Source organism: Sorghum bicolor, chromosome 2 (assembly GCF_000003195.3).
Source record: "Sorghum bicolor cultivar BTx623 chromosome 2, Sorghum_bicolor_NCBIv3, whole genome shotgun sequence".
Taxonomy (NCBI): Eukaryota; Viridiplantae; Streptophyta; class Magnoliopsida; order Poales; family Poaceae; genus Sorghum; species Sorghum bicolor.
Window position 1 is genome coordinate 61412971 of NC_012871.2, and position 68043 is coordinate 61481013.

The window sequence follows — 68043 nt, forward strand, 5'->3', positions numbered from 1 at the left end:
GCTTCATCATCGTTTGATACTTTTACTGACACACTCGGTGCTCTTCACCTACTACTGTGTTCAGCATGCGCGTCGTCGTTCCCGGCGTTCACGTCGGACGCCGGCCTGGCCGTGGCCAACGGGACATACGCGATCACCGCCAACCGCTGCGTCCAGTGCAGCTGCGGCCCTGGAAACCTGGAGTACGTAGCGTCTCCCTGCACCTGCGCCCCTGCTGTCTCGTGTTTCTGACTAGCTCTGCCGCTGCCGTTGCTCGTGTTGCAGCTTGTTCTGCGTGCCGGCGCCGCTGGCGGACTCGACGTGCTCCAGCATGCAGTGCAGCAACAGCAGCATGATGCTCGGCAACTTCACACTCCAGATGACCAGCGCCGGCTGCAGCGTCACCTCCTGCAGCTACGGCGGATACGTCAACGGGACCATCCTCGCCACGTAAGCATGCATCATATTGTCCCGACCCAAATTCACCTCTCCCAAATTGATCTTGTTCCTCATTTGAGGGAAAAACAAAACTTTTTCACCGACAATCTTTGTTTGCATCTTTGATTCTTGCAGGTTAACCACGTCACTGAAACCCCAGTGCCCAGGTAATAATTCCCCTTGCCACCGTCGCTCACAATCGACCATGGTCGTCACGCAGAGCTGCTTATCATTTTTTTTTAATTTGTTGAAACATTATTGTGCCGTTCGTGTCGTGCAGGCCCACACCAGTTCCCTCCGCTGATGCCACCGCCGACGTCGTCGTTCTTCGAGACGTACCTCGGCCCGTCACCGACGCCGATGGCATCTGAAGGCGGCATTGGTCCGCAGATGGCTGCCATGGCGCCGACGAGCAGCCCGCCGGCGAGTTCAGGCGGTCCTCCGATGGCAGGATCACACGGCAGTGGCGGTCTTGCGCTGGTCGCTCTCTGCCTCGTCGCCAATCTGCTGTGGTAGATGGGCTGTGACTGTGAGAGAACAATCGAGCAGCACTTGTTCGGAAGGGGATTCTTTTGTACAGGAGCAGTCGGCCATTTTTTCTGCGCGGCGAAGCGTGCAAATTCTTTTTTGTTCTTCATTCGATTTGTCGTCCTTGTAATATCGCCAACTCATGCCAATAAGGGAGCATTTATCTAGGAGGGTCGGTGACAATGTTCGTGTCAAGTGAAAGGGGATCAACATGTTTCGTTCGTCCGTGTTCAGCTTAGAAACCCGCACATGGTTAGTTTTGGAGCAAGTTCCAGTCAGGCCTTGTTTAGTTCACCTTCACCCCAAAAACCAAAAAGTCACATCAAATTTTATGCCACATACATAGAGCATTAAATATAAACGAAAATAAAAACTAATTGCACACTTTATCTGTAAAATCGCGAGATAAATCTTTTAAGCCTACACTACTACAGAATTGATTTTGTGTGGCATTGCACTTTATTTAATGGAGGCGGTCTCAAAATCCAACCGCCTCGAAAAATCCTGGAAATGAAGGCAGACATCTTAAGACAACCGCCTAAAAAAATAGACTATTTTTGGAGATGGTCGTCTTAAGATCCCCGCCTCCGTAAATCCATTTATGTAGGCGGACACGGTATAAAACTTGCCTTCGGAAAAGGCCAAGGCGTAACAGGCCCAGTCGAGGCCCGATATCCGTCATCGATATAAATATAAGAAGTTAGGATTTGTTGCTTCACTTCTCCTCCCTCCGCAGCCACACTCCTCTTCCATCTCCCTCATCCCTCTCTCAGATCCACTGTCACTCTCTCTCTTTCTGGTCTGTGCTCCCTCTCCCTCTCCCTCTCGGCACTCTCGGTGCTAGGGCCACGCTCATGGTGGCGGTGGGCAGCGCCCTTAGAGTAGGGTCCGTGCTCGGTGCTCGGTGTGTGCGAGGATGGGGGTGGATCCAGCGGGAGGAGCTCGCTCCTTGGCAGCGGCAGCTCAGCTCGGTGGCCTTCCACACGCACCGGATCTCAGCGCCCCTCCTTCCCCTCATCGTGACGTTGGTGGTGCGTTGGATCCACCCAAAGCTTGGTGGATTTGGCAAGGATCGACGAGGAGAAGCCCACCTACCGCGAATCCGGCGAGGACGACCTCTCATAGTCGTGGATCCGACATGGACAACCTCCTTGACGGCAGTTTTCAGCGAGCTCTGGTTGCGGACCGACGAGGAGCAAGCTGCTGAAGATGGATCCGGCATGCTGCGGTGGCGGATCAATGAGGAGGAGCCTACCGGTGGCAGATTTGGACTCATCGGTGGGCTCGGAAATGGGCTCATTGGCCGACTCATGTTTTTTTTGTTTTTTCTATCGATTTACTGAGGCGGGCGTTTCTAACGTGCCTGCCTCCATAAACACATTAACCGAGGCGGTCAAGGGCAACTGTCTCCGTCATTCCGTCATTAACCATGGCCTTTCATTCGAGGCGGTTGGCCTTGCCCGCCTCAAAAACCAAAAATGCCCGTCTTGTAAAAGTTTTATGTAGTAGTGCTAGTTAGTATATGATTGAATAATAATTACTAAATAAAAACAAAAATATTACAACACCCAAAACTAAAAAAAAAAATAGAACTCAACAAGGCCTCAGTGCCGAGCCCTGAGAAACTACTATAGAAACAGTGTTTCTCGACACTCGTAATTTTGCATTTTCATCGGCCGGAGAAAACTATGGGCAGCATGTGAAGATGATTGGGGCCAGCTTATCAGGATATTGGCCGCCTATCTAAATAGGTACTCTCTCCATTGTACAATAACTGCAATACTCACCTATCGACTAGTCAGATGACTTTAACATTGCTCGAGTGTATAGAAAAGAATATTAGTATTTATGATACGTAATAAGTATAATTAGATTAATCATTAAATATATTTTCGTTACATATATAAATGTCGCTAATATTTTTTTAACGAATCTATCAAAACTTAAGCAAATTAAAGAGGAAGGAGGATTGGGTATCATCAACTTGGAATCTCAGAATCAAGCTCTGCTCATGAAATTCTTAGATAAATTTTTCAACAAAAAGGACATCCCCTCGGTTAATTTAGTTTGGGAAAAGCATTACAGAGGAGGAAGGCTTCCTGGAACTGTCAAGAAGGGATCCTTCTGGTGGAGGGATGTCATCAAACTTTTGCAGAAATACAAAGATATGGTATCAATCAAAGTAAACAATGGCTCCTCCTGTTTGTTCTGGCTTGACTCATGGGACTCTACCATCCTGAAGGATTCATATCCCCAAGCCTTCTCTTTTGCAAAGAACAAAAACATCTCTGTTTATAATGTCATGAATGCAGAAAATATTACTGAGTTGTTTCAACTTCCTCTGTCACAAATTACTTTTGACCAATGCTATGAGATTGAAACTAGGCTGAACTCTTTGCCTTGGGATCAAAATATTCAGGATCAGTGGAAGTTAGGTATGAGCTCCACATCAACTTTCAAATCTGCAACAGCCTATAAAGCTCTAATGGGGCACCAGACCATTGAACCAACTTTCAAGTGGACTTGGAAAAGCTTTTGCCAGCCCAAACACAAAGTTTTTTTCTGGTTGCTTCTTCACGACAGGCTGAACACAAGAAATATTCTGAGAAGGAAACAAATGCAGTTGCAATCCTTTAATTGTGAGATTTGTCTGAGTCATAGGGAAGAGACTTTGCTACATCTCTTTTGGGAGTGCCCCTTTGCCAAAGATTGCTGGGGGCTGTTCAATTTAGAAACTGTTGAGCAAGGATCCACAACTGCTAACATCCTGGCCTTAAAGAATCAGCTGAACTCCCAATTTTTCATGGTAATGATCATCCTCTTGTGCTGGACAATCTGGAAATCAAGAAATAATCTAATCTTCAACAACATTGATGTCAATCTTCAAAATTGCAAGGCCATCCTCGTCAAGGAAATTAGGCTCACTGCCTTACGAGTGAAGCAAAGCCAGGGAGCTAATTTTGAACAATGGTTGCAGCTTATCTTGTAAACCTTATGTGGACCTGCTCTATTTTTTTCTTTTTCTCTTTTGATGTTCCCTAGTTCTTTTTTTTTCTCCTGGCTTGTAACCTTACTGTCTTTTTTATTTAATTAATAAAATTTTCTGCAGGGGCTTCGGCCCCTTCAGTTTCATAAAAAAAAAACTTAAGCAAATTTGATCTATACGGATTCTATAGTGACACTTATCTTGGGACGGAGGGAGTATGTTTACGCATGCAGTTTCATCTCTTTGAAACTACAGTTAACTTATATCAATTCTCATTGTGTCCTTGTGACCTAGAATCTATATTCTGACTTTCAACTTTTAATCTTATTAGTTGTTATAAATTTTTTATCCACGTGTGTTAAGTTTAAACTCAAGTGTTTACTAAATCTTTAAAAATAACTTTTCATTTACACTTAATTACAAATGGATTATAGGTCCTAGAATACACTCTTAGGTACTACATTGACATAAACAGTTGTTTCAATCTAGACCACAATGCTATCAACGCTTTTAGAAAAAGAATGAGATACAAGATTAAGAATTGCCATGATATCACATTGAGTTTATTAGCGATGCATCAAGTTAAATAAGTTTGCAAGTGAACCATGATTTTTAAAATGTGATAGTCCTTAATTTACTTCCAAGCATAGATGTGCTTACAAGCTATGACCAACCGTGCTTATTTGAAAAAATAAAGAAGACCAATAGATTAAAAAATGTTATGTGACAATTACATTGACCCATGTGTCACCCAATGGATCAATATATTCTGCCCTATCGGCCTAGTTTAGATTTTGAGATCAGACCTCATGACCCGTTGACCATTCTTTTGTGTGCGGGAGACTTTCAGGTGAAAGCCATGCTCGGCTTCACACCGAGCTAGCAATAGGGACATCTTTGGTGCCACAGCTTTCATAGGAGGCATTACCATGAGGTCTTCTACCAGTGGCGGAGGTAGAAATATTTTTTACTGTGGCGGATTTATAAAGATCAAACATGTATAAGGTCGCACTCGATCATTTATCTAATATGCACATATGTATTGACGTATGAAACTATCAAGTATGTATTTTATCAAAATATTTAATGCTTGTATTCAATATTTTATACATGTTTTAGGTATGGCGGAGGCCAAGCCTTGCCAATTACTTGCCTCCACGACTATCTTCTACCTCCCAAGGTTTAGGTTGAAAAACCTTTGATCAATCGGTTGGCATTTGACGGTATTTGTGGATGTCGTTTTTCTCCTTGGAGGATTGTCATAGGGACCATCTCCATACCCAAGCGCTTTGTTCCTTGCGCCGTGCAAGGTGGCTTTGTAGGCAACTTATTTATGGTGGTTGTCGTGTTGTTACTTCCTCTGTGTGGGTGGTTTTCCTCTTTATATATATATATATACTTTTCTCTATTAATACATGTCTGGCAATTTTCTTGCATGAGGCTTTAAATTTAAAAAAATGTCCAAAAAAGGTTTGTAAGCAGTTTTATGCTCCGTATTGCCAATATGCATATGGGGGTAGCTTGGGTGCGCTGGGCCAGTGTCACTTGCTCTGCACGCCTGCGTCTCACTGAAACCGGCCCACGCACCCCGGATGTTTCCGTGCCCCACGCACGGTATCAGTGCCGTCCAGCGTCCACCCATGTATGCCAATCAAGTTGCGAGGTGCCTTGCGCTTCACTCCCGGGCTCCGATGTCCGAGAGCGAGCGGAGTAAACAAAAATCTGCGCGGAGATCGGGGAACAAACTCGATTCGCAGCTCCAGTGCACAGTGCTCAGTGCACATCTCGCGTGCGCCCCCCTGCTGGTTGCTGACTCCCATGGACGACGGAGCCGATCCCGGTGGCTCCCCGTTTCGTTTGCCGCAGCACATGGCAGCAGTGTGGCTCGACTGCTCCAGCCTTTGTCGAGCCGCTGCCATTGGTCCCGTGCCGTGCTTTATAGATTCATGGCCTGCCTTCCGCCCGCCTCTTCACTCTCTCTGTCTCTACTACTCTAGCTCGTGCATCTCAGCATGTCGTGCTAGAAATGCGATCAGAGAATGGAAATTCTCTAGCATACCATCAGTCCACTCTTATTGCAGTCGCAGACACTCGTTCTTTCGTGTCAGGAACGAATAGCTTCTTACCATGCAGAACTACTGTGTGCTATATGTAGTTCTTCAAGTGGTTCGAACTTCAAATAGTAAAGTTGTATGACTCTGACTCCCACTCCTGGGTTACTGGGCATAAACAAAGATCACGATTTCTAACTGGTGAAATGGGTACACAAACGCAGATCTCTAAGCCACCTACGGTAGTTAGCGTTCATGTTAAGGAACGCAGACAGAGCTGCTAGTAACAACAACTATGTATATTTTACAGCAACGCATCATTGCGACCTCGATTCGTGCCCATATATTCCTTAATTATTGCTACCTCCTCCATTCCATGGTCAAATGACCTAAACCAACTTCCACAAAGCAGAAGCAGGGACTCATGTTCTCAGGATCAGTGTCGATCGAGTAATGGAGTGACGATGCACACATCACACATGCATGGAGACGGTATTTATACAAGGACAAGGAGCCAAGAAGCCTTCGTGCTCACAGCATACCTTTCATGGTATATAGCTAGTGGCGTACTGCGCTCGCTACCACTCAACACTCCAAAATGCCGACACTTTCGGCGTTCTTGGTCCTCTTTCTCCCGCTGCTGCTTTCCGCGGCTGGTGCCACAGAGCTTACCGGTGGCGGCGGCGGCTTCGGCTTCAAGGCCACGCTGACGCACGTCGACGCGGACGCCGGGTACACGGAGGAGCAGCTGCTGGCCCGCGCGGTGCGCCGCAGCAGAGCCCGCGTGGCCACGCTGCAGTCGCTCGCGACGTTGGCGCCTGGGGACGCGATCACCGCGGCGCGCATCCTGGTGCTCGCCAGCGACGGTGAGTACCTGATGGAGATGGGGATCGGCACGCCGGCGCGGTTCTACTCGGCCATCCTCGACACCGGCAGCGACCTCATCTGGACGCAGTGCGCGCCGTGCCTGCTCTGCGTCGACCAGCCCACGCCCTACTTCGACCCGGCGAATTCGTCCACGTACAGGTCGCTCGGCTGCTCGGCCCCGGCCTGCAACGCCCTCTACTACCCGCTCTGCTACCAGAAAACATGCGTCTACCAGTACTTCTACGGCGACAGCGCCAGCACCGCCGGCGTCCTCGCCAACGAGACGTTCACGTTCGGTACCAACGACACCCGGGTCACCTTGCCCAGAATCTCTTTCGGGTGCGGCAACCTAAACGCCGGCTCGCTCGCCAACGGCTCCGGCATGGTCGGCTTCGGCCGGGGGTCTCTGTCGCTGGTCAGCCAGCTGGGCTCCCCCAGGTTCTCCTACTGCCTCACCTCGTTCCTGTCGCCGGTGCGCAGCCGGCTCTACTTCGGCGCGTACGCCACGCTGAACAGCACCAACGCGAGCACGGTGCAGTCCACGCCGTTCATCATCAACCCGGCGCTGCCGACCATGTACTTTCTGAACATGACGGGCATCAGCGTCGGCGGCAACCGGCTGCCCATCGACCCAGCAGTGTTGGCCATCAACGACACGGACGGCACGGGCGGGACCATCATCGACTCCGGCACGACGATCACATACCTCGCGGAGCCGGCGTACTACGCTGTCCGCGAGGCCTTCGTGCTGTATCTGAATAGTACGCTGCCCTTGCTGGACGTTACGGAGACGTCGGTTCTGGACACGTGCTTCCAGTGGCCGCCGCCGCCGCGCCAGTCGGTGACGCTGCCGCAGCTCGTGCTCCACTTCGACGGGGCGGACTGGGAGCTCCCTCTGCAGAACTACATGCTGGTGGATCCCAGCACGGGGGGCTTGTGCCTGGCCATGGCGACGTCCTCCGACGGCTCCATCATCGGCAGCTACCAGCACCAGAACTTCAACGTGCTCTACGACCTTGAGAACAGCCTCCTGTCCTTCGTCCCAGCACCGTGCAATCTAATGTAGCTGTAACTTGAGTTTTCATGTACGGTTATTATTTCGTTTCCGATCCGTCGCTATTTATGCACAGATGTGTTCTTAGGATTGGTGCATGGTAGGGCTTTTAACTATAGGTCGGTGATCTGTATCAGTAAAGCAGATTTGGTTCATGTATTGCTGTCTTCTCAACACATCTGATGATTAATAAGAAAATCATGTGTTTTTTTTTAAATTTTAGACGTGTTGTGGTGGATTCTACGGACCAGGGTTGGATCTTAGCACGTGTGCTTAGTGTTTTCAACAGATTCTTCTTCTTTAAGTGGTGAAGCAACATGCTCCCCTAGTCTCTCCAGGTGTACACATAAATTGCTACTAAAATATTTTTTTTTGAAAATAAATGCAATTAGAGTCTATTTTTATTCGTCTCGTCGCGTAGAACACGACGGTATCGTTCCTTTATGTTTAATAACTCTTTATAAATAAGTTGTGTTTTGATAACTCTTGAGTTTAAGCTTTTCACATAAGTTATATATTAAAAGTTAGTACGCATAAATTATTACTAGAAAAAAATCTTCGAAATATATACAAGTGGGATCTAGTTTTATTCATCTTATCGCGTAGAACACACTGGTGCAGATGGAATTAAAAATAAATGTACCATTCAAAAGTTATATTAAGTTAAAATAAATATTTTCTTTTTCTCTACATGCGTCAGCGCTGACATCAGCCTACGAGGGATGAGGGTGTGTGGAGCGGAGAACCCAAAAGATAACGAAGCACACCCGTACCGTTCAAAATAGGTAAAGATGAAATTAGTTTTTTTTTCTAAAAACAAAAATAAAAGTATGTCAGAAATTTAATTGTGAGGATCTATTTTAATGAACGTTCGCTATTTAGTCCGGTTCTCTCCCCTCCTCTTCGAGAGTGCTAGTGTTGACTGCTGGAGGCCTGTAGTGCTGCTCGGCGGCAAACCCGATAGCGTCGGTCAACATTAGACGGGCCGATGGCCCAATTGCGGAGTTCGTTTATGGACCGGCCCGAGTACAAGTGCTATGTCTTGTCTACTCGACTCAGCTCTGATCACTCGCGCTCTCGATCCATCCGGGTTCCGAACTTCCGATCATGACAAAGGGTCGCGCCGTCAAGCATCGGTAGCGACTCTTTTCGATCTTGTGTTCATGGTGAAGCAGGAACAACACGACTCTCGTGCACATACATACTTCTCGCATCATCAGCCAAAAAAGCAGGATGGGAAAGGGTCAGCTGGGACCGAAAGTGCAGGGCGGTCCACAGCTCTGCCGGCCCCTGGTCGACACACCTCCAAACTACGTGTGAAGCGGCACGTTTGCAGTCACGTTACCATCACACCAACCTTCATCCCCTTGTACTGGAGGCATATTTCTTTGGCAACCCGAAGCGCAGCTAGCTAGTGTGTGGTGCAGATGAAATTGGCTGGCATATATGGATCAGAATGCACTTTGCTTAGTGCTCATCCACTCACTCATACCCAATTAACCTGAAGATGCCATGTCCACTCATTTTACTCGAGCGAATGATCATCCCATGATTTGCCCCGCGCCAACGCCAGGGATCGGAATCGCCTCTCAGGTCAGGTGACAGTCACACCATCTTCTAATAGATCGCTTACACATACTCTTTTGGTTTTTTTCATTTACTTGCCGTGTTAATGAAATTAAGCATGCTTGGATTAGGTCTGAATTAGATCCGCACATATGTTGTATCGATGGCTAGAATATTTTGTCTCCCCACAGGAGCCCGGCAGCATATCTCGGGTCGGCCCTCTTTTCACCTGCAGCCACATACGTGCATTCTCCTCAAAATTCGGCGGTCACGTCAAGAGTTGTAGCCATGGTATAGTCCCTACTACTGTACTACTGTCCAGTGCCCTCGTGCAGCTGGTGAATTACAGGTCGCCAACTTTTCTCTTGATCTTGATCTTCGCAGCTCTGGGTGCCCCAAGAGCACTCGATCCCCGACTTATTCGGTGCCTAGACCACCGTCGGCAAACGAATTTTGTGAAGCTTTATGGTCAATCCTGCCCGTTGCTTTGGTTCCCAACTTGCCTCGATGCGTTTGCATCAAGACGGTGCAAGAATATATATTGTGTGCGATCCGTGTGTGCGGAATATAATCACCTCGCGCATATATAGTCACACCGATCTAGAGGAGCCATGGTGTGCAAGTGCAAGCAAGCTAATAGGGCATCATTAGAGAGAGCACAACAAAAACATGGAGCAAAGATTGGTAGTGCTGGTGCTTGCGATAGCGTCGTTGTACTACGCTTGCCCGGTGGCATCAGCAGCGTTCGTGGGGGACGACGACGTCCGTGTCGCGCTAAAGCATGTCGACGCAGGGAAGCAGCTGTCCAGGTCCGAGCTGATCCGGCGCGCCATGCAGCGGAGCAAGGCGAGGGCGGCCGCGCTCTCCGCGGTGAGGAACCGCGCCGCCAGCGCCCGCTTCTCTGGCAAGAACGACGATCAGCGAACGACGCCGCCGACCGGCGTGTCCGTGCGCCCGTCGGGGGACCTCGAGTACGTCGTCGACCTCGCCATCGGCACGCCCCCGCAGCCCGTCTCGGCGCTGCTCGACACCGGCAGCGACCTCATCTGGACGCAGTGCGCGCCGTGCGCCAGCTGCCTTGCGCAGCCGGACCCGCTGTTCGCGCCGGGGGAGTCGGCGTCGTACGAGCCCATGCGGTGCGCCGGGCAGCTCTGCTCCGACATTCTGCACCACGGCTGCGAGATGCCGGACACGTGCACCTACCGCTACAACTACGGCGACGGCACGATGACCATGGGCGTCTACGCCACGGAGCGCTTCACCTTCACGTCGTCGGGCGGCGATAGGCTCATGACCGTCCCGCTCGGTTTCGGCTGCGGCTCCATGAACGTCGGCAGCCTGAACAACGGCTCCGGCATCGTGGGCTTCGGCCGGAACCCGCTCTCGCTGGTGTCGCAGCTCTCCATCCGCCGCTTCTCCTACTGCCTCACGTCCTACGGCAGCGGCAGGAAGAGCACCCTCCTGTTCGGGTCCCTGTCCGGTGGAGTCTACGGCGACGCCACCGGCCCCGTGCAGACCACGCCGCTCCTCCAGAGCCTCCAGAACCCGACCTTCTACTACGTCCACCTCGCGGGCCTGACAGTCGGCGCCAGACGGCTGCGGATACCGGAGTCGGCGTTCGCGCTCCGGCCCGATGGATCGGGCGGCGTGATCGTCGACTCCGGCACCGCGCTCACGCTGCTACCGGGCGCGGTGCTCGCGGAGGTGGTGCGGGCGTTCCGCCAGCAGCTGAGGCTCCCGTTCGCGAACGGCGGCAACCCCGAAGACGGCGTGTGCTTCCTGGTGCCAGCGGCCTGGCGGCGCTCGTCGTCGACGTCACAGGTGCCGGTCCCAAGGATGGTGTTCCATTTCCAGGACGCGGACCTCGACCTGCCGCGGCGAAACTACGTCCTGGACGACCACAGGAAGGGCCGCCTGTGCCTCCTCCTGGCGGACTCCGGCGATGATGGCTCGACGATTGGCAACCTGGTGCAGCAGGACATGCGCGTGCTCTACGATTTGGAGGCAGAGACCTTGTCGTTCGCTCCGGCACAATGCTGACACGCGTATTATTAACCATGCAAATGCACGTCAAGCATACTGCGTCGCGCTTGTTCGCAACAAATAACAAGGGTTGTAATAAAGATCATGTTGTTTTAGATGAATAATGAATATGATCTGGTTCCAAGAAAAACGCAAGGGAAGGAGAAATGTGCTTTTTCTGCAATGAAAATGAAACAATAGCATATCTGTCCTTCAATAGGCTAGCTAGGACCCAGGAGCCTAGGACCGAAGTTTTGAAGTGGATTGGTGCCTTTCCCTTACGGCTCAGGCATGGATGACAGTCATGACTTTTCCTTTTTATTTCCACTCGTTCGTTTGTTTTATAAGTCATACTATTTCAGTCAACAATACTTTCGGCTATAGTTTTTCAACGAAGCGAATGGAGGTGTCTAATTTTTCAGTGCTGTTCAAACAACATGTAATTGTTGTTATTTGACTATAAAAAAATGCGGTATAAGCTATCATTTATAAGTTGTTCTTTTAATTATACTAATTGATTATCTAAGGTTGTTATCAGAAAATTCAGGCACCTAATATATAACAACTCCCTTTTATTCCTTGACACAACCTCCAACTATTATTGTTGCATCCGATTCATCAATTACTCAGAGCGCATAGAACACTCGAGTTGTACTATTGTTAGAGGGGTTGTACTGTTTGATTTAGAACCAATCACCAAGATGTGCTTGACAAGAATCTCTTGTGAGCTGAGCCAAATTCATGTTCTGAAGGATTCTAGCACACTAGTCCCACCGCCAGCCGCCAACGGTCACCAATTGGCTATGCCAATAGCTACATGCCGTCCAGGTCCCACTCATCAACCACGGTGAATGGTGGTCTAACCGTGCCTCTGGTCGGTCCAAACGTCGCCTACATAGAGAGCTTCGCAAAAACTAGCCCAACCACTTTTTGAATCTGGTGCGAGGTCTGGTGAACCACTGAACATGTTCAGTGGTATTTAGCCAAAACTAGCCCAAAAACATGCTCTTTAGAATCCTTGTTTGGTGGGCCAAGATTCGGTGCACACCGGACTCGCACGTGTCTGCTTCCATGCTCGGAGCCCATTGGTGATCCAGCTGGCCCTTGCCTGTAGCCACCAACCCATGGGCCATGGCCACCAGCACTGGCCGCCACATATAGGACATGTCCGGTGCGCCTAGCGGTCCCATCGCCAAGGCATGGGCACGAGACAAACAACCCAACAAGCCCTTCTCTTCATATTTTCAAATGTGTCAACTCCACCAAGTGTTTCACAACTTTGTGCATGTGAGTTAGCATTTTCACAAATATTTTGAAAGGTATTTTTTCACTTGCACCTCATCACATTACTAGGCGTAATGCATATGCAAATGAAATCGCACCTAATGGCTCTAGATAACCATACAACTTGAGAGCTCCCCTTTTACTCGTACAGTTATCTATCATAAACCCATCACTTTATTATGTCTTGACCAGCAAAACAAACACCCTATCTTGGCCTTCAAGCCTTAGGAAAGTTTGAGCCACGGTAGCATTCAAATTGATCAAGTACAGAGCCTACTGATCTAACCTCTAGAGGTGAAGCTCTAGTTGCATGAGTACTAAAATTATTTCAAAGTTTTAAAGGGTGAACTTAGTTCAAATTTGAATCATATATATATTTAGATTCTAACTAGGGAATGATAATTTAGGGCTTATCGAAACACATGCGCCTGTTTTCTATATGAAGTTTGAATCCAAAATAGGTTATGTATACTTCATATTCCACTTTAGGCTTATTTTAATAAAGCTTCAAAAAGTTTGAGTTGTTATTGGTAACTATATGTTTTGAGAAATTAGATATGTTACAAGACTTGTCAAACCATTCATGTTGCATCTCTGTTGAACCTCTCCTCAATGGGTAAAATCTGGGAGATATGTCACACCTTGATCTTTGTGAGATGTCCATTTAAAACCCCTTAAACTAGTTTCTTCTAATGTTTTTTCTTGTGTGCACTAGGGCTAGATGATCCTGGCCATTCGTGCTCCTACTATGGGTTGTGGGATCATGAGTAACATGACAAAGATAAGGCAATACTACAATAAAAGAAGATTAAAGACGAGGCACATCAATTTTGTCACTAGAGGTGGTTTGAAATGTAACAATTTCATCTATGCATGAAATGAGTTGTATGAAGGCACCTTTGTCTATTCTTATTATAGTTGTATTCTCTCTGATCTATAAACCAATAAGGCATTCTTGAGTTAATTTGCATACATTGATACACGTCCATTTTCCCGCCTTAAAATTTTAGGATTTTTTACTTGTGTCTGCTAGGGATATGTGGTTTTGGCTGCAACCCATTCCTACCACAAGTTAGAGGGATATTAAAAATGCGACAAAAAAGATAGGACACACCAGAGGATTATGAAACTAGAAGAAAGATGACAAAAGATAATTGCAATGATTTCGACCGCTAGAGTATAATCGTCAGACAAAAATAAGATATGGTTTGGTAACTAGAGACATTTTTTCTTTTGACTACAAGAGATAGTGAGACTATCATGAGGAAGACAAAATATAAGAAGTATCGGTTTCGACCGCTATAGGATTACGCGACTATGAAAAACGACAAAAGATAAAGATATCGTTCAGTGACTAGAGACATTATAAAGTTGCTATGTTCTCGGTTCCAACTGCTGTAGGTTTATGCAACTACCAGAAAAACGACAAAAGATAAGATGTTGTTCCGTGACTAGAGACATAAATAAATTGCTAAATCTCATATTTATGTAGAGAAAACGTGCAACACACAAAAATCCAACTCTAGTGTGTGCTTCTGTATATCAACGTCTACGCTCGTACTAGGTCTGCAGAAACAAAAAAGTTAAGTGCCGAGGTGGGCTGTTGCAACCAAGTACCTAAACCCAACAAACCTTGCATAACCCGAAAGCAATGGCAACGCTGTGGGCAGATTCGGGCAGCGGTAGGTGGGGGCCAACCTGGTTTCGGGCTGCTATGGTTCAAAATCACGTCAGGTCTTCTTTAGATGTTGCCGGATTCACCTAAATCTATATGTGTTGGAGTGGATTGGGGTAGAATTTAGTTTAAATTACACTCCAATCCACCCCAACACATATGGATTGATACGAATCCGACTACATCCAAACAAGGCCTCAGCGTTCACGTTTCCCTCACTTCGCCAGTTCACTGGCCGCCGCGTGCCGCCTATATCACTCCCCCCGTTCCCGTAGCCCTCGGGGCACTAGCGGAGCGAGATGGAGGGCGCCAAGTGCAGCGAGGCCGATGATCCCAGTTCCCAGCGTCCGCGAGCCGATGTCCGCCGCGTCCAGGCTCACTGATGACCTCGTCCTCCAGATCCTTTCGCGGCAGCCCGCCAGGTCGCTCCACCGCTCCAGGTGTGTCTCCCGCCACTGGGGCGACCTCATCTGCGACCCCGTGCACCGCACGAGGATGACCCAGACCCTGGCCGGTCGGCTTCGTGTACCTCGGCTGGAGCCACTACTACGACGACAAACAACGGCTGCTCTCTTCGCTTCACCAATGCGCGCGAGCCCGGGCGACGCGCGCGGCTTTATCGGCGGCGAGGCGGCAGCGACACCGCCACTGATCGACCCATCAGCGGAATTCTTCTGGTCCGAACGTTCGGACGAAAGCGCTCGTCCGATGATTCCCGCGCAGTGTTTTCCCGCCTGATTCCCACATGCAGACGTGAGCAGGACATGTGTGGTCCACGTACACACGTGACGATTCTTTAGGTAAGTACGTATATTTCCTTTTTTTTCTTTTTCTTCCCTTTTTCTTTCCTTTTTCTTTTTCTTTTTCTTTTCTTTTTTCTTACTTTATTTCCTTTACTTTTCACTCCTGCCTGTTTATTTTCTTTTGTTTTTGTTTCTTTTCTATTTTCTTGGTACTTTTTTTTTCTTTATTTTGTTTTTCTTTTCGTTTCTTTTCTTTTTCTTTTTTTTTCTTATTTCCTTTTTATAGCTTCAACTTATTTTTCTTTTCTTTTCCATTATTTTCTGATTATTTTTTACTTTCTTTTTTCAATTTATTTTTTACTTATTTTTTGTTTGGTGTGACCTTTCATTATTTTTTATTTTTTATTTTCTCTTTTGTCTTTAGGTTTTCTGCATATCTTTTTTTTTGTTGATTTTATCTTACTTAATTATGTTTTATATTTGATTTTTCTATTTTCTATGCTTATATAGTATAGATGTGATATTCTACTATGTTTTTTTATATCCACATGATTATAATATCATGTTCTGTGATATTTTTGTGATGTTTATGTAGTATACATGTGATGTTCTACGATATTTTATGTGATACTCATGTGTTACATGTTCTATTATATTTTGTTTATATTCATGTGGTATAGATGTGATGTTTTGTAATGTTTTTTGTGATGTTCGCATAGTACACATGTGATGTTCACATAATATATAATAATGTTCTATGATGTATTCTGTGATGTTCATGTAGTATAGATGCGTTGTTCTATTATGTTTCTTGTGATGTTCTATATTATATTGAGTGATGTTCACTTAGTTCGCATGTAATGTTCTATAATATATTTTAGAATGTTTGAAAAGTATCCATATAGTATTCTTTTAAATTTTCTCTACTACGTATTTTTATTTTTTTCCTTATGCTTTGCTCTGGATTTCATTGATCTCTATTTGTATTATGTATTTATTTTTTATTTATTTTTACGTATATTACAATACTAATTTTATGAACCTAAACTGAGAACATTTTTCTTACAAAGACGGAACATTATTTTTTGAACCTAGAACATTGTCTACTATTTGAAAAATATTGTTTTTATAAACCGAGAATATTTTCCATACGAAGACGGAATGTTCCTTAAATCTAGAACATTGTCTCTACTCAATAAAAAATGTTCTATCTTCATAAGAGAAATGCTCGTTAATAAATTTTTGTCTAAATATATTCATGTGGGAACTTGTTTCGAAGGATTTATTTTAAGAAATCTGATGGTGAAATCGAAATTTAATTTGGATATTTAGTTTTGGAGTTATGACTTTTTTTAGTTTGTTGGAAGTATATGTGCATGCGTGAGCTAAGCTGTTGAGTGAGGTGGATTATGCGTCAGGTGTCAGCAGTGAGTTAGACTGTTGATTGAGGTGGATTGTGCGTCAGGTGTCAGCATCAATTCTTCACACGCACAAAAAGTTGAAGAACAGTTGAGGCAGGCCCAGCTCAATAATTCAGAGTGGACGGTAGCATGCGACTCGGCGGGAAACAGTCTCCAAACTCGACGAGAAAATTACCGGTCGGTACGAACGGCCAGACCGCAAGAGCCCCCACCCATCAGTAGTATTTTCGATCAGCCCTCTGGTTCCCTCCCGGATTCGACCAACGCATGTTCCACATCCAATGCTCCCTCGTCGTGTGGCGCGGTCAACTTCAACAGTTGAAGTTCAACTACACCGTGGTCTTGTTTAGTTCCGAAAAGTGAAAAGTTTTCGGTACTATAGCAATTTCGTTTGTTTGTGATAAATATTATCCAATTATGGACTAACTATGATCAGTAGATTCGTCTCGTGATTTACAGCTAAACTGTGTAATTAGTTTTTGTTTTCGTCTATATTTAATGTTTCATGCATGTGATATAAGATTCGATATAACGATGAATCTTAAAAACTTTTTGGTTTTCAGAGTGAACTAAACGAGGCCCGTACCGTGCCGGACTCCCCGACGCGCTCGGACCTGGCGGCGGCGTTGTGCACGACCGCGCGCCTCGCGTTCGACCCTTCGTCCCCGAGCTCCCTCCGCCTACCGCATCTTCCATGGTGTGGATCTATATATACTCGTCGGAGACGGGGGCCTGGACCTGCAGGAAGTGCGGGTGGGCGGATGACGTGTCATGTGCTCCTTTGTTCACGTCCAGTCGTGCTTAGTTCACGTCTGCCGTGCGCGTTCTTAGGGCAGATCGAGTCGTGCTAAGTTCACGTCGTGTTGTCATGTGCTCCTTTGTTCACCGCGCGTACGTCCTGGATCAAGGCGAGCATGGGATGGCATGCTTCGTTTGGGGATCGTGGCGTGAAGGCCTACAAATAAAGGAGAGAAAAAACCACCCGAAAAGCTTCGGACTTTGTTTTTGTGCAACACAAATTCGTCTTGCAGTTTTCCGCTCCTCTAGGCTCGGGCCGTCGTGCGCGCAAAAAAAAAAAAAAAAAAAAAAAAAAAACGTGTCCTCATGATGTTCCCGTGACCGTGAGTTGCAGGCAGTGTTCCCGCCAAAATTTTGCATCAGAGCGGGAGCCGTCCGTCTAGAACTCCAAGAGCCCGAGACCTACGGGCGAGCAATTGCGCCAAGTTGGGCCAGTGGGCTATGGACTGTCACAGACCAAAGTGGCCCAATGAGGCCCACATAACGTAAGCTGAAGAGGACGAGCCCACGTTCCCGCTGATGCCGAGAGCATACCGATTGCCGTCGGATCTTGGTCGATCGGGAATTCGGGATGGTGTTCATGTCTGTTGCACTGTTACGGCCTTGTAGCAACTTGTCGTTCATTTCAGGTTTGTTGTTACTCTACTTGTCTAGGCTGCACTCAGATCCATAGCTGCGTGTGTGTGTCTCTATCTGTTCACGTCGAATCATACAAGCTGGTTTCACAGTATCCAAGTACTAAATTCCATACACTTTGTTACTAGTACTCTTGTTTTGTCCACTGATATATAATCATGTCTATTTTGTCCCGACTTGTGCAATTTTTTTTTTTCAGGAAGCGTTAGGCATTAATGTTGTGCATGCTGTTTCCACTAACACCCTGAAACTGATCGTGACTTAGTGAGTATCGAAGAAATAATGATGCTCAAACTTCTCTGATCCTGATCAAATCAAAGTCATCGAGTATATTCTAAGAGGAGACGAATGGACTAATAACTGAATGTATTCGTGTTTCTGCACAGATGACTGAAAAAACATGTATACTCACCCCACATGAGCCCTGTATGGCTGTATCACCTATTTCTCAAAAAAGAAAAAAGAAAAAAATGACGTGCTCCAGTAGCTTCTTCCTGTATCAGACATGCATGCCTCCCTTCTCTGAACTTCCTTTGTGCATACCAACGCGAGTCTCTTCTAGGAACACAAGGCAGCTATGGCCTGCACACACAAACGTGTGTGTGTGTGTTTTCTTTGTATATATACACCCAAACAATGGAGCCTCGTGATCATTCCCTCTTCATCCTGAAAGCCCTTAACATCATCTTTGTCAGAACGAGGCACTCCAAATTGCATCCTCCCCTTCGCTGCATCTCGAGTGCACGTATTTTAGCCTCTCAACTGGATTGCAGACCCCACTACACTGCCAGTCAAACGACGCAACACAAACGTTCCCGGCTTGTGCTTTCCACTCACAATCTGAAAGGAAATTTCAGAGAGCAAAGATTGGTCAGAACTTAGAAGTGCCACAGTGACTTCCATATTCAGGAAATGGTGCTGTTATACAGAGGGTGCTGAAGATACAGACCTGGAGGTGTGCCACAGCACATGTCCCTGTCGTCGATGTGCTCCACATCTAGGCCGATAAACCATGCGCCGAGAGACACATCTTCATTCGCGTATTTATGCAATATGGGCCTGGGCGATACGATGAACATACATAGCTGCATCAGCTGCCACTCAAGAAAAAGAAGACAATTTTGTCTGAGTGAGCACAAACCGTGCTCCGATCTTACTGGTTGATCGAGATGTAGGTGGCAAGATCCTTGGAGATGGCATAGAGCTGCCCTGTGGCATGTCTAAAGTACTTGTTCCCGTCTTCTCCGAACTTCCAGAACTCAGGCTCATGGTATTTTGCATTCCTGATGAGAAAACCATCAGTGAAGTGGAATGTTAGTGTTTAGAGAATTCAATGTATTGGAACTTCAATTTTCTAGGCTGTTTTTCAGAAGAATTACTTGTCAGAAAGGACCGGTCCCGACTTCATACAACCAATATACACCCGTGGTTTCAATTTATGCCGACCAAGGGTTGCGATGAGCATCCCTGCACATTTTACACCAGTTAATAAATAATAAATAGACCTCTCCACTATCGTCGGTGATTTTAGAGGTGTATATACTAATAGTCTAAAGAGTAATACCTAGGTTTAGGTGAACATCGTCGTCCACCTTGACATAGAAATCTGCATCCCATAAGGCCACAGCAGTGGAGAAGAATATCTTGGTCTTTGCAGATAGCTTGTGGTACCCTTCAACATGATCCTGTAATCATGTACAGTTGTATCAGAACAATGTTTAACACAGATGACAGTCCATCAATCAGCGGCAGAACAAAGATTTGGAAGTTTGTGCTTCAACGGAATGGACAAAACACTGGTAAAGTTATATAGTTAGTGAAGATCATCATTCATACCAGCCTAAGAAAGTCGTGATGCATTTCATCCTCTGCGTCTATAGCTTTATCAAGGACGTTGTTTGATGTAGCACTGCAACGCATAAAAACCAGTTTTTTTTTACCTCAGTAAATGCATAAACTATTGAATATGTACAGCTTCTTAAATACACGTTGTAACGTATTCGCAAACGTTAAACTGAAAGACAATACAGCTAAGCATACCTATGTCCTATCGTAAATCGGATGATGATTCCCTTGTCCTCCAGTTTCTTGAGTTTCTCACCTAATATAAACAGCAGGTCAGTATGCAAGAGACAGCAAGCAGAATAAACTAGAAATAGCAACCAGCCCTAATGAAAATTTCCTGCGGCATTGGATCTTTAAAAAAAATACAGAGAGAATCCTTCATCATTTCCTCTAGCTAAGAGCCTAGGAACAATTAACACAATAAACAATCTCTAACCAGCATCATCAGTAGGAAAAAAATTCAAGTCGCAGTGCACAACGCGAACCTTGAGGCATCCAAGTCTCCCTCACAGAATCCCGACGCTTCCTGCTACTGAAGGCGGTGTTGACCCCAATCACTACAAACGCCTTTCTCCTCTGCTTACTTATGCCGCCTGTACTTTCCCCAAGAAGCTCATTGCTGCTGCGCTTTGCTGCCAGCTCCATCTGTAGTGTGTCAATTGACTTTTCTAAGGATCTGAAAACAAAATGATATTATGATACTCAAATTAGCCCCGAATTGACAGTCCGAGAGACACTGATAGACGAGAAACAGTTTCTATGAACATTCTTCAAGATAGACGCTGACTTACTGTATAGCCTCATGAGTCTTCGACACCTCCCCCATAATGTCACTATCTTCAGCTGGTTTCTGAAACCAAGAAAGGGAGATTATACAATCAGTTAACAGAATTGTTACTCCTTGGAAGGATTACCGAAGAATTTGAGGGCACACGGTTTGGAAATCCATGTAAAAGAACATACTTGACCTTGAACATACTATTGCGAAAACGTAAAGCAAGCTTTTCAAGCGGTGCCAAAAACTACAGTGGGTACTTTATTAGTGCATAAATGGTACATATTCATTTCCTCGTGTTCCCTAAACCGCCATAGTCTTTAATCTAAGTTTTCCTACCTGATAAATACTGCCATAGTTCATAAACAAGATATAAATACAATTTTTTCGAGAGAACAAGATGTAAGTATAATGCCTGTAGCAATGTCAAATTCAACAATGTGAAGTAGCAAGCTGATTAAGGTTCAGGGATTTGTAGTGCAGAACAAAAAAGGATAATAAACAAAAGAAGTTTCCAAAAAAAAAAAAAAAACAGAAAAAGTTTTAGGGGTTAGGCAGGCCTACCGGCTTTGCAACAAAATCTTCAGAAAGGCTCTGCAGCTCCCTGTCGCGCTCGTGCCACCGGCTCTGCACCACGACCGGGCTCGGCACCGATCCACCAAACCTGCCACGGAAACCATCGCCGCCGCAGAAGGCAGCAGAACCCGTAAGCCTTGCAGCACGCGGTGACACGCACAGAAGAGAAGACACAACTCCCCGGGCATGGCTCTCCAACAAAGAAGCAAGAAGAACCGAAACCAATCTATTGACTCACAGGTCCGTGACGAGCATGCCGAGGAAGAAGCTGAGGAAGCAGAGGATCAGTATCCGGCGCGAGAGCATCCTCCTTTCCGAGGCGGGGCCGCCGTTCTTGGGCTTCATCTCCGATGGCTCCGCCTCTGCTCCGTCGCCGCCGTGGTCCGTGTCTATCCTGGGACTCGTGCTATGCCTATGCGTTTTCGTGAGCCACACCGTGGGCGGAGCAAGGGGAGGGCGACCCCCGGCTTTATGCAGGTCCGACGTAACCGAAGCAGAGGAGGGGAGGGAAACACCAAGAGGGAGAGGGAGAGGGAGACGACGACTAGTTTAATGGTGGACTCGGAGCAAATGCTACGTTCACGGCGAAAGGGTGGGAACGCTGTTTTTCTAGACGGAGACATATGGTGGGGAACGGGGATGTGCCTGCCTCTGGTTTAGAGGAAGGCTGTTACGGGGCTCCATTTTCTTTTTTTTTTCTCTTAAATCTTAAAATACTTAACTGCATCATCAGTTACTTCAAAATCAGTTTGCCTTTTAAGGCACATGGAGGAACTATTGATCAAGTCACACGTGGTACTAAATTTGTTTTTCAATCCTAATGTAGAAGGGATTCTTTTAACTGTAGGGAGGAAAGTTAATAGGATTTTATAATATAGATGTCATTTGACAACTTTATGTTTTCTGAATGAGATTCATAAAACCTTAAAAAGCAAGTTAGTAATACTATCCGAAGGGTTCAGAATTTGAAGAAAAGCCACCGTGCGCCAATAACCGAGGCCTAAAAAAGTGGCATCATTTTTGGGCGCCGGCCTGCCGCGTTGGCACCGGCACGGCGAGTTCCGTATCACTTCCGGTTCCGGGTCCGCGAGGGACGCGGCACGGGACACGTGAGAATTGGCTGCCTGTCCCTCTCAGACGGGAACGGGACGCGCCATCGAGGGCGCCGCCGGCGACGGCAAGGTGCGCCAGAGTTTTGCTGGAACTGGAAGGGGCAAGAGGGGCACGTTACGTTCTCGTAGATTCACACCGTACTACGCGACTCTCGCCGGGGAATCCACGTACGTACCGTGACCCACCGTGCCACCGTGTCAGTTAGCAGCCTGAGTCGGACCATTTGCCTGAGATCCCTAGGTTGCGTTGCAGTAGTTGTGTGACCCAAACGCGATTACTTGAATCGAGCCGTGGACCGACGTCTCTCTCACCGCCATCAGTGCCCCCTAGAGAAATGGCTGCAGATACGACCGGTAATTCCAAAGCATGTGTTGGTGTTGCCCCGGTCTAACGCTGCACGCTTCCGGGGAAAGCGACGAAGCTGAACCAGGCAACCAGCGCCGCGAACAACGCGCCACACGCCAACGGAATATTGTTACTTTCGACGGAACGGCAATACGGCATCGGCGGCTCTGCATGCCTTTTAACTAAAACTCCTACGTTCCCATCGACCGGAACATATTATTACATATGGATTAAGAAGCTCTCAGGGGCAACACTGGTCATCGGAGCATGGCCTTTGTTTTTGTGATCGTGCGCAGCCGGCAATGGGGGCCCTACACCGTCTTCAACAAACACATAAAGAAAAAAAAAAAACTGGAACGCCGGCAGTTCAGAAGTGGCGTTCTCCAACTTTTGAAGCAAAAAAATGGTGTTTTCAATACGTGCTTCCATCGCTGGACACTGGCTTCGATGCCTCCAAAAAACTAGTGTTTTCTGCTTCGATGCCTCCAAGACCGTATACCAATCATCAGCGGCAACGATGAATCGGGACTGTTTGGATCACCGGACTAAAATTTAGTCCGTCTCTTTTAGTTTTTGTTAGACTATGATTAGTGGCAACGATGAATCGGGCTTTCTTCTAATGAATTCTACTCATCAATTCGTCTCTTTTAGTTTTTGTTAGACTATGACTAGTGTAGTTTAGACCTTCTATTTAGGCCTTTCTCAGTTCTTAATTTTTTTTTATTTTGACTTTTGAGTACTGTAACACTTTCGTTTTTATTTGATAATTATTGTCCAATCATGGACTAACTAGGCTCAAAAAATTTATCTCACGATTTACAAGTAAACTGTACAATTAGTTTTTATTTTCGTCTATATTTAATGTCTCATGCATATGCCTGTGACGGAGTTTCGTTTTTATATGATAATTATTGTCCAATCATGGACTAACTAGGCTCAAAAGATTTATCTCACGATTTACAAGCAAACTGTACAATTAGTTTTTATTTTCATCTATATTTAATGTCTCATGCATATGCCTGTGACGGAGTTTCGTTTTTATTTGATAATTATTGTCCAATCATGGACTAACTAGGCTCAAAAGATTTATCTCACGATTTACAAGCAAACTGTACAATTAGTTTTTATTTTCGTCTATATTTAATGTCTCATGCATATGCCTGTGACGGAGAATCTTCAAAAGTTTTTGGTTTTTAGAGTGAACTAAACAAGACCTTGGTATCCAAAACATGGACTAGACTAAACTTAGGGGCTGTTTTCCCAAAAAAATTTGTAATTTTTTTCAAGATTTTCCGTCATATCAAATCTTGCAGCACATACATAGAGCAATAAATATATATATAAAAAATTACTAATTACACAGTTTGTTTATAATTTGTGAGATGAATCTTTTAAATCTAGTTAGTCCATAATTAGATAATAATTATCAAATACGTACAAATGAAGGTACAAACGAAGGTGCTACAGTATCTATTTTGCAAAATTTTCTGCAACTAAGCAAGGCTTTAGTTTAGTCCATCCAAATAAGTCTAGTTAGAGCATATTTGGACAATATTTACCACAAACAAAAAGCCGAAAACTTTTTATTTTGGTAACTAAGGCCTTGTTTAGTTCCAAATTTTTTTGCAAAATAAGAATAGTAGCACTTTTGTTTGTATTTGACAAATATTGTCCAATTATGAACTAACTAGTCTCAAAAGATTCGTCTCGTCAATTCCGACCAAATTGTGCAATTAATTTTTATTTTCATCCATATTTAATACTCCATGCAAGTGTCTAAAGATTTGATGTGACGGGAAATCTAAAAAATTTTGCAAAATTTTTTGGGAACTAAACAAGACCTAAACAAGGCCTCAATTTGCTGCAGACGAGGCGTGATGTAAATAGTAGCACTGGAACAGACGAAATGAAACAGGTCAAAGTCAACTGGAACAGACGAGGCGTGATGTAAGGCCTTGTTTAGTCCCAAAAATTTACAAAATTCTCCATCACATCGAATCTTGCGGCACATACATGATGCATTAAATATACATGAAAACAAAAACTATGCTGCAGGTTCATCAATTGCGATATCGAGCTGTATTCATTGCCAGTTTCAGTTTTAACCACAAGATTTGCATGATCATGATTGCATCACAGATTCACAACTCGCAAGAAGCTGGGGTAAAAACGTGCAACGGTGTTAAGAAGCATCATTTAATCATTTTTCAAAAGTCAGATATACACAGATGGAACGTCTAGTCATCCCATTCAGCAGTGAACAGTGCACGCCATTTCCATCACACAAAATCATATGCTACCAGAAATAATTTTCTTCACGCGATTGTGACCAACTTTGCAAGCCTGCGCATGACATTAAGCCCTTTAATCTTCTGAATGGCATGTCCAATACACCAGTCCGCTGCAAGGGTGATGGGAAGTCAATACACAAATTGGACAAGTGTATGAGGGAGTGAAATATTTATTATATTATATTATAGTAGTAGATGGAAAATTGCAGGCATACCTTATCAACACGAGAACACATTGCAGAACGCCAGCAACACCAGTCCAGACAGAAGGGCCCTTGTTGGTCAGTGCGTCTTGCACCAGTAAACCCACAGATCCAGCTAGGCAGACAAAAGAAACGACATATGCCACGAAAAGCCAGAGCTTCACTCTGCAAGATAAAAGAAACCAATGTTAGAAAACTTCTATGCAAGTATCACAGGAAAAAAGTTCTTACACCTTAAATTCAATTTGAGCACATTCCAGCACCCTGAAATCGGTCTATCAAACTCTTGACATAGAATCAATGAGGGAGTTTTCAGGTGTGCAAAAGATAAGTCCTTTTGATTAAGGATTAGAGGGACCACCATGACTTACTGAACCTGATGATGCATCGCACAACACAATGCTAGAAACTTGAGGTTCTTCTGTTAGAAAGCACAGAGTTAGCAAAGGAAACTTCAGAGCATCTCCTGCAGTCCCCCAATACAACTCCCCCAATAAGTTAGTATTGGGGTGGCCCAATATTATTTTTTGAACTATTGGGTGAGATGCTATAGCAGATCACCAATTCTCCCGCAAAGTGTGGTACCCACCTATCAGTAACAATTTATTTATTTATTTATTTTTATTTTCTCTCCCTTCTCTCGTATCAGACCGCATCAACGCCAAGGCTCTCGGGTCTTCATGCTCGTCTCCGCCAAGGCCCCAAGATCTGCCACTTGGTCTTCATGCCCGCCTCTGCCAGCATCCTCGCGTTGTGCGTGTAGTTGGGTGACAACCAGTCAAGCACGCTGCCGAGGTGCTCCGCAGCGGTGGTAGCCTTCTTCTTGCCAGGGACGGTGGCGGCCTCCTTGCTGGGCAAGATCTACCCATGTGTTTTTTTTTTGTGCTCTGCGTGTTTCTTGCCAGTCGAGCACGCTGGCGAGGTGCTCCACGGCAGCCTCCTCCTCGACCGCGGCCCCGGCTCCTCCGTCGCGCTCAGCCATGGCGCCTATCCACCTAGCCAGTGGTGAGGGGAGGAAGAAGAAGACAGTTATGATGGGGTGCACTATATTGGCGGAGATGGAACTCCCCCTTCATTTGAGGGGAGAAGGGGTGTTTTTTGGTGGCCACCAAAAAAAAGGGAGGGCTATTGGGAAACTTGAAACTGCTGGAGATGAAAAAATGAGCCATCTCCCCCCGACATGACAGTTTTATGGGGATGGGGGGTGGGATTGGGGGACTGCTGGAGATGCTCTCAGCTAGCTGGCACATGTTTGCCACTGGATGTAAGGACGATTGGAAGACAAGTCTATAGTCTTTACTACTCATGTTGATGATCCGCTTTGAAAAATTTCCAATTCCATCTATCAAATTCTTGAAGCAGATTGACCCTGAGAGGCATGGCCTGTATGATGCACACAATATTATCTCATTTTGTAGGATATATGCTAAGGCAATCCAGGCACTGTTTTGTTTACCAACATATGGTTTTCTACTAACAACTTTCCTTGGTTTTGACATTTTGAAATCATTTTAAAAGTGCAAACGATTTATGTTACACGCTTTATGTTGCTGCAGACGTCTTTAAAATCTAGAGCCATAAAACTTACCTGACCAGGATATCAATCACTATAGTTGTTCAAACAAGAAAAAAGACTTCCTGTAAATAGTTCCATAAGGAATCAACTGTGGGAAAAAGTCAACCAACTCTATTTGACCTATTGTATATTGGTTCTGCAGCATCAAGATCAATGATATGACAGTATTTGAAAAACAAATGTATGCAACCCCATTGTGCAGGCTCAACAGCACAACAAATGGGGTGAGAAACCATGAAAACAGTGCCCTGGGCAGGAGAGGACAACCCTACTAACATGGAGTAACACTTAAAGTCATTGTTATACCTAAATACAAAAGTTATATTAGACAGACAGAGATGCTATACCTGGATTGCATTACCTTAATAAACATATAGGAGGATAAAAGCATTATGATCCATGATCCTGGAAACTACCACACTCCCGAAAGATACGAAAATTCATAAATTTGAAAGATTACCAAAAGAGAAGTGTAACCACTTGTCTTAGTTGTCTAAGTAGTTCCATAACTCACCTAGAAAAAAAAATCTTATGACTTTCCATATGGTAATCCAACTAGATCCCACATACAACAGCCTCCTCCTTGCTAAGTCCATAGCAGAGTTAGCAGAGTGGGATGGCTCATGGCAGTTGTTCAAAATATGTGAGTTAGTACAATGGAGGCGATAGCATGCAGAGATGCCTTGGTTTTAGCGCAACAACACGGTGTGCAAAGAGTGATTTTGGAGACAGACTGCTTGGACCTAGTGAACCTGTGGGGGAAGGAGTCACAGCGGTCTGTCATCGATCCAATATTAAAGCAGATAGAGGATCTCAGTCTTGCCTTTCATGAGTTTTCTTTTTCCTATGTTAATCGTGTATGTAATAAGGTTGCTCATGTGTTAGCTAAACAGGTCTCGAGCACACAATGCTTGGAGGTGTGGCATGTAACTCCAGCGTGTGTCTCTGACCTGGTGCTGTACGAGGCCTCGGCCGGTTGATTCTATTGAAAGCCAAGCTATTCACAAAAAAAAAATGTGAGTTAGTAAGTAATCACTCATAAAGTTGGGAGACTCCCTACAAGGCCACAACTTTACAAAAATGTTTTCACCTCATAACCACAATGCTACCATAGCAGCTGTTTGGGAGTGCTCCCAGAGATTCTGTGAGATCACTCCTAGACAGCCAAATGAATAAAACACTAGATTTTGGTAGGATGACAAAAATCGCTTCCCTCCATTTACGCTGCGAGTTGGGAGCTGAAAGAACGCGCTCTCCACCACTCCCCTTCAATCCCCACAAGAACCACTCCAAAATCCCTTTCCACCTCAGAATCACTCCATCATAGAATTAGGGAGCTAGAACAAAGAATTAAGAGTGGAGTTCTACCAAACAGTCCCTTAGTTTCCTAATTACAATTATAAGTCCAGACTCCAGAGTCCAGTGCCTACTTAGGAAGACAGAGACTGACCAAATCCAAAGTCTGACATCATTGTAAAATTAGTTATTTACATTGCATGCAAATTCACGTGATTTCCTGAACCTGTGCTTATCTTCAATCGTACAGATAAATATCAAAACCCGGGCTCGACTGAATCATCTGGATTTCAAAACCCTAAATTCATCCGCCAATCCCATCAGCCTTTAATAAAATAAGCAGTAGCCTCACCTCCACTCGGAATCGTCACCGTAGGGCGAGTAATAGTCGTATCCGATCTCATCCTTGTTCACGCAATTGAACATGAGCGCCGCCAGCGAAGCGAAGATCCCTGCAAAACCGGCACGCCCAACGAAATCACAACGATCAGTCGGACCCCAAAACTCGCACGAGAGAAAAAAAAAGATGGGGGCTACTCCCCGAATCTTAGGGCTCCTGCTCTCACCTGGAAGGTAGTGGAGGAAGGAGACCTGGACGGCGCTGCAAACGACCGCGTCCACCCAGAACCACCATCCCGCCCCGAAGATGGCGCCGGACACGCCCGGGCCGATGATCCCCCAAAGCAGAGCAAGGTTCTCCATGGCCGCGACCTCTCCTCACCAACTCCTCCCACCAAGCAATCTCCTCGTCGGGTCGTTCCGCCCTTCTCCCTTCGCCGAGCTTCTTTTTCCCAACTGGAGGAGGTGGGTGGAGTAACGCTGGGCCAAACAATTTCCGTCCAATAAAAGAAAGCCCAACTCGGGATTTCTTTGGGCCCTATTGCGCCACGCATGTTTATGGGCCTGGCGAATCGCGTTGAGATGGACGGGGTGGCGGCGCTTGCAACTTGCTGTAAGTGCTGAGGCAGAGGCAGGTGGTGGTGCGGCAGGAGAATAGAGTCGAAGAGACGATGGCGAGGGGTGGCGCGTGGGCCGCGGCGGCGGCGGTGTGGTGGATGGTGACAGGGGCCGGGGCGGTGTGGCTGGAGATTGCGCCGTCAGGGACTAAGTGTGTGTCGGAGGAGATCCAATCCAACGTTGTCGTCATCGGCGACTACTCCGTCCTCTACGAGCACCACCACGCCCACCCTACCATCGCCGTCAAGGTAACCAATCGTTTGGACCTACAGATGCAATGCAATATCTAAAATAGACTAAAACTTCATTGCCACGTAATGATGAACTAAAGTAGTTGATACCGTAATGATTAATAATTAATTAATTAATTAGCCCACCTAGAAAACACTGCACCCACCAGATCGGGATTCAGCGTCGGATCGGAGGAGTTAGGCCAAAAAAAAAGTTATATACAGTACATTGTAGACCCGAGACGTTTGTTTCAAAAAAAAAATGTGGATTGGTTGGTACTCCTATATTTTCTATGCTTTTGTGTACACTGGAAATGGAAAGGAAGTGCATAGGCCAAAAAAATGTTATATACTGTAAATTTTGTGGATTGGTTGGTACTCCTATATTTTCTATGCTTTTGTGTACACTGGAAATGGAATGGAAGTGCATTATGTGTAGTAGTAGCTGTTATTTTGGAAGGGAAGTGCATTACGTGCAGTAGCTTTTATTTCTTTGATGTTATGGATTTATGGTATATATTAGTTACTCTTATCTAGCAATCGATGGCAATTGTCAACTTGAGCGCATTGGGCATGTGATTAGCCGTTGGGATGTATCATACTATTCTGCTAGCGCAAATGCATGATAAAAATAAAAAAACAATTTTGTTCTTCATAGAAGATACATAACTCTCATTATTGTTTGAGAAAGAAAATCATTGTGTGATTTGATTCCTGTTGCGGCGCCCCGTTATCCTTAGCTTCAGTAAAATTGATCCTGAATAAGGCAAGTTGTTGATTCCTTTTGTCCTAGACCTTCTCCATTTTTTCTACAGTATTGTTTGTGGTACATCAAATGGATCACGGTTACACTGTTAGTTCTTCAATGATGAAACTGGAAGGCGCTGTCCAAAACCTTGCTTATCTTGTATGGGCCATAAACTCACCCTTCAATTAGAGAGAACTACAAATAGGCAACATTGTGTTGGATAGAGTTGTGATTATGAATCAGGAGACATGGATTCCACGCCCATACTGTCATATGTATCTGCAAATAAGTTTGCAATTTGCATTTACGATATTACATTTTGTGAATAGGGTGTGGGTGTATGGGTTGCAACAATTTTATCTACAAAAGCTTTTGACTTATTTGCACATGGTAGTAGTAGTGGATAAATCTATTGCCATTTTCACTTCATTGAAAACATACTAATAACTTTGCTGGGAGAGGAACAGGACATTGACTGGGAGTTGTCTGATTGAAGATTGTTAAATCTTCAACCTTTTTATGTTCCGCTAACATGCTTACATTTCTTTCGGGAATCATTATTTCAGGTTACATCCCCTTTTGGAGACATTGTTCATAAGAAAGAAAAGGTTTCAATGGAGCAATTTGCATTTACCACAGCAGAAGCAGGGAACTACCTTGCCTGCTTCTCGATTGATGGTGAGGACAGAGGGTTAGCGGTGAAACTAAATCTTGATTGGAAAGTTGGGATAGCTACTAGAGACTGGAATTCTGTTGCTAAAAAGGAAAAGATCGAGGTAAAGTATATGAAAATGAGGTGTTACCCTGCCAGTTGTTGTTTTGTTTTATTCCCCTTCCATATGACATCAAGTTTCATAATCAGGGAGTCGAACTGGAGTTACTCAAGCTTGAAGTTGCTGTCCAATCAATCCAAGACAACCTGCTTCTTCTAAAATCCAAGTCTGTGCATCCACTTATTTTCCCAGCTTCATGTTTTAGTTGTTCATGTACCTGGCTGATACCCAGGGTATAATAACAATCTATTTAACAAAATTGTTCTCGGTGCAGAGAAGCTAACATGAGGGATGTCAGTGAAAAGACGAATTCTAGAGTCACGTGGTTGAGCATGCTTTCTCTTAGTGTTTGCATTGCAGTCTCTGTTTCACAGTTGTGGCATCTACAACAGTACTTCCGGAAGAAGAAGCTCATCTAACTAATGCCCGTAATACAGTCCTCTACTCTGTAATAAGCCTATCTTTATGCTTTGTGTTTTTGCATACTGAGGTCTGATAGTTTCGCCGTTGAGTCTGGCAATTTGTAAATAAACTGGTAACAACCTGAAATCCCAAGTCAGATGACATGAGACTGCTGTTTCTCTTGTTCAACTTACTATTGCAGCATGCAAAACAGTATTTTTTTTCTTCCATTAATCCATTCCATGAACAGCTCAAGGATACCTCTACTACAAACATCCAACAACCTCATGGTGCCACTGACCCTCTTGCCACAGCCACAAGAAAGTCTTTGTAATCACTCTCAGGCAAGTTTTCTTGGATGTAGTCTGCAAGGTTCCTTCCATAACTACTCTTGAACGCTGATCTGATCTCATCTATACCGACATCATCGCTGCCCAAGATAGCTCTTGTTACCATCCTTTTATCAGTTGCTGCAGATAGCATACTTCTCTGCAGTAACTGGAAATATCAAGAGCAGAAGAATGAATTAGAACAGGTACAAAACAATCTGTCTTTTGATACTGATCCAATGGTTTCCTGGAGTTTATTACCTTAGAGTAATACTTGGAAGGGTTGTAGATGCACTTGACAACAACTCTCAGAGATTCTTCAAATTTACCAGACCCATTAATCTTCAGTGCCTGCATACATACACATTGTTACAAGGTAGCCAGAACAGAGTCATTGAGCAGGGCTGCCTGCATGACGTGGATGGCACGAAGTAAGTAGCTGATGAGTCCGCTCGCCTTGGTATAGTCATGCCCGTATATGTGCTTGTAGCTGCAGAAGGCCAGCCTGAGCTGTGGGATGCTCCTCTTGCTGAACATCTCGAGGATCACAGCCTCGTCGACGACGGAGCCAGCACCACTGTTCTTGGTGTCGTGCAGCCTCCTCGCGTCGCATTTGGCTACGTGCTGGCTGAGGTCGTCGTGGTGCGACCTGCGGGAGGCCGCCAGAGCCAGCAGCAGCTGTTGAAACAAACAAACAACAATGACGGTAGTCAGAGGTCATGTTCAGGTGGTTTAACACCATCACAATTCACATCAGAGAAGAGAAGTGAAGAAGGATGGGGCACATGCCCTCTGGTAAGGGTGAGACGGCTCGGTGACCATGATGTCCTGGTCCAGGTTCCTCCTGAACCTGGCCATGTATGCCTGCTTGGTGAAGAAGAGCTGGTCCTGCTTCCGGCGCGTGAACACCTCGACGAGGGCGCGGTAGCCGGCGACGGTGACGCCGCCCTCGACCGCCTCCCGCGCCACGACGGCGTCCCGCTCCGCCGGTTCCAGCGCCCCCCACAGGTAGAGCAGCTTGCAGAGCTGCAGGGAGGGAGGGAGGAAACCGCTCGCACCTGGTGAGCTGAGACTGAGAACTCGGTCGGTCGCCGTCACTGCGGCTGAGACGACACCTGTGCCTCTGCGATGATATTACCTCGTCGTCCTGGTTGCCGTGCAGCGTCGCGGCGAGGTCCTCGCCGAACGTCGCGCGGTACGCCGCCCTGATCTGCTGCCTCTCGGCGGGGCTCCGCGGAGCCAGGAGGAGGCCCAGGCGACGCGGCGTGCCGGACGCGCCCCGGATCTCCCTGCACGCCTCCTCCTCCTCCTCCTCCTCGGATGACCCCGCAGAGGCCATGGTCGCCATGGTCGTGGTCGCCGCCGCCTGAATGAAGTGCTGGATGTAGAGAACTCTCGTTTGGACTGGCCCTGGCCCGTCCAGTCCAGAACGCGCTGGCGCGGCCGTATAAATACCAGGCATTGCTCGCGGTCGCGGCGGTTTCCTTTCCCTTGGAGGTGGAAAGGTATCTTCTTCTCGAATGGAAACGGGCGGACGCAAATCCCGGGTCGCACTCGGTGCGGGCACTGTGAGGGCAAAGCAGCAGGATTTTCAGAGATGCAGATGCTGATCTCGGGATCAGCCTTTTTTTTCAGCTTCTCGTAATCTGCTTCCTTCTTTGAACACACATGGATCACGTACGAGATCGTACGATGTTTAATTACCATCCTAATCGTAGGTACGATCAGGATAAAACATGGCGTGATTCCTTTTGTTGTGCAATGAAATGTACTATACTAGTAGCATTTTGCAGGTGTGGTGATTCCTTTGCGTTTCACAGCCAGAGGCTCGTACGTCAGTGGTTGCCACGCGAAACGACGGTACTCTATAGGATAGGAGTATATACTACAACGTACAGTACGAGCCAAATAATAGGACTAGTACGAGTAACAAACGTGCGCAGCCCACTGATGAACTGCAATGTAAAAGGGGATCCATAAAGCTGGCCCTTTTCGTGGCGAATTCACTCTACATTCACCTACTTTTGCGGCTGGTGGTGGTAATGTGATGTGAGTGGCGCCCGCTTCGTGGATTCCCCGTAGACGCCGAGTCAAGTCCGCCTCCGCGCTCTCTGGTCGGTGCCTTTGCCTTCCCGTTGCGTCGCTGGCCAGGCGTTGTTCCCTTTCACTGATGAACCCGAGAAAGAACTCGGTGGCCTTTCTTTCCTCGCCGAGCGCCGAGCCTTTTCAGTTGTGCCGTTCTGGACTTGGTATGTGCGCGCTGGTGGATTATATTTGGTATGTGAGTGCAATGCAGCTGGGACATGTGTGCGCATGGCACGGATGCTTTGCTTGTGCGCTGCCCAATCCGCAACGGTTTCTCCCTCCTACGCAGCACGCATGGCCGTGTGGAAAGTGTGTGGTCTCGCAAACGCAAACACTTCGGCGCAGTGGGGCATTCCGTGCTTTGCATAGTTGCATGTTTCCGATGAGGGCGTGCTGCTACTGCCAGTGCCTGGTGTCTGGTGAGTGGCCTTCTTTTTCGTTTTTTTTTTTTGTCTTTTTTACGAAAGATTCTCACCGTTACATCTTTGGTAGATTGATTATTGAACCCAAGGCTTGACGTCATTATTATTGGCGTCAAGCTAATACTACTTGGTGCCGGTAGTAATATTGCTTGGCGTTTAGCTAACACTGCTTGACGCCATCCACCATGGCGCCAATCTTGGCGCCACCACCGATATCTTTTGTCTTTTTTATGAAAGCTTCTCACATAATGGCGCCAAAAAGTGCTACAGTATCATAATCTAAAAATTTTTTGGATTTAAACCAGGTCGTTTAATGGACACTTTTGTTAGTCAAGATTATGTACATGGAAGTGTTCACCGGCTAGAGAGAAGATGAAGCAAAAGCAAGCCACAAGGCAAAAGTATATGATAGGGCTTTGCTTTTGTCAAACAAGATACAACAGAAGTTAGGTTTACAATAGATAGTCATACTATAAAGAGTGAAAATCTTTAGTTGTAACTATTGTCTAGTGCCACTAAGTTTGATGCAAGAGAAACCCCTTTGAAAAATATTTGTGAAAGGTTAGCTTAGATGCACAAGTTGTTATAACACTTGACGAATTGACACATTTAAAAAAAGATCAAAAACAAGTTGTTCACAACCTTTTTGTAGAGGACATCAGACCAAGTGCTACACAGAGTGGACTTAACTGAGGTTAGGCTTAAACCGGATTAATCCATGCTCAACCTTAGGAGGTCACCTGACCATGAGCTAGCCTATTCCTAACACAGGGTTTCTCAATAGAGGTCATCGGACTGGCAGTGCTAGGCACCAGAGCAACCTGGTGGCCCAAAAACCTCTCTACTTGATTTCTAGAAGGAACCTGATTAGTCCGGTGGTTAGGTTAACCTAACACCAGACTATGCCTAACACTAGCCGAGGGGCAAACAACTAGTTCTCTAAAGATGCAAGCGCTGAAGGCACTAGATTGGTCATCGGACCAATCCGGAGAGTGCGCCAAAGCTATTGCTAGTTTTCAGTGTCTAGTTTGTTGGTGGGCTCTATATATATACATGTTTGGCTGGCTCTTTTGAGTCTATTGGAACCCTTGGCTCATATTGTAGCATACATAGAGCTCAAGAAACCACTCCAACTCAGTTGCTAACTTCGTGGTCGCATTTATGTGTGATTGTGAGTGATCTAGTGCATTGCAAGTTGAGATATTGTAATTGGTGGCACTAGGTGATCTTTGTGACTCAAGATTTCTTGTTCCTCTTGGTGATTACTGTCATATCTAGCTGGCTTGGTGCTTGGTGATTGTTGTTGCCTCCGATCATTGGCTGTTTTGAGGGGTTTTGTGCTCATCCACATGGGAGACTCGCAAAGAGTAGCTATAGTGAAATCAATCGAGGTTTGGAGAGGTCCTTGATGATCTACCATCTTCTAAGTGAAGTGGTGATCTAAGAATCCACCTCAACGAGGACGTAGATTGTTGGCAAGCAACCGAACCTCAGGGGAAAAAATCTTTGTGTCACTTGCCCTTGTTGGTTCACTCCCTCAACACTTGCATTTACATTTCATATCTTGTGTTTGTGTTGTTGCTTGGTGTCCTAGCTTAGCTCTAGTAAGTAGTGTAGTTTAGTTTCTCTTTTTGTTAGCTCACTAGTTGCTAGGTGGTAGTTCTACATGTTTGTGTGATTGAGTGCTTAATTACTTGTTCTTGCAACTATAATTTTGTAGGGTGCTTTCTTTGTATTGACTAGGCTAGGCAAGTAGTAGATATTAGGATTATCTCTCTTACTAACACATTTTGCCTAGTATTTTGAGTTTATAGATTTTTTTATTAGGCTATTCACCCCCTCTAGCCATCCATAGATCATTTCAATTGGTATAAAAGTCAACTCACAATATTTGTAAAGGTTTAACCACCCATGGTGCAAATGATCGCCGCTCAACACACCGCTAGTAGTTGTGCTCCACACTTTGATGGCACCGGCTATGACAATTGGAAGAGAAAAATGTCTCAACATGTCAAATCAAGGGGTAGAAAGACAGGGTGTTGTGGAAATGAGTTTGTTGTGCTCAATCCCATGAATCCCACACCAAGAGAATAAGAGCTTTTCCAACTCACCGATCAAACACTTGACATGCTATATGAGATGCTAGATGACAATTGATAAGATGTTTGAAAGCATAAAAAATCTTGAGTATACTTTCCATGTTTGGTCAAGTCTAGAAGAGGCATATGAGCGCACTTCAACGGTAAATGTGTCAAGCTATTCATCTACAAAGAGAAGTATGCCAATTTCACCATGAAGGATGATAAGAGTGCACCCAAAATGTTTCATAGGCTCAACATGATTGTCTATGAGTTGAGAGCTTTAGGGCACAAGGTTGATAATGAGGATTTCTCACACAAGTTCCTAAGGTGCTTGCCATCTCGGTTTGACACCTCAGTGACCATTATAGTAAGAGGTCGATTTGAGAACCTCGCTCCCACACAAGTCCTTAGAGAGGTTGTCACACAAGACACATTTCACCAAGAAAAGGTGGAAAACAAGAAGGAAGAAGAAAGATATTTTTTTTACTTCACTAATAGACGTAATACCTATGATAATCGAACTAACTTTCTGCAAGTTTGATTTTAAGTTCAGAATTAATTTTAAGAGAAGAAATCATTTTAAAACATAAGGAACATAGTAAATAATAGAATTATCTCAAACTTTATCTTTGAGTCAATAGTCTGATGTTTTTTAGTAATTTTTCTTCGATTTTTTTTGTTTGTCTTGCCTTTTGTATCTTTCTTGAAGACGTGTTTGTTGAAATAGGAGAAGAGCTTCAATCAATTTTATAGTGGCTATGGCACTATTATTTGATTACAATGCGAACACATGTATTGGTCCTTTTTGCATTAGACGTAACACTGTTTAATTTACATCATCGTAGGCATAGAAAAATATTTAAAGTGCACTAGCGATGCAGGCCGGATGAGGGGTGTCGAGTGATCAACTGAGCAGAGACTGTTCAAAAATCAACATAAGTGACAACGGGCTAAACCTCACAGGCTCTAAAGATTTCTAGAGATCAGGCCCAACAAGGCAAATAGCATCATTAAAAACTAAACCCAATGCCACAATTTAACAATGCGTCAATCATAAATCTGCATACAACAGCTGCAAAAGAAAAGCAACAACAACGCAGTGCAGACAAATCGATATAAGAGTTTCAATTAAAAAAACAAATCGATATAAGACGAAATTTGAGCTTCACAAATTCACAACATGACCCCGAGTTTACGATCGTTCCATGCAACCCATAAGGAAGACCATAAGACTATCTCTAACAATATTGGGTAGTTTGGGTCACGCACAGGAAAATGGTTAGGGACATAAAACGTTACCTATTCCAATAGCGAACCCAAAAAAAGACCCTAAAAAGCATGCGGTCTAGTTTAGACGACCTTCTCTTCTTCCACCTAGTGCCGCCTGCTCCTCCGTCTTCGTCTTCCCCGTGGCTAGCCACCGAGCTGCAAGATCCAGAGAGGTGTGTCCCCAGCGACCCCCCCTCCCCTCCGCCCCTTGTCCGCCGCCACGGGCAAGCACCACCACGGGTGAGAGCCGCCGCGCACGAACCGCTTCCGTCCCCACCACCTACGACCACCTTCCTCAGCGTGAGATCCGGTTGCCTCTCCTCCCTTCGCCGGTGGAGCGGCACCGACGGCGTGGCCCTGCGGTCCGCTGGAGTGGCACTTGCGCCCTTTTCCTCAGCTTCGGTCCACGTTGAGCCAGCTCCGGTGCGCCAACCCTGAGGTGCTGCTCTCACTGGACCAGGCTTCGGTGCAGATCCCAGGCTCTGGTCGTCCTCTTCCTTCGTAGTGGTGGGCCTAGCGCCTGCGTGGAGACGCAAAATGACAAAGAGAGGACACTTATTTGGGTTCCGCGTCGCGTCCCACGCAAAATGGGTCACTTGTTTGCCTACTCTATTAGAGCTTGTTTTGTCACCGCTAAAATACTATGAACAACACATTTTGGGTTTAGGTCCCGTTATACCTACACGGTTAGTCAGTCTAAGAACCGTGATTTTTTTTAGATGATTTTTGTTTACATGTAAATGGAAGCTCTTTACAGCATCGGAAGACAGAAGCTCACGACGATATCAAGATCTGCAGTGCAAGAACGCTGAATTCGAAATTTCAAATGTTCATTCAGCAACTGCTCTATATAGAGTTATAGACTTTACAAAGGAACCGGTTTAATTAGCTTGCAAAATGCAAGGTGCTGCACTATTCCGTGCTTTGAACAAGCATCTGCCAACCGGCAGGGAAAACAAATCGGTCAGCCAAAAGGAATTTACAGGCAAAACTCAGGAAATAAATATTCTGAGAGAATTGAAACCGGAGCTCAGCTCATCAAAGAAGCTCCACGAAATATAAGGTTATTGTACACGCTTGCTATCCACCATCACTTGAGCGCGACTACTATCAGGACGGCACCGCGAATCGGGTTGCATCAGGATCATAAATTGTATCACTAATCTTCGATGGCGGCCAATACCGGAGAATAGATCTACCAACAATATTCCTCACTGGAAGTGGGCCCCTGAAATGGCAAGACATTCGATACAGTTCAGGCATATGTGCATCAAGTGCAATTCTAGTGTAACAGATCGAATTATAGTAGTTTGCAACGTACCAGTTATGGGAATCAAAGCTGTTGTTGCGGTTGTCTCCCAGCACAAACACAAAACCTTCCGGTACAAGCTGCAGCAACAATCAACAAATATGAAATGCGTCAGGAGTCAGGACCCAGCCACCCAGGTACCACACGACGAACCATCATGCTTACAGAAATGCAAGAATGCTAAGCAGTATGGCTAAGGGAATAGGAACTGTGGCTATATAATGCATTCGATAGTTCAGCTATCAGTCAAATAGTGGAAATGCAACAACTGATACTTCTTTATCGCACAATTTAGAGATTGGAGTTTACCATGTCAATTACTTAGACCAGCAAAAGCAAGCATTTCAACGAAAATATGTCTAATGTCTCTAACCTAAGTAAAAAGGCACAGTTCCTAGTGGTATGGAGCATATATCATACCACTGGTTCCAGCTCGTAGTTGTGTGGCTCCAGCACATAATCCTCATCCTGAACTACTCCATTAACGAACAGCTTGCCATCATGCACCTGTTAAAGAGCCAAGATTATCAGAGTTACAACTCAAGTAAAAAAATAATCGAGCTGTTCGCGGCATAATGACACCTCGAAACAAAAGCAAGGCTGCACTAGCATTGGAGTAAAAGCTTACTTCGACATAGTCTCCTCCCTTGGCCACAACTCTCTTGATGAACACATCACCTGAGCTGTAACCATAAGCCTGCAATGAAAACGTTCAATTCAGACATCATGAGAAGAACAATCCAGGGGGGCAGGAAATAGCACCTGAAGTCCTGGGGGAGCCCGGAAGATCACAATGTCCGAAATTTCCGGATCCCGGAATATGTACGAGACCTGCAGAAAACATCGCCACCAAATCATTATTAACAAACATAAAATTGGCATGGTACATCTCTCAAAAGCAAAATGTTCGTCAGACAAAGCTCTACCTTCTCGGCAAGGATCCGATCACCGATATCGAAGGTCGGGTACATGGACTTGGACGGGATGGACTTGGGCTCAGCCAGGGACGAGCCGTAGAGAAGTGGCACGGTCACAGCTGCAAACGCCGTCTTGGCGTCATCGGAGCAGGAGCTCACCCATCTCGACAGCCAGTTGCTCCTGCTCATCGCTGCACCAGCACCACTGCTCGTCGCAATTCCGGCAGAACCAGACGCACCAGCAGTAACAGTACCACTATCACCAGCAATCAACGCCTTCCTGGGGGGAGCCGAAGGCGCCAGCGAGCGGGGAGGGGAAGAGGGTGCCGAAGACGACGAGGTGGCAAGGTCGCTGCACGGGAGCCACTTCGCTGTCTGCAAGAACGGGAGGAAGGACGTAGGGTTGAAACCGAGCGAAATCGGAGACGAGCCTGCAAGAGAAGCCGCCGATCCGGTGGCCCCAGGCGTCGGTCCCGTCCTCTGCGCGAGCACCGAGAGCAGCCCCACGGCAAGAGACGGCGGCGGCGACTTGGACGATAAGCACGCACGCGTGAGCAGCAACGAGTGAGCTCCGGCGGCGATGGCCTGGGGCTTCGGGTGGTTGTGGTCGCCTCCGTCATGGCGGTCGCTGCCGCTGCCGCTGTTGCGGTGCTGCTCGGGCTGGCGGGTGGAGGTGAAGATGCAGAAGGGGCGCCAGGCGCCGTCGTGGAGGAGGCGGCTGCCAGAGGCGGAGGCGGAGGCGGAGGAGAAGCGGTGGCCGAGCGACGCGGCGAGGTTCTGCGCCACGTAGCCGGAGTAGGAGACGGTGATGCGGATCGCCATGGCGAACAGGCAGAGGAGCCGTAGCGAGAGCGAGAAGAGGCGGATTGGGCTGTCGAGGAAGCAACCGGAGATTGGGGCGCCGACGAGTTAGAGGCAGGCGAACATTCCGGAGGGTTACAGAGTGGGGGGTTGCGTCGGGGAAGTCGGGGTCAGGTCTCCCGGCGAGCTGCCTCGCCGGAAGACGACGTCAACGGTGGCGGTCAATGGAGGCGGCGAGGTGAAGGCGAATTGGGGGAGAGGAAGCGGAGGGCGAAGAGATGGGTGTGCTTTATAGACGCATCGACGACTTTTCTGAGAACGTGGACGAATGGAGGCCCCTCGGATTTTGGAGATCTTTTATGTTTCTTTTTTTTCCTGCAAAATTGTGTAATAATTTTACTCACGAATTTTCGGATACAAATACGTAACGAAAAATCTGACCAATTTAACGTTTTATTAAATTTGCTTTAAGTAAGTACAAGTAAACATGCAGGTTTGTTGCGTGATCACCTCGATGATTTGCGGCTCTAGAGATTTTCTTTCAATATTTAAACACATTTTGAAATCAGATTCTAGGTCATTATTTTCTAACTCGTATGAATATAGAAGATGAGAGTTCAGATCATGAACGAGACATAGAGGGGGCATGAGAGCACTGTGAGAAGCAAAACTACGGTTAGTAGAATCAACTTAATTTCGAGACAAACTTTAATCTTGAGTACCACAAGGTAGTGTTATTTATGTTTAGGTTTAATTCACATAATACATTCCTAAAGATAAGGGGAAAAGTGAGCATATATATTCCACCACAACATTTGATACACCTTTGTGATGAATTATTGAATTCTCGAGCGAGTGACTGACAAACGGCCAACGAACACAGCCCACTAGTCGTTAGGCAAAACAGCACCACCGTCGCTGCCCTGAAAAAGCGAGATTAGGCTGCGAAAAAAACTAGACTAATCCACAAGCCTCCGAGCTGAAAAGCAAGCGCAGCCAAAACAGAGGTCCTCACGAGCGCGCAGCACCGAGCCACGAGAGCGACTCTGTTCAGTGTTCATGAGTAGCCCGAACGTTGCTTCGTAGCAGCTTCCAACTGAACCCATCTCTTGTCAAAAAAAAAAAAAAAAAAAAAGCTGAACCCATCTGTACAGACACGTCAATGCCCAGTGACGGGCCCACAGCGCTAATCAAATCGTCACGGTCACGGAGAGAATTTCGGATGGGCCAGTGGCTCAGAGTGTGATTTGCAGACAAGCAACCAGGTCAATGATCTGGATGAGGAAACAGAGAGCCGTGCATTCACATACCCAGGAATCCAGAATCATCACTGGACAACTGGGAACCTAGTCCATTGTACTCTTTTTTCCAGATAAAAAACTTTTTGCGAAGATCCGGATCAGGAAACGATGCAGAACAACTCATTCAGATAAGCCATATCCCCTGGAAAGTCAGACATAGTAAAACGTAGTAATGTGTAGTAGTATCAACGTAAGATAATTGACAGGAAGAAATGTTCATTTCAGTAAAACAACTGAGGTCAAATCTAGAAACATTCAACTAACTGGGCTCAGTCACTAGAAAGCTTGTGCACACTGGCATGTGGGCCCATTGACGTCTACCCTTGGACTTGTCGGTTCGGCGGTTGGTAACAACCGCCAGCCACGATTTGCTTTAGCAAAAAAGTCAACCGCTAAGTAATTGACTCCATATAAAAAGCCCAAGGACTCGATAATTCTTCGACAGATGATGTCTGCGATGTCGTAAGCACTTACGCTTTGCGAGCACCAATCATACGCAGAGACAGAGAAAAGGGTAAAATTCCTGGACGGACCTCTTTTGATGCAACGACAAAGAAACAAGGAAGGAGCCAGGAAGCATCGCCAATCTGATGACGAATAGAAACGTGCTATAATTCGTGAGCTGCTATCTGAGTTTATGGGTGACAGCATGAAGCAACCTAAACAAATGAGGTCTTGTTTAGTTTTCAAATTTTTTTCAAGATTTCTCGTCATATCAAATCTTGCGGTACATACATGAAGTATTAAATATAGATGGAAACAAAAACTAATTGCACAGTTTGCTTGTAAATCACGAGACGAATCTTTTAAACCTAATTACTATATAATTGAACGATGTTTGTCAAATAAAAACGAAAGTGCTACAGTAGTCAAAACCAAACAAAATTTTTCACGGACTAAACAAGGCCTGAATGGCGATCAAATAAGTGCAGTGAGAATGGTACCCGGGTGAAATTGTCTAGAACTTACTACCAAGAACGAACTGCTAACATTCGTGTTCAAAAAAAGAACTGAAATTCTAGCTGGCATGCTCAACTCTAGATTTGTTCAGTCCTATGTGACCGCACACCTAGAGGTCGCAGACGCGCTGAAACGCAGAAACAAACACGGCCATAAACATAAGCATGCTAGATATATGTTTATCTCTGGGTGATGTCGAAACAGACGAAACTAGCTTGGTCATGTTCAAGGTTCCCTGCTACCGCATACTCCTACTTCAACATGTCACAATCGAAGCAGCAAAAGGTCCTGCTGTTTCTAGGACCGGAACGAACCTTCAACCCTGATGCAATGCATAACATGGTACTGAATTTATGCTTTGCTACAACTCCAATCTTAGAGTACAAGTTTTCAAAATTGAAGCCAGTCTAACTTACCATCAACAATTAGTGTGGATTTTTTTTCATCACTCAACAGTGCAATCCAAAAATCAATGTTCAGCTAGGCGCTCGCCTAGGCGCAACTAGTCGGTAGTCGAGCCCCTTCGCCTGGCCTAGGGGGTTAGTCGCCGATCTGGGCGCTGGGCGGCGCTAGGCGGCGCGGAGGCGACGCGGAGGGGTGCGAGGCGGACGAGCGCGCGATTTCGTGAAAAAATCGACCCTGCGCGCGAGTCCGCAAAGGATTCCCGCCCGCGCGGCGCGATTTCGGGCGCGAAGGATAAGAGGGAGAGGACGGGTTCCCGCCAGCCATTTGCTCGTCTCCGCCAGTGCTCCTCCTCGCCGCTGGACGAGCTCCTCCCCGCCGGCGAGCTCCACCCGCGGCCCGCCAGTGTTGCTCCTCCCCTCCTTGTCCCCTGCTCATCCCCGACCCGCCGATCTTCCTCCTCCCCTGCTCGTCGCCTAGAAGCTGCTCGTCTCCGACGGCGTACCCCTCCCCACCGGCCACCCGAAGCCTCCAAGGTGAGTTCCCTTCCCTCCCTGCTCTTCTCCCTTCCTCCGCCGGCTCTCTCCCCTGCTCTCAAACTTTCTGCTCATCTCCCATGCTCCACAGTCACCTTCCCCTCCGGACTCCCCTGTTTCTCTCCTTGCATGTATGATGAATGTGCCCTGCTGTGATGAATGTGCCCTGCAGCCTGCTGAATCTGAATCTGAATGTGCATGTATGATGAATCTGTCTAATTCATTAGTGAATTGAATCTGAATGTCTGATTGCATTGCCTGTTTGTTTGAATCTGAATGTGCATGTATGATGATGTATGCCTCTATATTTTCTATTTTGTGATTGCATGAATGTAGGATGTCATCAACTGAGAACGGAACAGAGGGATCAAATGTCCTGAAAAGGAATTCGGATGATGTTGGATGGGAATATGGTGTTCTTGTTGATGCTAACAATAAGGACAAGGTGAAGTGCAAGCTTTGTAATAAGGAGATGAGGGGAGGGATTCATAGGTTGAAGCAACATTTGGCTCATGAGAGAAAGAATGTGAAGAAATGCACAGCCAGAACACCACAGGCTACGGAGGCTAAAGAGAAGTGCAAAAAAGGCACTAGCTGATGCAAAAAGGAAGAGGGAGGAGAAGTCTGTTCGTGAGCTAGAAATTAGAGAGGAAGTTCATGTATCTAGGGTTGGAGCAGATTCAGATGAAGTCACCTGTGTTAGAAGTTCAGAGCCCCACAAGTTAGGATCCATTGACAAATGGACACGTGCTATTGATCCTAAAGCTACCATGTGTGATTCTTTGAAGCAACAACAGCTGAACAAGGAACTTTGGAAAGAAAGAACCAATCAGGTGCATAAGTACATTGCAAAATGGGCCTATACACATGGTAATTTGCTAGTATACTATTCTGTAATCTGTATTTACATTTCAAAGTTCATTAGATGGTGTTTTCCTGTACAGAACACTAATTTACATGTTCTGTTGGTAGCTATTGCTTTCAATGCACTTGATAATGATGAGTTCAAGCAAATGTGTGAAGCAATTGGACAGTTTGGTCCAGGTTTTGTACCTCCAACTCAGGATGCACTGCGGGGGAAGTTGCTAGAAGAAGAATATGAAAGAACAAAGAGTTTGCTGCAAGAGCGTGAAGCCGAGAAGATGAAAAATGGTTGCTCTATTATGACTGATGTTTGGTCAGATAGGAAGAGGAGAAGCATAATGAATGTGTGCACCAATTGTGCTGAGGGAACCTCCTTCATCAGCTCTAAGGAGATGTCAGATGTCTCACATACCAGTGAGCTCATCTTTGAACTTGTGGACAAAGCAATTGAAGAGATTGGTCCAGACAATGTGGTGCAAGTAGTGACTGACAATGCCTCTAACAACATGGGAGCAAAGAGGCTATTGGAAGAGAAGAGACCACACATATTTTGGACATCTTGTGCAGCTCACACAATCAACCTTATGCTGCAAGGAATTGGCAACATGCCTCGGTTCAAGAAAGTGGTTGACCAAGCAAAGGCATTTACCATATTTGCCTATGGCCACACAAGGACATTGGAGTGCTTGAGATGCTTCACAGAGGGGAAAGAGGTAGTGAGGCGAGGAGTGACTAGGTTTGCTTCAAACTTTCTCACTTTGGCTAGCATGCAAGAGAAGAAGGACCAGTTAAGGAAGATGGTGGTTCATAGTAAGTGGGACACATTGAAGGATGTGAAATCAAAGAAAGGAAAAGAGGCAACAGCAACTATATTGAGTCCAAGCTTTTGGAGGGATGTGAAGCTCACATTGGCTGTTTTTGAGCCATTGGTCAAAGTCCTCCGTTTGGTTGATGGTGATGTGAGACCATCCATGGGTTTCGTTTATGGAGAACTACTAAAGGCAAAGAAACAGATCAAAGATGCCTTTGGAACTGTTGAAGCTCGGTTCAAGGATGTAATTGCTGTTGTTGACAAGAAGATGAATGGAAGACTTGATTCTCCATTGCATTTGACAGCCTATTTGTGTTGATCACCCCAGGTAGAGGTACTTCGTGATTCCTATATCCACAAGCTTGCTGCTTCCATGGCTGAAGGTTGTTTGCTGCTGTTTTCTAAACTAATAGAGGTGTTATTTTTTTATTTCAGCATCATGGTGGAGATTGTATGGATATGAAACACCAGCTTTACAGAAGATGGCTACAAGGATCCTATCTTTGACATCAAGCTCTTCTGGTTGTGAAAGAAATTGGAGTGGGTTTGAAGCGGTTAGTACCTATCTATTATGAACGTTTCATTTTCAGCAGCATTACAATTAAATTGTAGAAGTAGAACTAAGAATCCTCTTTTTTAATTGTAGATACACACTAAGAAGAGGAATAGGCTTACTACAGCCCGCCTCAACAAACTGGTGTATATCCAATTCAACTCCAAGCTGCTTAGTAAGAGAGAAAAGATCAAGTCAAAGAAAATCATTGATGTTCTTTTATCTAGTGATACATGTGAAGCTCAAGGTTTTCTCCAAGAAGGTGGGGATGATTGTGCATTGGTTGAATTTAGAGATGGGGAGGAAGATGAGATGGAAGGTACAGGGATACCTTGGTCTGTCATTAGAGAGGCAGTGGGAGCAGATGAACAGCTTGAGAGGCGTAGAAGTGCAAGAGTGAGGGAGCTCTATGAAGGAGAAGAATTTGAGTCTGAAGAAGAAGAGTATGAAGACGAGAATAGGGACTACAGTGAAGAAGAAATATGATATGGACTGCAGCTGTGTCACCTTGTTTATGTGTCTGTGTACCTTCTTTTATTATTTATGAGACCTGAACTAAGAACTATGTGTTTGTGTTGTGCTTTATTTATAAATTGTGTTGTGCACTTCTATTATTGTCCTATCCACTTGTATTGTAATCACCAACTGGAGGTATGGTGTGCTCATAGATGGGACATGGGAGGCTGCTGAAATCAACCAGATAAGTCACAATTTAGTGTCCTATCTAGCTGTCTATTGAGTATTGAGTTATTGACTAATACTAGCTGTAAAAATGTGTTGCAGTTGCAGCCATACAGGAGCTAGGAACAGGCAGGATTAAGACAGCTAGGAGTCGGACTCAGGTATGTCTAATGGCACAAATACTACTAATACTACTTATGGCTATATTGCCAAAACGACTAAGAGCGTCTAGGACCGAGTACTCCCGACTAGACGCTAGGCAATGGGTCAGCGCCCCGATTACGCCTAGCGCGTAGCTGAACCTTGCCAAAAATACTCCATAATTAGTACTATGTACTCTACTAGATAGTTCTATATGTAGGTTACAGGAATTGCTTTCAAAAAAAATATGTCGGTTACAAGAAACATGAAATGTGCCTGAATGCCTCAAAATTAAGCTCTAGCATGGAGACATCAAATTGCAGGATGTCAATGTGAATCATAGTAGAAGATTACAGCCTTTATCACCCAGCTTTTAACAATCCCACATTCAACAGACTCCGCTCTACCTTATCTAAAAGGGACCAGCTTTTACAATCCAGAACATCTTAAGGTTGCAGTTCAACACTCGGTATTCAGGCAAGATTATGAACGGACACGGGGATTAGAACTTTATGACAACTAGAGTACGGTAGTATCTGATAAAACAGTTAAGGTAGTAAGCATGCAACAAGTTACTTAAAACTCACACTAGAATTAGTTACAAATTTTGCATAAGATAGGGGAAATAACAGTCAAGAGAACCAATAGCATCCACATTTCACATTGGTTCATCTACATCTAGCGTCGACTCCGGGGCTTCGACCTTCCTTTCTGCACCATTGAAAATGGGTAGACATGGTAAGGTGAAAAGGGATTCAATGGGTAAACATGGTAAGGTGAAAAGGGAAGCTTAGCAATATGCAGAACCAACTAAAAACATGCCACATAAACTGATGTCAACTTTACTCACCGTTGCCCCACCAAAGCTGGAACCTGAAGCGGTAGCTCCACCTGAAAAAATACATAGACGTGTCATGAAGTACAATTTGTCCTGATGATGAATAGTCCTTCATAGTTAATAATGAAAGCACTGAACTCAGGATAAACAAGCAACATGCAGGAAAGAAAAATGGTGCTAATAGGGTTAGTCTATATCAGTAAGTACATGCGGCTCCAAGTTGCTTTATAAGTAAAATAGCATGCGAATTTCTACCATACAGCTTGCAGCACATAATGTTGATTGAGCAAGTATGTGTACCTCCGAATGGTGTAGAAAATAGAGATGTTCCACCCAAAGATGTAGTGCTAGTCCCAAATCCAGGAGCTGGTGTTGATGTTAATGTAGGAGTGGAGGCTGTCCCAAATGGTGTGGTCAACTGAGCCGATCCAGATGCACCAAAAAGGTTGCCTGATGGAGCTGGAGTTGTTGGAGTTGCAAAGAGACTAGATGAAGATGGAGCAGAAGCCGGAGTGCTAAAGGTTGACAAGGCACTTGAGGAAGTCGCAGCAGATGGAAAGGAAGATTGCTGCGGTTGGCTTGTAGTTGTAGCTGGTGCAGCGATTTGTGCCATGGGCTGCGCAGGGGTAGGTAAATGCAGTGTTGGATGGACCCTTCTGGCAGCTGCTTCTTGTTTAGCTGCTTCTCGTCTGTTTGCCTCCAGAAATGGATCGCTCCCATTACCAATGCGGCGTTGTGCATTAAGATATTCAGTTTTCATTGATTCAACATATTGATGAAGATTTTCCACCTGAAAAATAGCAAAGATAAGGAAACCCCTTAGTATGAAGGTGATGCTAAGCTTAGTGAATGATAACTAAATAATGGCTTCTTGTTTTGTTCACAGCATGTTGCAATTTCTAAAATCTCAATCAGTTTAGAGTTTATATTTGACTCATCATAAGCAAGCAATAATTGTTAGACACATCATCAAAGTATATTTCAGGGAAAATTTATCCTGAATTTATTTGTTTATATAACCTCTTTTTAGTAAGCTTACCTTAGAAGCAACAAAAATGAAGTAATCATGCACATTTGACATAACTTTTGGAAGAGATTCTAAAGAATCTGATGATCTTTTATTTGTCTCCATTTGAACCAGCTGCTCTAGCTCACCAATCCACTTGCAACACTCCGCAAGATAGCACTCAAACCTGTTGACAGTTCGCTGCATAAAAATGGAAGGACGCTTTGGGACTCCACTGTAGAAATCTACCACTGGCTGATTGGGTGGAGCACCAGAAGAAGGATTTGAAGAACCACCATTTGCAACTCCAGCACCTGGACGGGTGAATCTTGGCCTCAACATCAGATATGACCTAATAGCAAATTCTGTGTTCCACATCATTTCATTGACAACAGTCATCAACTCTTGAATGGAAGCCTTCTCTCTCTCCATTACAGTGGTGGTCCCTCCAAGTTCCTGCTAGCAGACAACGAATATTATTAATAATCCAAGATCCTGCTAGAACAGACACCGACCAGCCTACCACTATGGCACTACAATTGTATACAAAAGAAAATATTCAGCATTGGTACATCAATTCCCAGCTACCAACCAACATTATTATCCACAAAGCAAGTCATTTTTTGCTGAAAGGCATGTTAACATTCAAGTTGGATGGAAGTTTGCACTAAATAATCCATGATGATCTTATATTAGATTTATAACTGCACTATCAGGGGAAAAGTGTCGATGTGTCATAGTCAAACTATGAAGCTTCTATTCTTACTAGTGTAAGTTCAGTTTCAGTTGCAACATAAGTTGTTCTTGTTCAGGACATGACTAAACCATTAGGGACAAGCTTATATCTAATATACTCATATGACAGATCAAATATTTGTGGAAAGTGGAAAATGTTTAATTCGCCTAATAAAGAAAAGGAAAGTGGGTTCAAAGTCTGCAATTGCCGGAGGTCAGGGGACACTATATTAAGGTACAGGTCACTAAATTCTAGAAAATGATAAAAAAAATTCTTCTCTGTCGCAACGATATAACAAATTCTAGAAAATATTTCATGCTCTTTCAGAATGTGTACTAGCAAAATCATGTGTCAAGCTATCAGCTAAGACAACAGTGATCTCCAGGTTGTGGAGCATGACAGAAACAATCAATCATGTACTAAAAGCTAAGAAAATCTAGAGAAAGTGAAGATACTAACCTGAGCAATGCGATTCGCATCAATCTCAAAATTGACATTCGAGATTGAGGAGTCATAAAGGCGACTGCACTGATCCAACCTCTCACTCTCGTCTCTGTAGTCCCGTATCTTGTCCCTGCAAAATCACAGTTTGGGGAAAAACCATCAGGAAAACAACTTATAGTTCATAATTGAAACATCAAATGCTCCAATAAACCCAATGGATGCAACAGGTTACAAAATTTGGAGACAAAGTGCATTCGCTTAACCATTGCCACAAGAACATGAAACACAACAGAAGCCCACCCAACATGTATCATTCAGCCCAAAAAACAAAACTTTACAACAGTGGATCATGATAGCATCCTCAAATAAAAAAACATTTAGCCATGGAAGAGAACAGTTTAAATACACCATCCCCCAATACCTTCAATTTAAATCACACACTCATTTCACCGCAAAGAATCAGAGACATTCCACCAATCTGGCCTAGTAATCTTGTACTTTTGCTAATTGGGTGGAGCAATTATAGCTGTGGGTGTAAATCGACAATTGAGTACTATCTAAGCAATAACCGCGCTCCTTCGCAAGAAAACAAGAAAAAAAAAAGGAAAAAGTAAACATTTAGAGGAAGAACCCTACTCGATCTGGAGCAAAGCCTTCTGCGACTCGGCGTGCAGCTCCTCCCACTTGGTGTTGTACCCCGCGGGTTTCATATCCGTCGTGTACAGCATCAGCTTCTGCTGCTGTGGCTGCGGCTGCTGAGGTTGCGCCGCCGGCGCCACCTGCTGCTGCGGCTGCGGCTGTGGCTGCTGCTGCTGGAAGCTGAACTGGAACGGCGAGGGCGATAGGGACGGCGCCTGCGAGGTGGCCGGAGCCGGTGTCTGAAACGGATTCGGCGCCGCCGGCGTCTGGAAGGGGTTGGACGCAGCTGGCGTCTGGAAGAGATTCGACGCGGCCGGCGTCTGGAAGGGGTTCGAAGCCGGCGGCGAGGCGAAGGAGAATGCCATTGCCGCGCGCGGAGACGGAGGGGTCGGCTCCGGCGACGGCGGAAAGTAGTGGGCTCTGGCTGGGCCGGCGCACGGCGGGCTCTTTAAACCCTAGAAAACCGGAAGGACTGGAGTGGGAAGCTGACGCCTTTGCCCCCTAGAGCCCTACTAGTGGAGAAGAGAAGACTGCCACGCACGACGGCAGGAGCAAACGGTGGGCGTGGAGTCTTCAGCTTTTGGAAAGGTATACTGTAGGCCTGTGCGGTGCCGGTAACGGTAGGAGCAACTCCAAAGAACTTGCAAATCTAACCGAGTTTTGTAGCGAGAAGAAAAGAAAAAAGACCCTTCAACAAAACAATTTCTAAAAAAATAAGAAATTGTTAAATCTTCTCTTCAATTTGTAACTTCTTGGAGTATTATATATTCTCTCTTCCGATAAGACAGAGAGATATTCTTTCTCCTTGAAAAGAGAGGGAATTTATGACTCTCTTCCCGCTCTATTAATTAATTGTTTTTGGCCTTGAGATGCGATCGAAAAGACCGTTCATCAGTTCGGTTCCAATTCCATCTCCTTCGGGAGCCTCACGAAGGATCGATGGCAAACCTTTTTGACGGTGGTTGAAGACCGATGGCCTTGTTTGTTGTGGCTGATAAGTAATGATAGAACTATTTATTGATTTGTTGATAGATTTTGCTGATAAACTCAAACGAACATACGGTACTTTTTTTGACAATAAGTCAACAGTACTTTAAACTGCCCAAACCAAGAAGCCAACCAGTCCTTGAGGTTGAGGCTACTCATGTAGTCATGTAGTCAAGTCACACTCGTTGAACCTGAACCTGAAGACTGCGACAGTAAAAGATCAAATGAACTTACAGCCAAGCATACCGTATATATTTAAATGACAACTCCACATGTTCTATCCTGTTCTGAACAGTGCACTAGGAACTCCACAATTTGCAACAAAGACATGAGCATCAATACATTGAGCAATGCGCAATGTATTTGTATCATACTCAGCTCAGCTCACTTGCATAGGATGAATATCTTTTCCAACCGAATCTTCAAATATATTGTGCTTACACGATCGCGGTACATTTGCAAACTATCGTTTCTAGAAGTTCCACTCACAAAACATCAGTCAGAATCAGATGCTCAGCTCCTATAACTGATGACCTCCCCCCTCTTCCATTCGGCCCAACAAGAAGCTGGCTTTGTGTTCTGTTCTGTCTCTGGCACAGTGCATTCTCGGATACTATTAAGTTGAAATCAATATATGAGTAGATGCACCATATTCCATTGCCACAACTAGTCGTCAGACATTTGATGTCAAATCCCATGGTTGAAATACTGAAGATAGCAAAACTTGACTTGATGTATAGCTAACAAACCATGAGTAAGATGCTTCCAGAATACAAAGGTAATTTTTACCATCATGGACGAGATCAACATTTTATTGTAGTATAATGTAGAGGCTCTATAATCGTATGTTTGTGGACTTGTTCAACAGTCAGCATGTCCCCTGAGATAACACTATAACAGATATCTGGATTCACTCACAAATGAACATAATACCACTAGTCCACTAGGCACCCATTGTAAGTTGTGACAGAAGACCATGCCATCTGGGGATAGATGGCACGTATGGAGATACCTCATGATTTAGGAAATATGGACATACAATTTCTTCAGGAATTCTGCAAAAGCTGATAAGAAAATAAATCAGGTGTAGCCATACATAATCTGTGATTGGAATTTGCTGCATAAGTTATTGATATCAGTAAAAATGTACTTGGTAATAAGTGTGATACCTCACAAAGCTCCAATTAACCGATTAATAGCTCAGGTGCCTAGGATGGAGAGGACTGAAATTGTAGCCTGAACTTCCCATCTTTGACCAACAGGGTTTGATTCCGAATGATAAGATACATCACACATGTTGTTCACACATTGCAAACCATTTTAATCAGGAAAGCTGTCTCCAATGCTAATTCCTTGGTCTGCAAATACTTGCTCTCCTCTACAACATCTGTTGTCAAGTTGAGAATTACCGGCCTCTCTGGATCATATTGAGTAAATTCACGGACTTTTGCAACCCATTTAGCTGCCTCCCAAACACCAAACCTACCATTTGTCAAAGGCAACAAATTGTTGAATTCAAGCATTTGACATTAAATGCAAATGGAATGTATGGAAGCAAGAATTAGATAGCTTCCTTTGTTGCGCACATCTCTGCCAAAGTGGTTAAGGGGACTACAAAGCAACCGAGTATCCAGGTAATGCATACCTTGTATTGAATGATGATGTCACAAACACAGCTGGGTAAGGAACATCCTTCTGGATGTTATCATAAGGAGAATACTTCCTGATTGCAAGGAATTCCTCATGATCAACGGGAAACCCAAACTCTTCATAATCAATGGCTGTAAGAGGTAGAATAGGATGAAGAAGGGTGTTGCAAACATCCAAGAAAGGGACCTGCACGGAGAAAATGGAAACTGGGGTAATGGAACATCAGCAGAAACAAAAGCAAAGAGTTGATAACAGCATGTCTTCAAGATTACAGAGAAGAAAGCATGACTATAGGGCAATTCCAATCTCGAAGAGGAATCCAAGAGCCAATTTTTTTTCTCGAACACGCAGGAGAGCTGTGTATCATTTATTAAGAAGAAAATCCAAGAGACAAGTTCCCAACCTGCTACTACAAATGATCATTAATTTCTTTTACCCAAAACTTTGATGACAAATAATGAACATAGACGAAGCTTAAAAATCTATTTGGGTATAAAGCCTCTAAGTTTGCAATATATGGCCTACTGATACATCTTTGCTTGGAACTGTAGCTTTTACCATGGAGTAAAATTGTGCTACAATGAAAAAAAAAATTGGTGTCTTTTGGTATGCTCATTTTCACTTGGACAGCTTTTCAGCATCTTGATGGGTTTACTTTTTATCAATCAATATCAATGCAATTTTGGTCATATGGGAAGTCAGGAACAGATCGTAATCAAAGCACTAATATTTCCCCCATCTACTGATTAAGGACAATCTAAGGAAGCTGAGCTGGCTCAGTTGGACAAGGCACAAGGGTGTGGATGTATACCCAGACCACCCAGGTTGAAGTCCCCATGGAGGCGAATTTGGGTGCCTTTTCTTCTTAATAAAATGTCACCTAATTCCCCCTAGGTTAGTCTAGTTTTGATATTAAGGACTGTCTATAAACAGCACACACGAATTCTCGTCTTCTATACATAGATAGTTAATTATATGCTTTATACCTTTAAAACAGCAGCACGAAACAAATCTGGACGAGAATTAATTGCCGAGGCCACCAGAAGTCCTCCAGCGCTATATCCCCATCCAGTGAGCTTATTTTCTTGTATGATACCCTTTTCAAGAAGAAACTCTCCACAAGAAACAAAATCATATACAGAATTCATTTTTTTGGTACGTGAACCATCTTGGTGCCACTTCTTACCATAACCTCCCCCACCCCTGAATACACATTCTTTAGTGAGTATATAACCACAAGCCATAAGTTCAAAAGGCTAAAGCTGGAATTATTTTTATTAAGGTAACAGCCACCATGAATGAACAAATATTTTAGCTATTTCTAAATATTTCTATGCCGCTTGAAATTATCCAGGAGGATGACAGGAATTAGTATGAAGCTTCCCAAGTTCATTTCATAGCAATAATAAAGGTAATTAAGTAGGCTAGACATACCTAACATCAGCATATGCAATCACCCAACCACGATCTAGTAGAGTCTTTAACTCACTGCGCCAACGTTTATCCAGAATCTCACCATAAGCACCATGTCCATGAAGTAATCCTGGATTTCCATCTTGCTTGTGCTTCCGCGAGTATACTAAAGTTAGTGGAACCAAAACACCATCTTTTGATGGAACATCATAGTATTCACAAGCATAGTATTCAGAGAGCTCATTCCAAGCACAACCAACAAAATCATCATTTGAAAAAATTTCTTTATCTGAGGATTGCCTGCCCATATTTGCAGCAAAAGCAGTTCCATATAGTGCTCTTGTTCGCTCATGAAGCATGTTTTGTTGTTGGACTATTTGCCACTGTCCGTTCAGCAAATTGTAGTCAACAACAGCATCAGGCATCTGCAATATGATAAGCTTTCTGTGAAGAAGGAAAAGCATTGGAAACATAAATTTATGTAAACCATTATAATTCCAGAATATGAAAGGGAAGAATGAGAACATCCAAGAAAAAGGTCCACACAAGCTGTAAGGATATGAATTATGATATCACTATGAAATCCCAAGTGATGTATTCAGGAAGTCAGAAGTAGTTTCACTGCAATATGAGTGGTATTCTAGCTACAAATGAATTATTGCTTCCATCACCATTAGGGTAACAACACACTAGTAGGTATGAAACTAGGAAAGCAGAAACAGAAAAGATCACATTCTTGAGTAGCATGCAGCAAAAAAATGAGGGATATAACAATCAACGGTGTCATAGAATAAATTCTATGTAGTCTATATGGATTACTAACAATATCATGAATAAATGCATCTGTTCGTATAGCCTAGGCACCAAGAAGCATAAATCAAAAATCAAGATACAGACATGATCGACATTAAAAATATGATAAAAGACAGATATTAAAAGGAAACTAAACATATTAATGCACAATTGCACTCATGGATTATCAAAGACATATGACTCTCTATGAGTTGCTATCAATTCACCGCCATATAAAGACATGGCATAAAACTCCAAATATTAACACGAAAGTGTTACTGGCAAGGGGTAATATGAACTGGAAAGAACATAAAATGTGCAAGACCAAGGTAGCAAATCCATCCCCCCCCCCCCCCCAAAAAAAAAAAAAAGGATGCAATTCTAGCTTTGGTCTGAGTCAAACTATCTTAAGTTTGACTAAGTTTATAGAAACGTAGTATCGACATCTATGACTTCAGTTATGTATACTATGAAATATATTCCATGGAGAATATAATGATATATATTTAATAAGATAAATTTCAGTATCTATTCATACAAATTTGGTCAAACTTAACAGGGTTTGACTGAACACTATTCTAGAATTGCATCCTTTCTGAGACTTAGGTAATAAAGTATAACACAAGTTACAGGAGAGAAATGCCAAATATAAAAGTGGCATTAGGATAGCTCCTTCCATAACTACATCACCCATCCATAATACTACTTTTAAAAATCAAAAACATCTTAAGGCCTAATTTGGAAGCAAGGGGGAGACAAATCCAGGAGGGAAAACCTCCCACAAATAACTAGATGTCTTATTGAAATGACATCCCCATGGTTTTCTCACCCTGGAAAAAGTCTGGGTTTCTAAGGGGATTTGAGTTTCCAAATTAGCCCTAAGTGAAAACAGGACTCAAGTAAACTAAGGGCTAACCCATATGGATCTTTTGTGCAAATGGATCATCTTCAAGAAATAGCAATGCAAAAGAAAATAAAAATAATTCATGATATGGAAACAATGAGGACAGTTTAACACCACAAAACAATGGGATGCACTTCATCAGAAACCACATGACAAATAAAGACGCTGTTGTTTCATACAAGTTACATAAAAATAGTATGAGTAAATAAATTCTACCCTTATCTGTAAAACAAAGGTTACTTATAGAAGAATGGAAGAGAATAATAAAAGAAAGAGCAGAGCAATACCACAGGCGATGATATCGTGTAACGCATTGTTGAGGAATAATAATCATAATTCGGCCCAGATACAATCTGACACACATCACTGGGAAGAGGCAGGTCAATTGGATGCAAATCTGATAGACGAGTAGGTACCTGAGAAGTGAAATGAACAAAGATGTTTCAGCTGTCATCTAATGGTACGAATAAGAATCATGGTTACAGTATATGCCTAAACCTTTACAGGAATTTTGTTTCAAGATATCCAGTTTCCAGATTTCCAATAGGTGGAATAATTATGAAGCTAGTAAATTAATAGGCAAGATATCGTTACAATTACAAGATTATAATTGTAGAGAAGAGAAAAGGCTGTGGGAGACCATCAAGAATGAAATTGTAAAGTGTCCCAACTTAGTTCACCCATAGATAAGGATAAACAATTCACTTACTTTGATGCCTTCAGTTAGAGGCAATTTAACTGAACAAAGTCTGAGTTTTCTTCCTTGTCTAAGAGTAAGCACCATATGAGTATCACAAAAATCAACATCTTCAAGAATGACACCAGGTTCCTCGACAAAAACATTCTGGTTCAAACATGAGTGAGTCAAATAGAATATACGAAGTCAGTTATCTGAAATAGTTCTTAGCAGAATGTATTCATGCAGCAGTCATAACAAGTGCTAACTAGCTTAACTACATATGTCATGTATGTATTTGCCAAAAATATACAATTTTTGGGAGAAGTGCTTCTTGTATAGTAGCCACAAAGGGACTGCACTTGTATATCTAGAGAACAGGGGTTCAAAGAAAAAAATCAACATAGCATATAGGAGATGAATAGTTTGAACCTTCCAACTATTCGGCCCAGAAGATTCCACAACAGACTGCATTACATAATGGGAATCAACAGGGACACCATCTCTTGCAGCATCTGTAAACAAATAAAGGTGTCCACGATGATGCTCAACAATGCAATGAACTTGGGATTCACCTTCCCATACAAGCGTCATTTGGGACAGGGGATCAGAAGCATTTATTAAATACACCTGGAAAAGAACAAATAGGCATGAGCAGCGAACAAAAGATTAAATAATAGGAGCACAGATGAGGTATACAATAAACAGTACCTTTGAGTGAGTGTCTGAAAAGACATTTAATGTTATATATCGAAAATCCTTCGTATGTCTGATATTTAGAAAAATATTCTCATCATGTTCTTCCAACAGGAGAATATCGTCCTTGTTGGATCCAATCATGCTACAAAACAACCTAACCAAAGCAGAAAAAAGATACAGTTATTTTGCAATGGAAAAAAACATAGATGAGCAGATTTATAAAGAAAAATTACTGACCTATATGGTCTTCTTTCCTCATTTGTAACAACATAAACCAATGCTTTCCCATCCATAGCCCATGAAATATTTGACACCCGATCAGCACAGGGTTTATCATAAAGTGTGCCTGTTACTAGGTCCCTAACCATTAAAGTGAAGGAGTCCTTATCTTTGTCATACATTGTGTATGCAATGAACCTGTGATCTGGAGATACTTCAGACAGCTCCTCATATGAGTATCCTACATATCAATGATTGCATATAACTTAATAATCAGTGCAATAGTGAGACAAATGATGTATTTCTACCTCCAAAAATGTAGCATGGGGCGTACAGCATATATATAGTGCAATGTGTTGGACGTGCATGCAAAACTTATAGAAAGTTCTACAGGAATCATATATTTTGCATAATCCTCTTATAACATGAAAATCAGATTGTAAACTTACAAATACTCGCAGACGTACATTAGATATGTGCAAAATACTACTCTACCAAGTGCCAGATGGCAAAGATCATAGAATCGAGAACATAATTCACAATAGTGAGGTGGTAACAATATTGCAGGACACATCAACTGGGGCGAATAGCCTCGAAAGTCGAAACAGACTGGAATTGTGATAAAACTTTAGGAGTTACCTCCGAACCGCTCGGCCTCCTTGTTGTAATCCACCAATTTCTGCTCGATGCGCTTCCCAGCCGTGAAGTCGAAACCTGCGGAAGGGTCACTGTACGAGACGAACTCGCTATGGAGCGCGGCGGAGCGGCGGCAGAGCACGGGGTACTGCTTGCCCTCGTCCGCGCGCCGGTAGTACAGCCAGGGGCCCCAGCGGACGGGCGGCGTGCACGAGTCCGAGGCAAGGCAGGAGGCCATCTCGAGCTGGAGCTTCCGGGCGAGGCGGTCGGCGCCGCAGGCGGCGAGGCAGGCCTCGGCGTACTTCTCCTCGGCCTCCATGTGGACGTCCATGTGGCGCATGGCGGCGGCGTCGGACAGCGCGCCCATCCAAGCGTAGCTGTCGTGCCACGTCTCCCCGTGGATGGATACGGGCTCGGGCTTCTGCGGCGGCCGCGGCGGGTTGGGGGGAGGGGGAGGGGGAGGGGACGATGGTTTGGCGCGGCGGTGGATGTGGCGGCGGAGGAGGAGGCGCGGGAGGAGGTAAATACGACCGCGCATGGTTGATGTGGCCCGAACTGACGGCGGGGAGGGGTGGCGACCTGGCGGGCGGTGGAAGCCAGACGCCGGAGGAGAGGTTTTAGCCTGGTGGGTTTTGGCCTGTTGGGGTTCGCCGGATTCAAGCGAGGTGAACTGGCTGAAAAGTTTTTGCTGGGCCTCGGCTCAAAAACAACTTCACTGGTCCCCTTTTTGGCACCGTGTTGCCTTGTTCTTTTTGGTGTGAATACGTCTGGTTTTCCCATGAGCACGAGTGAGGGCGAGACGTTGGCGATCGGGATTTCCGGCAAGCGGGAGGGTGAAGTGTCGTCGATCGGCAGCTGCTTGTGCTGTGTCGCCAGGAAGGCAGGAACATGTTCGTAGGTCTGCACTCCGTAATTTGGTTGCCATTCTCTTTCTCACGTCAGGTAGTGTTGGAATCGATTAAAGAAACATTGACTTGCATTCATCAACACTAGAATCAGGATGTATGAGATGGAAGAAAAGAGATACGTAACCTATGCTTGTTTCTTTGTTCCCTATGCGGTCAGATATATTTTTAGTTGCTTCCTTAGACATAGTATATTTTTAGTTGCTTCCTTAGACATAGGCCCTGTTTGGATCCAAAGGCTAGAGCTAGTTTGTGCTAGTTTACACTCAACTAGCCTAAAAATAGCCAAACAGGAGGGATAGAGCTAGTTTTTTGCAACTAACCCATCCAAAAAAAATATTCCTCTAAAAAAGGTGATTATTTGGGTTAGTTCTAGTAGGGTTCACAACAATTCTTTTTTTCTCCAACTCAGGCCGCACGGGATCGAGCTTATCCTCTTTCCTGGCGATCGATCTGCCACACCGATCCGCCGCCACACCGATCCACCATATTTATTATCATTCTAACTCTTGCATCCAAACACGTTTTTAGCTAGAGCTAGTTCAGAGCTAGTCCTAGGCTAGAAACTAATTCTAACCTCCAGCCCAGTTAGAGTATCCAAACACGGCCGTAGATTGTTTAGCATAATAGCCTCGTGAAACATTTGTCGTTGAAGTGTCAAGGTCAGGCAATCGCATCTCTGAACAACATAGCATTTTGTACATCTCTGAACTTGTTGCATTCAGGGAATTACATCTCTAAACAATATAGTCTTTTGTGTATTTCTGAACTTGCAACAATCAGCATTAGTTTTTATTCAATTAACTATATCAATTCTATGTTGGACCGTGATCTACCGAAGTGGCCACGTCGCCCTAATTTCTGAGGAGCTGACGCGTGTCTCGTTCTTGCGTGTCCCGCTACGGAATGCGTAGCGTCGCCCCGAATTGGAATAGCAACTGGCCACGTCGCCCCCTCCTCTCTCTCTCTCTCTCTCTCTCTCTCTCTCCCTCCATCTCTCCTCGATCTCTCTCTCCCCGAGACGACGGCGCCCTTTGCGGGCGGCGCGCCGCCAACCCCTCCACCTCCGGCACCCCACACAGCTCAGCCTCCATGCCGAGCTCCCCCTCCAATCCTCACCTCATCCAGCTTCCTCGATTCCTCGTCTCCTCCTAGCCTCCGGTGACCCTCCCTCTCGCGGCCTCTCCATGTCTCCTGGTGGAGCTCGCAATTTACAACACAATGGCAAGCTATACAGTTTTGCATGATTGTGCTGCTTTGAATACAATCACAAGTTACACAGTCTTACTAGTTCTTGCACAAATGTAAATTTAGAGGCAACCTCTGCAGTTAGAGCATTAGAAATTACATAGGAGAAAAGCTCCTATGACAACAGCCATGTCTAGAGCTTGCCGAGGTCCAACTTCGCACAGGGTGGAAGAGTTGTTGCGTTGGCTGTCAGTACGAAGATATGTTACATGGGATAAAAAAAAATTATAAATTTATGATTATAATTTTTATTTTATGAAAATGCACTTCTAAAGTACTTATTTTATTTAACTATGTGTTAAACATCTTTAGAATATCTTAATATCATTTAATATTCACTAATCATATACTAATACCATTATTAGAAGGAAAAGAACTGCATCCAGCGAGCCAAGCTCGCCAGGAACGATCGATTCGCTAGGGCCTCACCAAGCCCCCGTCGTGTGGGGAATTTGGTCATGACCCTGTCTCCTCTGCCTACTTCGCGGAGGGCTAATGCCTTCCACTAGAACGGGTCATCTTGGGCCCAAGCACGATAATCCACAGTGTGCACGCGACCACACACGACCAATGTAGCCTCCTAAGAACATCTTCAACAATCCCTTTTTTTAACCCCTATTGAGAAAAAATAGTTGTTTTAGAGATCTGGTAACTCCAACAGTTCCCTAAATCCAACCCCAATGAGAAAAAATTTCACAGTCCCTGAAATACTGCCTCTCACCCCTCAAATAAAGGAGAAACCTCTCCTCCTTCAATTCACTATTTTTCTCATTCGGGATTGGATTTTCCTCGTTCTATCGGAGGAAAGACCTTCAAAACCCTAAAACATGCCCAATAACTAGTTTTTTTTGGGGGGAAGGGGTTAGAGCTTTCTCCAGCTGTTAGAGATGCTTTAAGCCCCTAATTGATTAGGAGGGGTAACTGCATACTAATCAAGGGTTTTAGGCAACCCCTTTGTTAGGTGCTCAACACATCCCCAACAAATCTAGCCAGCAGGGTGATTTTGATCAGTAACTAAATGAAGAAGCTTTAATCAATAGCTAAATGAATTCTTTAACCTTTTCGTTAACCGATTAACGCAAAAGCTCATATCACGATTTAAGTGAACACATCAAAAAATGTAATAGAAACAAAAACATGCTACGAAGTAGTATGATCTATAAGAAGGTAGTCAATGACCGATCTAAATTCATATACAACTATACGATTTAAGAATGTAGCATAAATTTAGATCAAACTAAGGAAGGATGATGATGCTAAGAATGTCAAATGCATAGAGAATTTCAAACCGATGAGTCAACCCTTTATTTTACATCAACAACTATTACCATAGACCAAAAATGATAAAAATTTGAGCTATATACAGGAAATGTGGTGAGAACAAAATTCAATCAAACATATATGATATACAAAAGGGGAAAATGCATATAAAATTTTATGATTTCTTTTTTTGCGATAAAAAGAATTATATTAAATAATAGCTGAATATATGAACACATTTACAAACACTCTGGATTACATAAATATCCAGAAAATAATTTTCATCTAAATTGTACCCATGATGTGAAATAGCTCTAGATCTCAAAACCAAACATGTACGACGATTTGCAGTATGGATGACCGCACAGGCAAATACTTGGCGAAAGCTCCGAGAACATATGCCCAACGAACAACGGCCAATATTCATGTAGGCGAAGTTGAGAAATTCTTTTGTCGTCTTCCTTCTTCTTCTTTCTGCCACCGAAGAATGAGGAAAACTGATCTGAAACTTATTCTCCCTGGTCCTTTATCGTGGCCAAATCTAACCATAATAAGATGGAGAAGAGACCGGAGAAAATTATTCGATAGCAGCGACGCCATCTTGAAAGGTCCTTGTTTGGTTTTGGTAATTGAGTGACAACTTAGGTGGACTAATAGTGTTTATGTGAGATACACAGAAGATTAGTCCACAGGTGATTATGTGATGATGAAGGAGCTTATTGCATATGAGACATGACATGGAGTCATGTGACCAAGTTGGAGAAGATCAAGATAAGGCTTGGCTCGATGGACCGGTTGCAAGAGTGAAGGGCAAGTCGAAGGCTTTGAAGCAAGGGACCGCGTGTGACGGTGAAGCTTGAGCAAGACTTGGCGCCGATGGACCGAGGCAATGGTGAAGAGCAAGTGAGGTCAAGATCGATGAACCAATACGGTCACGTGATGATATGAAGTGGATCATATCATTTGGTGATTGGTTGGTGCATGTGTTGCATCAACATTGGAGGAGATGGAATAGAAAGCGCAAGGCAAAGGTATAACCTAGGGCATTTCCATTTCACCGGTCATAGGTGTGTAGAGAAGTTTATGACCGGATTTAGGATAGATGGCCGTACTATCAAGAGGGGCAAACTTGTTTGCATATCGGTCATCTAGTGCCACTTGAGCGATCTAACTTTGCATACGTGTTAGGATCGAGTGGCGTGGCAAGTTGAGAGGCTAACTCCTTTGGGAAAATGTTTGTGAAAATGCTAACACACTTGCACTTGGTGGTGTTGGCACACTTTACAAAGGAGGTGGAGTTCCTAGGGTTGAGAGGGGTGTGGGTTCCTCTCTCCCTCCCGCCGAGCTTGCTCGGCGGGATTTGGCGTTTTTGAGAAAAATAAGTGCATATTTTCTATTGCGCCAGTGGGAAATTTGGAGAAGTCGCGGGAGTGTTTCTCAGTAGGAAACACTCACCGGACGCTCTGCGCGGAGGCACCGGACGCTGGCCTTTAGCGTCCGGTGTGCTGTCGGGTGCAGCAGAGTGCACCGGACGCACCGGAGAGAGTCCGGTGCTCAGCGTCCGGTGTGCGGGCGGTTTGGCGACCCTCTCTGCGCATGAGTCCGGTGGCTTGCTTCCGGTGACAGTGCGAGTTTGCGGAGCTCTCTGCGCACGGATCCGGTGTGCACCGGACGCGTCCGGTGTGACACAGTAGAGCGTCCGGTGGTGCTGTGCAGGCGCGCGTGCGCAGTAGCCGTTGGCGGCAACGGTCGAGTTCAAACGGCTAGTGACACGTGGCCGATGCCTGAGCACCGGACGCTGGGGGTTGAGCGTCCGGTGGCTTCCTGTGAGCGTCCGGTGCCCACGTGTTTTGCCCAGTGAAGGGGCAACGGCTAGTTTAGCCCTTGGGGCTATAAATAGAAGTGGTGGCCGGCCTTGGCTGGTGCTGAGCACCCTTGGGACTTAGTGTCCATGCTTAGGGAGTGCTAGGAAAGCCTCTAACTCACTTGTGCTTGCAAGAGTGTGAATCAATAGCGAGTGAGTGATTCTAGTGCGTTGCATTGAGAGATTGCATCCAGTGGCACTAGGTGTTCGTGTTGCAAGCCGGTGGTGCTTGTTACTCTTGGAGGTTGCCACCTCCTAGACGGCTTGGTGGCTTGTGACTCCGTCAAAGCACGCAAGGAGATTGTGCGGTGCTCCGGAGAAGAGATTGTGAGGGGTACGGTGCTCACCCAGCGGGGATCGCGAAGAGCAACTCTAGTGGATTGCTTGTGGCTTGGAGGATCCCCATCTTGAGAGTGGATGTGCGGCACCCGCTGATGGTTTGACTTTGGAATGCCAATTAGCTCGTGATCCATCAAGTGGGTGTATCACCACAACGAGGACGTAGCTTGGTGGCAACCAAGTGAACCTCGGTAAAAATCACCGTGTCAACATTATCTACTCTTCTCGGTGGTTTGCATTCGCTATACACGAGCTTGTATTTACATTCTTTATATACTTGTGCTTGTGTAGTTGCTTTTGTAATTAGTTTAGCTTGTGTAGCTTGCTAGTTATTACCTTCTTGCTTGTGTAGCTAGAAGTAGTTCCCTTACTTGGCTAATTTGGTTTGTGTAACCTTGTTAGTCACATTGCTTAGTTTGTGTAGCTAAGTAAGTTGCGCTCCCTAATTTGGCATTAGTTGCCTTGTTATTGAGCTTGCTAGTGAGCTTAGGCTTTGTGCGCTTTGCCTCACTAGTTTGTGTAGGAGCTCCCCCGGTTTGCAAAGTACTAGTTGTATAGGTTTGTGTGACCTTGCTTCTAGAATTGGTTAGGTGAGCTCTTGCTTAGGTAGTATAACACTCCAAATTTTTGAATTTCAAATTTTAGTTTAAATTTGACTTAATTTTGGCTCAATTTGAATTTCTGGGAAATTATTAAATAATTTACAAAATTAAGTAAAATTAAATATAAGGTAGAAAACTTGTTCGTGTGCGTTCATGCCGCTGCATTTATTTTTGTTTGACTTGCTTGCTTGTGCTTGAATTATTTTGTTGCAAGAAAGAAAAATTTAGAAGAAACTGTCTCTGTTTAAAAAAAGAAAGAAAGAAAGGGGAGAGCCCCGACCTGGGCCGATTCTCGGCCCAGCCCCCGCGCGCGCCCCCCCTCTCCCCGCTTCGGCCCAAGCCGCGGCCCAGCAGCGCCCCTGCCGCCCGCTGCCACTGACGGGTGGGGCCCACCCGTCAGGGTCGCCCCCTACCTCCGTCCGAGTCAGAAACGGCCGCCGCCGTTCGTTCCGACTTCCGCGCCGCGCGCAATCCGAGGACCCGGGGCCACCCTAGCCTATTTAAGGCATCCCTCAGCCGCGCACGCGTCCCTAAGTCCTAACCCTAGCCGCCAACTTGCCGAGCTCGCGCCGCCGCCATCGAAATCCGCGCCGCCGCTGTCGAGCTTCTCTTTGCCGTCGACGTTTCGCGAAGGTGAGACCTCCATCGCGTTCGCCTCGCCGAGCCGCGCGCAACTGTGCCCTTGGCGTGCCCCCTGGTGCCCCGGTTAGCCGCCCCCGCGAGCTCCGGCCCGCGCCAATGGCGCCGCCGCTCGCCGCGCCACCGCCCGGCCGGCGCCCCGCCCCTGCTCCGGCGCGCGGTCCACCGTGGACCGCGGCCCAGCGCCCCCGTGCGACCGGTCCACTGGACCGGGTCCAGGAGGCCGCCACCGCCGCTCCGCAGGCGCGGTCCACCATGGACCGCGGCCTCCCCCCCCCCCCCCCGCGCCCCGGTCCACAGCACAGTGCCGTGGACCGGCCACTCCCGAGCCGCCACGTGGCCGAGCCGGCCAGCACCCACGCGCGCCCCTGCACGTTTTGCAAAAAGGCCCCTGTTTTTATTTAAAATTAACCCGCTATCCAATGCAGTTCAAAATAATTAAGTTTATGCCCTTAGTTTTTGTAGTTTAACCCCTGGTTCGGTTAGAATTTATATATTTAATCCTAAATGAGTTTTAATTCAGTTTTTAATTAGTTTTATTACGAAAAATAGTTCAGTTTATCTACAGAAATGCCATTCAACTTGTTTTAGCCATAACTTTTGCATCGTAACTCCGATTTAGGTGATTCTGGTCGCTATAGTTTCGTTTCATCGAGTAGAATACAGTAGTGTAGTTGCTTTATGCTTTCGCCTGCTTTGGTGTACTGTTTCTGATTAAGTTTGTTTGCTTGCATCCTATTAGTTGGACCCTGTGAAAGGTCTCGTAGTGAGACCCTACCTGCTCACCTTGGCAGTGTTTTGGGGAGTCGCGACCCCGGGCAAATGGGAATCACGACTTGGACTGAACGTGCACACCTCTGCAGAGTGTAAAACTGATACATCAGCCGTGCTCACGGTCACGAGCGGCCCAGACCCTCACTTGATGAGCAAATTGGATTCACTGGATACTTGAAGATGGAACTGGGCGAGGTTGCTACCTCGTGTTTTGGCGGAATGGCTATTCCGTGTTGGCAGGATTGCTATCCTGTGTTAATAATTGGGGTTAATCCCTGGATTACTATAATAATTAGGATAGTCTTTTGAAAGATGCTAATTACTACTTACACTAATTAAGGGTTGGGTTTATGCTACTCATATTTAGTAATAGGTTGTTCTAGTAATTGTTATAATTAAAAGTGATCAACTAAAATGCTACCGCAGTCAAACCAAGTCAGCTTTACCTTGTTTTAAGCCTTGCATGTCATTACTTTCCGTCTGTGCTTGCTGAGTTCGACATGAGCTCACCCTTGCTATAATCATTAAAGGTTGCTCGGACGATCAGGAGTACAATTGCGATTTCCCTGAGGACTACCCTGAGTCTCCTGGTTGTTAGGCTCGTGTGGTTCTACCGTCGACCTTCCTGTGGCAAGGTGGTCCTGCTACGTCGGCGTTTAGTTTTCCCTTTATTTATGGAACAGTTTAGTTTATGTTTCCCCTCCGCACTTTGATAAACATTTGGCTTGTAATAATGGTACTTTTACTCTCATTTATGTAATTCGTTTGAACACTGTGTTTTGTACCATTGATGATGTCGGTCCATGTGTGTGAATTTGAGATCCTAGCGCACATGTGATTTGGCACCCGAATGCTCTTTTACATCCGGGTGTGACAGAAGTGGTACCAAAGCCGTGTTGACCGTAGGATCACGCAGCCTAGTTAGAAACAGCCGTTTAGATTGTCCCTTTTGGGTGGAATACACCATTGGATCTATTAACTACCTTACTAACCTGTCTCATTAGACTTTATCTATTAGCCTTATCTACTTACTTTTACTAACAGTTCAGTTTATTCACTTACTTCCTGCATTTATTACCTTGTTATCATTTATTGCTTTCTATTTCTCATATTGCATTTATATTCTTGTTTCAACTTTTACTACTTGTTATTTGAACCTTTCTTTTATACCTTGTCATTTATTATCATTCTACTCATATTACCTTCTTGTTCCTTGTTTTTCATTTATTACTTGAGTTATGTTTTATTTCTGCCTTGACAATAAATTTCATTACCTTGTTTTCACTTTATACCTTCATTACTTGCTTTTATATCTTACCATAAATACCACCAAAGTTCATATTGTCCATCCATTGTATAATCTTGGTTCATCTTCATTACACATACACTTTTACCTTCATTTATGTTATTCATTTACCTATCATTGTCATGATCTATTAACTGTTTCCTGCATGTCTATGATCTTATGCATAAGTAGATGACTCGCCACCTGACCTGCCGCAAGAGCGTTATTCGTTTCCACCCCGTTCAAGCTGTGGAGTTCTCGTTGACTGGTCGCGTGGATAACATCGTGTTCCAGCCTAACCAACATCTTGATGACGGTGCTAACCTCCAAGACGCGGAACCCTATGAAGGACAGCAACCACCTCAAGCTCTGGTGGTGCATGGAAGGGCGCCTTGCTGGGCACCTAGAGGAGATGATCCCTTCGGTGATGATGACATGGATGATGATGATGAGGATGCACCTGGAGGACCTGGAGGACCCGGAGGACCCGGAGGACCTGGAGGTCAAGATGGACTTTATGATGGGTGGATTGTGACAGTCTGCACCAGGGATGGTGGAGAGTGTTTCTTCCACAGCGAGCTGAAGCGTCTCCTTAACCAGCAGCTGGGACATGGCATGTTCTCAGTGGAGTACCGCAGTGAGCACTGGAGTCACCCAGACTACCCGGCGTACTGGAAGGTCTGGGCACACGTCGGCAGGCCTAACCCGACGTTGAGGGCACTGAGGATCATGTCCATACATGAGGCTGTGGCTGAGAGGTATACCCAGATGGCGGGCATTAATGATGCTGCTCGCCAGGCTTTCTACGCATACCGTGATCACTTCTTCGAGGAGATCAGCCAGGATGA

General features: G+C 45.0%; 11 protein-coding genes across 13 annotated transcripts in view; 5 read left to right on the forward strand and 6 right to left on the reverse strand.

Annotated features, from left to right (window-relative positions):
• The window catches only part of LOC8062769 (lysM domain-containing GPI-anchored protein 1), a 2861-nt gene extending 1721 nt beyond the window's left edge, over nt 1-1140 (forward strand). Inside the window, exons 2-5 of the mRNA XM_002460268.2 lie at nt 65-182; nt 265-429; nt 553-584; nt 698-1140. Of these exons, the coding sequence (XP_002460313.1) occupies nt 65-182; nt 265-429; nt 553-584; nt 698-933 (551 nt within the window). The 3' untranslated portion in view covers nt 934-1140. The remainder of the gene's footprint in view (nt 1-64; nt 183-264; nt 430-552; nt 585-697) is intronic.
• Nucleotides 6397-8102, forward strand: LOC8081036 (aspartic proteinase nepenthesin-1). Its single transcript, XM_002460269.2, has one exon. It carries the CDS (start codon nt 6581-6583, stop codon nt 7913-7915), a length of 1335 nt encoding a protein of 444 aa, XP_002460314.1. The 5' UTR covers nt 6397-6580; the 3' UTR covers nt 7916-8102.
• On the forward strand, nt 9371-11887 carry LOC8081037 (aspartic proteinase nepenthesin-1). Its single transcript, XM_002460270.2, has 3 exons — nt 9371-9496; nt 9661-9760; nt 9854-11887. The coding sequence occupies exon 3, from the start codon at nt 10139-10141 to the stop codon at nt 11507-11509; it is 1371 nt and encodes a 456-aa protein (XP_002460315.1). The 5' UTR covers nt 9371-9496; nt 9661-9760; nt 9854-10138; the 3' UTR covers nt 11510-11887.
• On the reverse strand, nt 18355-21839 carry LOC8081038 (beta-1,3-galactosyltransferase 7). The gene is made up of 11 exons (XM_021452662.1): nt 21483-21839; nt 21233-21332; nt 20685-20743; nt 20379-20569; nt 20089-20149; nt 19885-19957; nt 19613-19733; nt 19428-19515; nt 19206-19331; nt 18998-19107; nt 18355-18888 (listed from the first exon to the last, which is right to left on the reverse strand). Exons 1-11 carry the CDS (start codon nt 21587-21589, stop codon nt 18740-18742), a joined length of 1185 nt encoding a protein of 394 aa, XP_021308337.1. The 5' UTR covers nt 21590-21839; the 3' UTR covers nt 18355-18739.
• Nucleotides 24802-28881, reverse strand: LOC8062770 (transmembrane protein 50 homolog). Its single transcript, XM_002462433.2, has 4 exons — nt 28635-28881; nt 28421-28520; nt 25209-25361; nt 24802-25103 (listed from the first exon to the last, which is right to left on the reverse strand). Exons 1-4 carry the CDS (start codon nt 28768-28770, stop codon nt 25067-25069), a joined length of 426 nt encoding a protein of 141 aa, XP_002462478.1. The 5' UTR covers nt 28771-28881; the 3' UTR covers nt 24802-25066.
• Nucleotides 29024-31367, forward strand: LOC8062771 (transmembrane emp24 domain-containing protein p24delta3). Of its 2 annotated transcripts, none has more exons than XM_021454150.1 (4): nt 29024-29273; nt 30555-30779; nt 30866-30942; nt 31051-31367. In XM_021454150.1, the coding sequence occupies exons 1-4, from the start codon at nt 29079-29081 to the stop codon at nt 31193-31195; spliced, it is 642 nt and encodes a 213-aa protein (XP_021309825.1). In that variant the 5' UTR covers nt 29024-29078; the 3' UTR covers nt 31196-31367. The 2 variants fall into 2 exon arrangements, with proteins under 2 accessions (XP_021309825.1, XP_002460316.1); XM_002460271.2 differs by having other exon boundaries at nt 29027-29273; nt 30570-30779.
• LOC8081039 (annexin A4) lies at nt 31369-33003 on the reverse strand. The gene is given in 6 exon segments (XM_021454149.1): nt 31369-31501; nt 31503-31676; nt 31769-31858; nt 31964-32185; nt 32297-32533; nt 32646-33003. Coding segments are annotated over 6 exon segments (1104 nt in total). The 5' UTR covers nt 32970-33003; the 3' UTR covers nt 31369-31444.
• Nucleotides 38174-40665, reverse strand: LOC8062772 (thylakoidal processing peptidase 1, chloroplastic). Its single transcript, XM_002462435.2, has 6 exons — nt 39600-40665; nt 39436-39504; nt 39302-39370; nt 39094-39180; nt 38686-38753; nt 38174-38592 (listed from the first exon to the last, which is right to left on the reverse strand). The coding sequence occupies exons 1-6, from the start codon at nt 40410-40412 to the stop codon at nt 38475-38477; spliced, it is 1224 nt and encodes a 407-aa protein (XP_002462480.1). The 5' UTR covers nt 40413-40665; the 3' UTR covers nt 38174-38474.
• LOC8062773 lies at nt 42845-45513 on the forward strand. The gene is made up of 7 exons (XM_002460272.2): nt 42845-42994; nt 43312-43590; nt 43763-43803; nt 43927-44035; nt 44133-44460; nt 44563-45413; nt 45496-45513. The coding sequence occupies exons 1-7, from the start codon at nt 42845-42847 to the stop codon at nt 45511-45513; spliced, it is 1776 nt and encodes a 591-aa protein (XP_002460317.2).
• On the reverse strand, nt 46922-50857 carry LOC110433043 (nuclear pore complex protein NUP58-like). Its single transcript, XM_021454628.1, has 6 exons — nt 50301-50857; nt 49680-49794; nt 48518-48940; nt 47779-48268; nt 47491-47531; nt 46922-47351 (listed from the first exon to the last, which is right to left on the reverse strand). The coding sequence occupies exons 1-6, from the start codon at nt 50666-50668 to the stop codon at nt 47319-47321; spliced, it is 1470 nt and encodes a 489-aa protein (XP_021310303.1). The 5' UTR covers nt 50669-50857; the 3' UTR covers nt 46922-47318.
• LOC8081041 (dipeptidyl aminopeptidase BI) lies at nt 51513-59095 on the reverse strand. 2 transcript variants are annotated; one of them, XM_021454897.1, is made up of 12 exons: nt 58283-59095; nt 57824-57884; nt 57662-57704; nt 57437-57578; nt 57158-57355; nt 56759-56893; nt 56337-56465; nt 54375-54778; nt 53927-54143; nt 52936-53126; nt 52460-52772; nt 51513-52354 (listed from the first exon to the last, which is right to left on the reverse strand). In XM_021454897.1, the coding sequence occupies exons 1-11, from the start codon at nt 59057-59059 to the stop codon at nt 52592-52594; spliced, it is 2478 nt and encodes an 825-aa protein (XP_021310572.1). In that variant the 5' UTR covers nt 59060-59095; the 3' UTR covers nt 51513-52354; nt 52460-52591. The 2 variants fall into 2 exon arrangements, with proteins under 2 accessions (XP_021310572.1, XP_002462481.1); XM_002462436.2 differs by having other exon boundaries at nt 57662-57884; nt 58283-58958.

Excerpts from the sequence above, each read along its gene's own strand:
- LOC8081038 (XM_021452662.1), bottom strand. The coding sequence starts at position 21,589 with ATGAAGCCCAAGAACGGCGGCCCCGCCTCGGAAAGGAGGATGCTCTCG. Across the intron at positions 20,744-21,232 it reads AAGATTTTGTTGCAAAGCCG|AAACCAGCTGAAGATAGTGA; the intron begins GTAGGCCTGCCT and ends TCTTGGTTTCAG. Across the intron at positions 20,570-20,684 it reads AAGACTCATGAGGCTATACA|ATCCTTAGAAAAGTCAATTG; the intron begins GTAAGTCAGCGT and ends TTTTGTTTTCAG.
- LOC8081041 (XM_021454897.1), bottom strand. The coding sequence starts at position 59,059 with ATGGGAAAACCAGACGTATTCACACCAAAAAGAACAAGGCAACACGGT. Across the intron at positions 54,144-54,374 it reads ATTGCATATGCTGATGTTAG|GGGTGGGGGAGGTTATGGTA; the intron begins GTATGTCTAGCC and ends ATGTGTATTCAG. Across the intron at positions 53,127-53,926 it reads TTCGTGCTGCTGTTTTAAAG|GTCCCTTTCTTGGATGTTTG; the intron begins GTATAAAGCATA and ends TTCTCCGTGCAG.
- LOC8062773 (XM_002460272.2), top strand. The coding sequence starts at position 42,845 with ATGTCGAAACAGACGAAACTAGCTTGGTCATGTTCAAGGTTCCCTGCT. Across the intron at positions 44,036-44,132 it reads ATGCTAACAATAAGGACAAG|CCAGAACACCACAGGCTACG; the intron begins GTGAAGTGCAAG and ends AGAAATGCACAG. Across the intron at positions 44,461-44,562 it reads AAAATGGGCCTATACACATG|CTATTGCTTTCAATGCACTT; the intron begins GTAATTTGCTAG and ends TTCTGTTGGTAG.
- LOC8062770 (XM_002462433.2), bottom strand. The coding sequence starts at position 28,770 with ATGGAGAACCTTGCTCTGCTTTGGGGGATCATCGGCCCGGGCGTGTCC. Across the intron at positions 28,521-28,634 it reads CTTCCTCCACTACCTTCCAG|GGATCTTCGCTTCGCTGGCG; the intron begins GTGAGAGCAGGA and ends CCGGTTTTGCAG. Across the intron at positions 25,362-28,420 it reads GGTGACGATTCCGAGTGGAG|AGTGAAGCTCTGGCTTTTCG; the intron begins GTGAGGCTACTG and ends TTTATCTTGCAG.
- LOC8081036 (XM_002460269.2), top strand. The coding sequence starts at position 6,581 with ATGCCGACACTTTCGGCGTTCTTGGTCCTCTTTCTCCCGCTGCTGCTT.
- LOC8062772 (XM_002462435.2), bottom strand. The coding sequence starts at position 40,412 with ATGGCGATCCGCATCACCGTCTCCTACTCCGGCTACGTGGCGCAGAAC. Across the intron at positions 39,371-39,435 it reads GGGCTCCCCCAGGACTTCAG|GCTTATGGTTACAGCTCAGG; the intron begins GTGCTATTTCCT and ends TTTTCATTGCAG. Across the intron at positions 38,754-39,093 it reads ACTACGAGCTGGAACCAGTG|CTTGTACCGGAAGGTTTTGT; the intron begins GTATGATATATG and ends TTGTTGCTGCAG.
- LOC110433043 (XM_021454628.1), bottom strand. The coding sequence starts at position 50,668 with ATGGCATTCTCCTTCGCCTCGCCGCCGGCTTCGAACCCCTTCCAGACG. Across the intron at positions 48,941-49,679 it reads ATGCGAATCGCATTGCTCAG|GAACTTGGAGGGACCACCAC; the intron begins GTTAGTATCTTC and ends GTCTGCTAGCAG. Across the intron at positions 47,532-47,778 it reads ATTTTCTACACCATTCGGAG|GTGGAGCTACCGCTTCAGGT; the intron begins GTACACATACTT and ends GTATTTTTTCAG.
- LOC8062771 (XM_021454150.1), top strand. The coding sequence starts at position 29,079 with ATGGCGAGGGGTGGCGCGTGGGCCGCGGCGGCGGCGGTGTGGTGGATG. Across the intron at positions 29,274-30,554 it reads ACCCTACCATCGCCGTCAAG|GAATCATTATTTCAGGTTAC; the intron begins GTAACCAATCGT and ends CATTTCTTTCGG. Across the intron at positions 30,780-30,865 it reads CTAAAAAGGAAAAGATCGAG|GGAGTCGAACTGGAGTTACT; the intron begins GTAAAGTATATG and ends TTTCATAATCAG.
- LOC8081037 (XM_002460270.2), top strand. The coding sequence starts at position 10,139 with ATGGAGCAAAGATTGGTAGTGCTGGTGCTTGCGATAGCGTCGTTGTAC.